Below are 72089 nucleotides of genomic sequence, written 5' to 3'. Positions count from 1 at the left end.
TAGCATCAGCCCATAGTGTTGAACAGGTGTAAATCTGGTGTTTTCACAGCCTTCGGTAAAATTTGGCCATCTAGCGGTATTGCGCACGGCAAAAGACGGATTTCAAAACCTGGAACAATTCAGAACCCCATTCCTATTTCATTTCATCAAAACACAACTCATGCATGTTCATATAACCAAACAATTCCATACCCATTTGGTAATCTAAATCATGATTTTCCAAACATATACAGTTTAAACAAGTTAAGGCATGGCCATCCCTATAACACAATATATATCACAATATATTTACGGTTTTCCAACAAAACCAAGGATGCAGCCCATCGCCCTATTTTCCCAAAACTGTAACATGAAAAACCCACAATTTTATCCCTTATATTCCCCCAAATAAGTAACCAAAATGCACACAGGACCGTAAACCACAGTTCTACCAAGTCCAATTTTAAAAATAACCGACATAAGCTGAATCCCCTTACCTTTCCCTATATGACAAATCCCAAACTCTACGGTCCCTAAACAGCGAACCAAGTTCCCAAAACCTATAAAGCACAGTATAGAAGATACTCACAATCCTATTCCCCATATAACTACCAAATGACAATTAAAAACCAAGCCTTACCTCAATTTTGAGACAAAACCCGAAAATGCCCGGAACGAAGATCTGATCCTTAGATCTTATAGAGAAATCTTCCCCGATCCTTGTGGTAACGTCATATCAACGATTCCCGTAATGTACAGCAAAGAAATCTAGAGAGAGAGAGAGAGAGAGAGAGAGAGAGGGTATTTCGAGTTCCCAAAGAGATAGAGAGAGATTTTGAGATTACTTAGCTGAGAAGTAATGGAAATGGATATTTATAGCCCTTTGACTCGGCCGCCTTCGTTGACAAGATGGCGTCTTCGCCAACGAGGTGCAAAAGATAGTTCGTCAACAAGACGGTGGTCTCATCGATGAGCTTGAGATTCCCGATTTCCAGAAACCTCTCAGCTTCTCCTCGTCGATGAGCCTCTAAAATTCATCATCGAGCAACATAAGGCCTTCATCGCAAACCCTGGCTTCATCGATGAAGCTTGCTCAATCACTATTTTACCCTTTTCTTACTTAATTAAATCCATATATCACGATTCGGGTTCTTACATATTTGCAATGTTTTGCCTGTGAAATGGCAAGGGAATCTATTTGTCCATGGTTATTATTTAGCATATGGAAAAAAAAGGTGAAAAGGGTGTTTGCCATATGGTCGAATGCTTACCAAATTTTTTGACCATTTTAATATTGTTCAAGCTAGTATACCTAGTGTGGTGCCCACAGAGGATGATTTCTACACAGAGGCCACTCTTCATCATATGCACTTTGTGAAGGATGAGCAGACCAACACTTGGATGAAACCTAAAGAGCTGGATAGGGAACCGGTAGATGAAACGACAACTGCTATGCAAGAGGACACGACAGTTAAGGAACATCCAGTTGATCCCGTCATAGAGCACTTAGATGGGATTCAGTTAGCCATGGCACAAATGGATCAAAGAAATTGTGCTCGTTTTGATTCCATCAATGCTCAACTCGCCGCTATCCTTGATCATGTGCATCGCCAAAAGTAGGAGCCCCTTATTTTTTTTACTATGGCAAATGGGGAGGAAAATGTTAAAACTTGTGTTGAGAAATTGTGAAAGTTGTGTTAAGATGGGAGAACATGTTTTTTTTTTTTTTTTTTTTGTAATTTGAAAAAGAACTCTTGTTGTTAGCTGGCTAACATTTTTGTTTGCACTTGCCCTTGTTTTAAATGACAATGTAAAAACAACTTTTTGTTTTGAATGACTATGCAATGAAGAACAACTTTTTGTGGGATCTATTGTGCTTAAATGATCATTGATCTCTCATGGTTATTGCTTACTTATTGTACTACACTAATTTGCTTGTGGTTGGATATACTGAACTACTTAAATCAATCAAGTTTTCATGGAAAATGCTCTATTTACAGACGGCATACTGCAGAAATTTCGTTTGATTCTACTAAAATAAAATATGATATGATGCTCATATAGTGCATACATTAAGGTGGAGGATTTGTTCAAATCTTTTAAACATGTATGCATATTTTAAGGGGGAGCATTTTTTTAGAAAAAACTTTCAAAAGAACACCAATGGTTTGCCATCATCAAAAAGGGGGATAATGTTAGCCCTAGTGGTTGTGGTTCTTCTTTCCAGCTTCTTTTGATGACAACAACCCATTAGTGGGTCTTAGGCTAGCTAATATTTTTCCTCAAGTTCAATTCAAATAAACAAGACAATACTAATGCAAGCATAAGGGTCAGATGTTTGTCAAAGAAGCAACGAGCAAAGAGTCATAACCAAGGCATATACATAGAACACCCAAAGCACAATCAATCATAGCCTTACGAAAGCTTGTATTCTTTATATACTTGTTGGGTTGTGTGCGAGGTAGGATTTATGTTGAAACTCTTGTGTGCATGATGTGTATGAGAATATCTTGCAAGAGTTGAGCAATTGCATATGCATTTAGTTCATATTAGGTTTGAAACACTAAAATCGAGTTTATACATGCATGCCAAGTCACCTATTTGCATAGATGTCAAAACGAGTTTTCAAACATGGTTTATCAATCAAGATATCTTATACTCGATCAAAATCACTTTCAAACAAGGTTGGATCTTCATTAGAACAATCACACTTCATTTAAACTTGTCGTAGTACATTTAGAAGCCTTTTAAAGAAGTAAAACAAAATGACTCATCGACGTGAATAGGGGAATTGTTGACGAAGAGATACCAAGACATGTCTGAGACTGTAGAGGTGACTTGTCGACGAATACAGGGGAATCGTCGACTAGTATACAAAGATGACTCATCGACATTAATAGGGGAATCATCGATGAAGAGATACCAAGACTTGTTTGAGACCTGCAGTGAAGACTCGTCGACAATAGCAGGGCATTCGTCGATGGGTGCATGCATGTGACTCGTCAACTGGTCCATTTCCTTGTCGATGAGTGGGCTTGAGTTGACTATAATAAATGTGCGATAATGGCTAGTTTTGGCCTTGTATTTTCTCCATTAATGCTCAACATATAGCTAGCGACATGCTTATCTCTTTGGCCATAAATATAAACCTTTAGCATTCATTGGAAATTGATTAAGCATTTTGGTTATTAAGTATATTCATTGAGCATTCTTTTAGGTTTTCATTTTTTTTTGCTCTCAAGCTCTCTTGCTCCTTACTCTTGTTTACACATCATTTGCAGAAGAGGGTAGTGTGAGGTTTAAACTTGTGTTATCAGCTCAAGAAGGAGCACCTTGTATTGTATGCCCTTACTTTGTTTCATTGTATTGGGAGGTCTTTGTGAACCATTGAAAGGTGTTTCTTAGTGAACACCTTGGTGTAGGTCTTCATTAGAAAAGGTGTATTCCCAAGAGGGGAGGTGAATTGAAATTTTAAACTTTTTCTCCTAGATTGAACTAGATGTCAGCTGAGTATAACAACCTATGGTCTTTCTATCCAGTTGCAAATACACTGATAAGTATAATATGCAAAAATTTAAATCAAGCACATCATTCATATAATAACATACACGTGCGGTAAATATAAAGTGCGATAATGTACACAAACACACGACATGTTATCGGGGTTCGGCCAACTGTGCCTACGTCCCCGCCTCTAGCTCGCAAGCCCGAGGCTCACTTAAGGGTGGAACGACACCGATTACAACCAGGTCAATTAGCACAGGGCTGACCTCAACCTTAACTAGGTCAATTAGCGGGGCTAACCTCAACCTATACACCTTAACAGGATGGCGCACCTAACTTTCCTAACTGGATCTAAGCCAATCTGGGACTATTCCAGGGCTAGTCTCCCTCTTCAGGCCCGTGCCTGGAAATACAACAGATTTGTATTTAAGATACAACCAAATGGTATAATGAATATGCTTTCAAGTAAAGTAGATGTGTACCCAGATACGTGCAATCACATTCACCACAAATGATATAATATATAAGCTCAGTGTGGTCTAATATATCAACTCTCAAAATATTTGCTATCAGTGTAATGAGTACGTGAGAGTGTCAAACAGTATAATCTTTGTATCACAAGATGTATTCAATCTAAGTGCTCAAACAAAGATATTAACCAAACAATATATATATATATGAAGCTTTAGCAATGCATAAGTTTGGTTTGCAAAAAGAGTTTAATCTTTGTATTCAACTAAAGATATAAATCAATGAATATTGTAACAAAGATTTTTCTCACACAAACAAATATCTCTTCAAAGATTTATCAAGATAAAACACACTGGATATTTGAAAGCATTTTGAAAATATTTTGCAACCAAAAACAAATACAATTTTCTCAAGATGTTGCAATGAAGGTGCAATCTTAGAAGATCAAGTGAAAGTCTTCTTAGGATAGACTTATTAACAAAGTCTCCTAAGAATACTTAGGTTTAGCTCTCAATGAAAATAAATCAATCAAATATGAATGGGAGAGCAAACCTATTAAATATAAACACTCAATCAACTTACAGAGGATTTAAGAGATCGAAGAAGGTAAGCATAAGTGAATGGGGCTTAGATATGAGTATTATAGGTTTTGAGATTTTTAGAGAATTTCTCTTAATCAATATTTTTAATCCCATGCTAATTATCCCAAATGAGAGGATATTTATAGACACCCCTTGAAATATAACCGTTAGGGACCTATTGGGAATAATTAGGAAATTTTAATGACCTTTTAAATATTTTAACCCTGTTTAAAACTTATTTAACTGCAGTAAAAATCAGGGCAACCTGAGAGGTTCGGTCGACCAAAAAGGTTTCGATCGACCAGATCTCATATGGTTCAGTCAACTAGGAGAATTTTGAACTAAAGGCTCGGTCGACCAAAAGTGGGCAATTTCCCATTTCTCCGAGGTTCGGTTGACCAGACCATTTTGGACTGGCTGGTTCGGTTGACCAGACTGCTGGGATTTTTCCTGAGGACACTCGGTCGACTAGGTAGTTGGAGTATAACAATGGCTCGATCGACCAGATGGTCAAATTGTTGAAAGGGTTTCCATCGACCGGGGGGTTTTGAATTGCATAGGTTCAGTCGACCAGGACCTTGGTCAACAGTTGACCCAGGTCTGGTTCGGTCGACCAGCCCAAAATGAATTGTGTTGGCCGGTCGATCGAAAGTGCACAATGTGTGCATTTCGGTCCCATTTTGAAACATACAAACCCTATTTAAGTGTCTAACAAACATATGTGCAAATGTGTGTGTCTTAGGGTCACTTGGGGTCCAATTTTGAAGACACCGAAAAAGTCCGATGTCGGTCAACCGTCATTCAAAGGTCACTTTAGGCTGTTTTTTGGTTTGAGCTTACATAATAAACCATGCATGTGATGTGTGTGAGCTTATTACAAACCAAAGATCCTAATTACTATTACAGACCAAATTTGCAAATGAAATATATTACAATACTGAATAGAAATTGGTCTTCAGGCTTTACTTGCTTTGTGCACATCTTGATCTTAACAATCTTAGTTTCTGCACAAAACCTCAAACACCTATTAGTTGCAATGATTATTTGTCATAATCAAAACCGGGCGTGACCTATGAGGTCAACACTCTTGGTGAGCAGCTGGGTTGTGTACCCTTGTTTTAAAGGCTTCTCTATCTTAAAAGGAGATTCATAGTGGATTTGGGAATCCTCGGCTTAGTGCTAAGGTGTGGACATAGGCTCGGAGCCAAACCACGTTAAATCGTTGTGTTGAGCTTCTCTCTCCCTCATCCTTTTATTTATTGTGATAATCTGCTTTGTCATTTATTGTGATATTTTTCACTTGCTTCTTGCCAAAGTTTTTATTTTGTAGCAATCCTTATTGTCTGCAGAAAACGTCTATTCACCCCCCTCTAGACACATACCCGGGCTGATAGTTTTGATTTATTTGCACTATTTTTTCTTGAGGAGGCATGGCCATATGATTTACAAAAAGATTTTAAATTCTTTTTGGAAAGATTATTTCTTTTGACTTTCAAGAATTTATTTGAATTTTCTTTTCCTCTTGTAACTTTACTATGATCCTCATTTTTCTTTTTCAAGTAAGTGTTTTCTTTCAAAATATTTCCAATTTGATTTTTTAAATTTTCTACTTCAACTTGAAAAATTTCATGGTCTTTTTGAGCTTTTTCAATAAGCTCCTCATTTTTCTTTTTAAGGGAAATATTTTCCTCATTTAAGGTAGAATAAAGGCAAGGTTCTTTTCATTTGCATTTTGACATTTTATTCTCCAAGCCTTTTATTTTTATTTCAAAAGACTCATTTTCTTCTTTTAGTGAGGTTTCTCTAAATTTAAGTAAAGCAAGCTCTTTTTTCAAAATTTTTGTTCTTCTTCTTTACTAAAACTAATTCTTCAAATAGTCTAGCATAATTTTCTACAACTTCATCATAAGAAGGTGCATAATCCTCTTCATCTGAACTTATTTCCTCTCGTTCATTAGCCATGAAACACAATTATGCTTTTTCCTAATCATCACTTTCATTGCAAATAGTAGCATTCATAACAATATGATCTTCTTTTTGAAATTTCCCTTTGTGTTTGATCAAAAACAATTTGTTATAATATGCCTAATTTTTTTGCAATTGTAACACCTAATGCTATCATTTTTGCTTGTTTCCTCTTTACCTAATTTTTGTCTTTTTAGGAATTTTCTAAATTCTCTAGTGAGTGATTCTATATCATCCTCACTATCCTCATCATCTTCTATCATTTCTTTATATTTCAAACTAGATGATCTTAATGTCATACCCATACTCTTCTTAGGCTTTTTCGGATCCAAAGTTGTATTTTTCTTAATCTCATAGGTCATGAGAGACCCAATTAACTCATCTAGTGTGACTTTGGTTAAATCTTTTGCTTCCTTAATGGCGGTTTATTTAGCATGCCATGACTCGGGATAAAGGTTGGAGAACTTTTTGAACATTATCCTCCATAGAATAAGTTCTACCGAGTGCTTTTAAACTATTTGTGATGTGTGTGAACTGAGTGAACATAGATGTGATGGATTCTCCCTCATCCATTTTGAACATTTCATATTCATTAACTAGCATATATATTTTGGACTTCTTAATTTGTGAAGTACCTTCATAAGTAATGTAACGACCCAGAAAATACTGATATTTAAATATTAAAGAGAGAGAAAAAAAAATGGAAACAGGAACAGAAGGAGGCAGTAGACTTCGTCGACGACATCGTATTTTGGAGATAATAACGATAATAATAATTTCAAGGAATTTCCAGAATTCATCGACGAATACAGGGCTTCGTCGACGAGTACATAAGGAAATTCGTCGACGAATATAGGGCCTCATCGACGATAAAGTACCGAGAGGGGTTATGGAGCAGCCTGAATTTCGTTAACAAATACAAGGACTAGTCAACGAATTTATTGAATGATTCGTCGACGAGATGACGTGTCTCATTGACGAAGACCGCAGTATAAAAGTGGGAAAACTCAGATTTTTATCATTTATCAGTGCCCCTCTCTCTCTCCTTTCTCTCTCTCTCTCACTTCGCTCTTCGTTTCCGGGCCTATTTCTCGCCGAATCAAAGATCTGAGGCTACCACGACGCTCCTGGCGAGATTCTCTGCAAATTTGCCGGAATTGATCGCTGAAAAAGTTGGGTTGGATTTCGTCCCAATCTTAGGGTAAAGCAATTTACTCAATATTTGTCTATCCCTTAGTTATGAGAAATGTTGTAGGTAAGAAAATACTGATGTTTTATTCTGGGGGATTGTGTTTTCAGGATATTGAATTAGAAACCCTGCGGGTATAGAGCTAGAATTTAATAGGGGCTTTTCAAAACTAAGGTAAGGGAAATATGTTATGTTAGGAATTTTCATAATGCTATGAGAGACTTCATAGATACATATTTATACCAATTTATTATACAGTATTTATAGAATATGAGTTTAAATACATGTGTGGCCTGAGTAGATTTTTATGTAATGAAGAAATGTATACAGCTTTCATGATGAATCATACTATACTAGATGTACAAATATAGATATATAGATATATATATATATATATATATATATTCACAGAGATATGTACCTACATATATAGCTTTTATATGAATAGTTTCATGAAACAGATATATATATATATATATATATATATATATATGTGTGTGTGTGTGTGTGTGTGTGTGTGTACATGTGTACAGTTTTGTTCAGATCAGTATTTATATCACAGCTTTATACAGAATAGTATATACAGAGTTATAGTATGCCATGTTTCCTATTACCATAACATACAGAGTATATAGATAGAGTGTATAGACAAACATACAGGGGTAGCATCAAGATGCTACCGATATAGTATACAGAGATTACAGTACTTACAATACAGAAAGATAGCATTATGGTAACTTTGGAAACATGGCGAAAATAGTAAAAGAGTATATATGTATATGTTTATATTGTATCATATCCATGTGGAAAGATTATAGACAAATATAGTACAGATACAGTTTACAGAGCACGGTACCATTACTATATACAGATAGAGTGCAACCACATATCTCAGATAATGTGTGGGTACCGTCTAACTATGCTTAGAGAGGATGCAGCTCCCCAGTACGTTGGGTAGAGGGGGCCGGTTAGACGAGGTAGCAGCCAGTCTCGCGCCTAGGAGAGGATGCAGTTTGGCCAGGTTAAGGTAGTGTAGAGTATATTGACTCATCTAGAGGGCCGACCATATGAAGTCCCGCCTACGGGCCGCACAACCCTGTCATGAGGGGTCAAATCATGACGTACAGAGTCCCACGGATAAAGTATAGATATATAAATGTATATAGTTTTACAGTATATGATGAGTATAGTATAATATTATTAGTATGAAAAGTAGAAAATACAGACAATACAGTATATCTTAAATTGTGAAAGGAAAATATGCTTTACAGATATTTTATTGCATTACAGTTCAGTACTATTTTTTAAGTATTCTTAACTTAGTTGCCACACACTAGTAATAGCATATTTCCACTTACTGAGTGTCAACTCACCCTATTACTTTACCATTTTTCAGGTGAGCCAGTTAGGCGAGCAGATCAGGCTCGCGGATAGAAAGTTGTTTGATCACCCTAGTTATAGAATTCTGGTATTGCATAGTAAATATGTAAATGGTTGCATGATATGTGTTTCTGCTACTTAGGTATGGATATGGATATATATATATATAATAAAAATGGTATGAATTTTGAGGTCGTTACAAGTAACTTCAAGTTTATCCCATATTTCTTTATCGGTTTCACAACCACAAATCCTATTATATTCATTATCACTCAAAGCACAATAAAGAAAATTTTTGGTTTGGAAGTTAAGATCAACTAACCTTGTTTTGGTGTCCGATAACTCCTCAAGTTGTTTTGGTTCTCCTTTGGCATTTTTGAACTCATAATCTCTTTTGGTGATGACCCGCCACATTTTGACATTGTGTGCTTGGATGAAGATGGTCATTCGACTTTTCCAAGCTAGATAGTTTAAGCCATTGAACAATGGTGGTTTGGTCACCGATTTTCCTTGGGAAGAGGTGCCCACCAAATACTTTATTTGATCTTTACGCTCTGGATTTTACTCCTAAAATGCATGCGCTTCGCTTTGATACCACTTGTTAAGCATCCCACCCGATAGTGTATAGAGTCCAAAGGGGGATGAATGGACTCTTTTCGCGTATTTGAGCTTTCTCTATAAAATAAAACTCTTGGCAATATTGCAACCAATTATATCACAATATATAATGAAAATCAAGAACAAGACAAAAATTAAAGAGAGAAGGGAGAGAAAACTTAACACCGTTATTTTAACATGGTTCAACACCAAGCCCATGTCCACGCCTTAGCACCAAGCCAAGGATTCCACAATCCACTAAGATACTCCTTCACTAGCGGAGCAAGCCTTACAACTCAGGTACCAAACCCTACACTCAAGAACAAATCCCTACCCGCTCACCAAGAGCCTTCGGTTCACCAAAAACTTTCAACAAACGGTTCACAAAGAAACTTTACAATAAGAAGATGATTTATAACGAAAATGCTCCTCAAATGAGCTAATATCAAATACAATCAAATTCTCATATTACTCTCTCAAAGAATGATTCAAACAATACTAGAGAACAAGAGAGTTTGAGCACTTGTGAATGAATGACTACAATGCAAAGTGCTAGATTTTGTATAAAAGATGTTTTCACTAAGAATGATGTATAATCACCAAAAATCATACTAAACAAGTCTATGAACTTTGATTTATAGCCAAAAACCCTTACTAGCCTTTATTGAACCTTTGGGAGCAATTCCCAAAAGAAATTAGTCGTTTTGTAGCCATCGGTGCGTTGTGCACAAGGTCGATCGTTGACGAGTCACCTAGGTTGATAACTCGTTTTGGCTACTAGAATCGTTTTTCAACGAGCCAAAACACATTCGTCGATGAGTCAATCACTTCTCGTTGATGAGTCCCATGTATTCGTCGACGAGTCCCCTATTTTTCTTTACTAAAGAGCCTTTTAATGACTTAAAACATATTCGGAAAAAAGTACTTGAAATATATTAATTCCAATTAAGTTAAATACTTGTCCAAAAGAGTTCCCCATGAATATAAGATATCTTGATTAATAAAACACATTTGTGATGGGGATCAACATATGTTGCCCATGTCATTTTCAGATATTATGACATGTGGACGGCCTCCAAATGTCCACTTCTCCTTCGTCGACATGCTAACACATGGACAACTTCTGGATGCCTCTTTTGTTTGTTGCTTCGCAGGAATTCATAGAGTATCTAGAAGATGTTTTTAGTGTGAGAAAGACCCCAATAGAGATGCCAAAGCAATTCGAGATCAAGACCCCATGTGGGCCCCACACAATTCCATATTGGGCCCCACATGGCTAGGCCTCCCCTTTGACTTATATTTTTATTTTTATAATTTAGCTTGCAAGTATGCTTAGTATTTAATATGTGTTGTAAGTTGTGCTTATTAATGTGTCTAGTAAGTTGGGTCATTTAATAGTTTAGTAGGTTGTAATATTTATTTTGTCTCCCATGCCTATATGGGAATTGTTTGTGTCTAGTATTTGTTCCCCATGCCAGCTTAATAAGTTATTGTTGTGCCTTCCCTTTCCCCATGTGAAGTCTCTATAAATCTCCGCTGTAATAGTTGAACAGCAGCTAGAGTTAATATATTGTTATTCAATTAAAGACTTTGTCTTTGTGAGCTTGTCTAAGCTTGTTTCAATCCTTGTGATTGAGTGGCGAGAGGCTACATTCGTTCTTCTTGGAGATCAGGTGGTGAGAGACCACTAAACTATCCAGCAATTCCATTCATTTCCATCTTTCATGACCTTCATTCATCACCCACACGACCACCACCAGGTTACTCCCCACGACCAACAATATTCCATTTCATTTGTCACATATATATCCATATATCAAAGTGTGCACAAAGGATTTTAGAGCTAGTCTAACTTGTGAAGAATATCATCAAGATATCCTTCAGAGTTGTTGATAGCTTCAATGTTCGTTTGGGCCAACCAACTATACAGTAATTCCAATTGCAACTCAAAGCTTGAGTAAGGAATTCCCAGGTATATTTCGAAATTGTGTGAATCAAACCGAGTCATTCAACGATTTACCTTGGTAAGATTCTTCTTAAACCAAAATAAAATTGCTTGAGAACCTTTTTTTAAAGTTCTATAAGCATTCATTGAGAAATAGTCTTGAATCCTCACATTTTCATTCAATCCCGTAGCAGGTCAGTCAACTGACCTTGATGGTCAGTCAATTGATGTTGTACTGACTCTCGGAATTTTGTTTGAAATCTCAGTTAGTCGACTGAGGTCATTCTGTCAGTTGACTGACCCAACACTGTCACTCCAAAAATATGTTTTTAAATTCTTCAGGCTACTAACCTTTGATCCACAGTTGACTGTAATTGCCTAGATTCTGAAATTTCAATATCATTTCACATTGTTTGAAGCCTTGCTTAAACTTGTGTAAGCCCATGCTTGAAACTCTGAACTTCCATGTTTAAAAGAGCATATATGAGCTATTAGAATTCATTATTTATACTTGCTATCTTTAAATCAATTTTGGGAATATTGTTGTGCTAAGCTTAAAATTTTATTCTTGAAATATTGAAATAACATCTTCCCGCATTTTTAACGTAATACTTTTGTGAAAGAACTCTTGGGACTTATTTCAAAATAGCATCATACACCTTTTCAAAACTTTATAACATGTGAAAATAGCATAGTTTATGTGTTTATGTTGATTAACTAAATTCTTAATTTAAAGTGTTTGAGTGTGTATGCTTGCTTGTGAGGGTTGAAATTGGTAGGACTAGGTCACCCTCCCCCGTCCTACATCAATTTGAAAGCTTATTTGACATCTTATATGCTTAGTATGTCCTTTATAAAAATATATTTGACTTTCTTGGGACTTTAGGACATAAAGCTCATTTTGAAATACAATCGGGATTAAGTATGAAAATGTTTATAAAACCAATAAGTTAAAAACTTGTCCCTTTGAAAACATATTTTGAGTTTAGAATTATTTTGACAAACTCTTTGATTTTAACCTTTAAAGCTATTGAAGTTGAGTTTGTGACTTCAGGTGAAATCTTATAAACTCATGTGTCCTAATGTGCATGCATTTGCTCAACTCTTGCTCAGAAATCATACAAGAAACATAATGCAAGAGTTACAACATGTTCCTACCACACACAACCCTTATTACATATAATTGTACAATTAATCTTCCTTTTGTTGCACTCAAGTCCTTTCCGAGTGAGTGTCCTTTTGATTTTTCCTACTTGATGTCAACTCAATCCGATCTTTTTTCTTGATCCAGTACTTCATGTATTCGTCATTGGAACATGTACTAAACATGATCTGCAAAGATTGGAAAACACTAGGAACAACATATAGGTTAATATCATCAAAACACGTTAATCATGATTATGTAGCCTCCAAGGCTAACACACGTAATTTCTTATGTTGTGTGTTCTTATTGCTTGATTTTATTCTCTTTGTGGTTGATTGTTAATTTTTGTATATTCATCGTTGAGTGCTTGCATTACTTGTTCCGATTCGAGATGTGTGAGTGTTTCCACTGCACATTCGAATCAACAGAAGATATATTTTATTTTATTTTTGTTTAATGTTAACTACAATCTCTCTCTGTTTTTTTTTTTTCAAGCAAATTTAAAAGATGATGTAAAAATTTTCCCTTTTAGTAAGGAAATGAGTTCATGCTAACCTTAGTTTATCCTTATTATATGATTCTAGAAAACGCATGTGCATCATGGTTGGAAGTTCATACCCATGTAATGCACATTGCATGCCTTAATTCCTATAAAATCAATTAGCAGTCACAAAACTACAATTTCATGATTCCTTAAGCTACTTATTGAGAAAAATAAAAAAATAGAGTGGTACTCATGATTGAAAAATTCATTTAGAAGGAAAAGAAATAAAGGGAAGAGTATGAGATGATACCTAATTCATGCAACTTTGTATTATATGTTTTTTTTTTATATAATGGGGCGTATAGAAAAGATGATAAATTTACACAAAAGTTTTGAAGAGTTGGAAGAGGGAAAGACTTCTAGAAATAGATGGTATAAGTAGGGTATAGGAAGAAGTGACTTTTAATTTGACATTTATAAATCTATTGTCGTAAGGGGAAAATAGATATGTAGTAAAGGGATACCATTATGATATCATATAAAATATAATGCAATATTGCAGCAATAAATAGCAACACATTAAACATGATTTTTATTTCATCAATGGCTTAGAAAATACTCAAAATACTTGAGCATGCATGCATGGCTGAAAGTAACAATGTTTAGATCTGAGCTTCAGTCAATACACACACACACACACACACACAATGAGAAGATAGTGCATTTGGTAGCACAATATTTGTTTGTTATTTTTTTGTTTGTGTTATTATCTATTTCTAGCATTGTGTTAATTTAAAATACACATAGTTATGTGCTTTTCTATGGAAGAGAAACAATGCATATACTATATATATAATTAGGGGTGGCAAAACGGGTAGGCAGGTTGGGTTTGGGCAGATTGTCAACGGGTCGAGTCATAAACAGGCCGAGTCATAAACGGGTTAATGTTAAATGGGTCACACATATGCCAACCCTAACTTGCCCATTTAATAAACGGGTGGGTCACGGGTTAACCGTTTTAATAAATAATTATATATTTTCATTTTTTAAATTTATTTTTTGTAAAAAAATACTTATTTTATTTATTGAATTTTTTTTAAAAAAAAAGGTGAAATGTGAAAAGAAAGATGCAAATCGCTGGGGTTTGATTGTCTGAGAGAACCAAGAGAGGGAGATTGACCGTTGACACTGTCACGCCAAACTAAGAGTGAGAGGGAGAGTCGAGATCGTGAGCTCACTAAGTTGAGAGGGACTTAGGAACTAGGAAGATTGAGAGTGAGAGGGAGGGGGACGGACTGGACAGGTAGACAACGTGCGGCATGGGCGACAACGACGACATGCGGCATAGGTGGCGGCGACGGCGTGCGGCATGGGCGACGACGTGCGACTGGGCCGCTAGAACTGAGAGGAGAGGACCAATATGAGAGTCTGAGAGAGTGAGAGGCTGAGAGCCGAGAGGTTGAGAGCCAGAGGAGAGTGAAGGGCTGAAGGCCGAGAGGCTGAGAGCCAGAGAAGAGTGACGAGTGAAGCCCAAAGGTTCGAAGAGATTAGGGTTTTTTGGTTAGGGTGGACAGAGTGAGTGATGATAGATGCATATAATATAGAGGATCCAAATTAACACGGGTGACTCGTTCGAACTCGGGTGAACGCGTTTATAAATGGGTCAACCCGTGACCCGCCCAATTATTAAACGGGCCGACTTCTTTAAACCCAAACCTGTTTTAAATGGGTGGGTCCAAGTGACCCGACGGGTTATGACCCGTTTTGCTTGGCCTATATATAATGTATTACTATTTTCCAATTTTTAAGTTGGATTTTCCTAGAAAGAATTTTTGCACCTCCAAATTACCAATAAAATGATAGAAGGGGGTACTCATCATAGCCTTTGAATTTATGATATTGACACAATGCTCTATATTAAAATTATTTATCTAGTCCATGTTAAAAGAAGTTGTATTTATAAAATTACCCATGCTCTTTGTAGTATAAGAGTTAATTTTCATGGTGTTTATTATTGGTGTAGACTTAAGTTGTTGAAGTATAACTTCTATATAGCTTCATATAGGAGAGCATGCCAAAGCTCAAATCTCATTATCTACATTCAAATATTTATGCATAGGTTGGAATGTCTAGTACTCAAAACTCCGCAGAACTTATGATATATAATAGAGGTAATGAAAAGAGACGGGATGCAATTTTCCATTGATGGGCTAAACTATTAAATGCATCTCAAATAAAGATTTTTTTTTTTTTTTGGTTGTGTGCTTGTGGTTGTGCATGACATAATTTTTATTGAGATTTTAAGAAATATTTGGTTGTTTGAAATCAAAATAGGTCAATAATCATAACCTAATCCCCCTAAATTTTACAAAACTTGTGTTAAACTTTTCAATAATTTCCAAAGAAAAATAGAAAAAAGAACCACAATTTTTGCATAGAATTGAAACATAACAAACAAATTGAAAAATTTTAACAAATAGCCCCTTCTGAACATGAAACATTCATGAAATTGAATACAAATTTAAACATGTATAGGATACACGTTGAAACATGTATGAAGTTGAATACAAATTGAAAAACAAATAATGAAATTTACACAAATAATTCGTCAATCAAATATTGAAATATACATAAAATTGAATGAAAGCCCTGACTAAAAAAATTTAGGGTTGCCCCGGATATACCCTTCAAATCACCAAATGGGCTTTAAATCACTAAATAAAAAACACAAGTATATAAATTGCATTTCCAACTATCAACAATTATAACAATTTCAATTCCAATTTGTAATTGTAACAAGTATTTAGGGTTCCAGATAAAATGCAAAGTGGGAAAAGAAATACCTCATGTGTGCTACTTAAATAAGAGTGCTCGCGCCTCTCAACATTCACTAGCTCTCTCAATGTTCACTCCCATACTCATAGGTGGTAGATGTAGTTATAACAAAGCAATGGGAGGTTTAAGTCACCTGCTTTGATAACTATTGAAATTGGTGTATTCCCAAGAAGGGGGGTGAATTGGGTATTTAAAATTTTCCGTCTAGGTTCAATTCAAATCCACAATCAGTATAACTCAACCTAGGGTCTATCTAAGCGAATACCAATAACCCAACAATATAAAACTGAGAATATAAATAAAAGAAGTACAACAAGCTTGGTATTTCCCAATCATTCACAATAATAAAAACATAAATATTCAAATGCAAAAATTAAATTTGCGAAAATTAAAATCATACACAAGAAATGTTATCGGGGTTCGACCAAACTTGCCTACGTCCCCGCCTCAAGCCCATAAGTAAGAGGATTCACTACCTTTGCTCACTTATGAGTGGAGCGACACCATTTACAACACTCTTTCCTTACTAAGCAAGGGAATACCCCAGGTCACATTACAGGGCCGACCCCAACCTTTACAACTACACCTTACAAGATGGTGCTCCTAGTTCTCCTAATCAGGTTTAAACTAGTTCGAGACTTTCTTAACCGGGTCTAAGTCTATCCGATGCTCTCCTAACAGAGTCTGAGCAAATCTGGTGCACGTTACAGGCTAGTGCAATCCTCTTCCAACCACACGTCGGGAATACAACAAATATGAAATATTTTTCGTACAAACAAGTGCTTCACAAAAAGTAGAGATATACAACACTAGGCATGAAGCACTCACGTATGATATGAAATAAAAGTTCAATGTGAGCTTGTGTATTTTTTTCAAATGTAATCTTTGAATAAAATATATATGATGAATGCTAAAAAATTTAAACCCTAACAAAAATTTTCTCCAAAAAGTTTTTCAATCAAGGCATAGGAGAATCTAGGGTTTTGCTTTCAAATACTTTTGCACAAACAAATATAAGCTTTTAAAATCTATGTGCAAAAAGATTACCAAACAAGAATGTGTTTTTCCAAAAATATTAATCAATAAAATATGTGGAAAAACCTCTAAGCTTACTCTCAAAAGGATTTTCAAACTTAAGATTTAAGTGAGAGTATATGCCTTTCAAAGAATGAATGCCCAAATAAATGGTTCCTCCAACAACCCTCAAATGCAATCAATTTGCAAATGAAAAAGTTTTAGGAAACTCTAAAGCTCTCTTAAAAATTATTTTTTCAAATGAAAACAAAGAGAGTATGAATTAAAAGCTTTGGGGATGAAGAAATAGTAAAAATATTTTGAGAGGATTTTTGGCTAATCTTCTTGCTAATCTTGCTTATGAAGGAGGTATATATAGAGTATGGGAGATTTTTGATCGTTAGGGACAAAATGGGAATAATTAAAATTGTCTAAATAAAAATTAACCTTGTTTATTACGGTAAAAATTCTTTTTCCCTGAGAGGTTTGGTTTGCCAAGCATAATGTCAATCGGCTAATCCCTCTAAGATATTAAAAAATATACGGGGCTTGGTTGACTAAGCACATGACCGGTCGGCTGTGCTAAGGGCGATTTTCCAACCCTTTGTAGGTTTGGTCGCCCGAGGCTATCTTTAGTTCATTTGGTCGGTCGGCCGAGAAAGGTAGAAAGGCCAAATTCTATGGTTGGTCAACCGTGGAAGCTTAGTTCAAAATAGGGTCGGTCGGCCGAGGCTTTAGTCAACTATTTGACTTCTAGTCTACAGTGTGGTCGATCGACTAAAGTGATTTGAACCATAAGGGTTCGGTCGACCGAGCCTTTTTAATTAAGACTAAAAATGCAATGTCCGTCGACCGAAGTCTTTGTAACATAAATTATGGCCCTATTTTTTATCCTAAATAATTTTCCTGAAAATTTGTTGGTCCTAGGGTCTGTCTACGGTGATTACTGAACTTCCATTCACATCATGCATGCAATACATTATTACAGACCAAATCAAAAACAAAATGCATTTACAACTTTAAAATAAATGTCTTCTTTTTTTTCTTTGCTCTTCTATTTTCTATGGAATGCGCTAAATTGTATAGTTTTCAAGTTCTTCTTGACTTCCATGACACTTTAATCTTATGTGCGTGTCAATATATAAACCTGTTCAAGCACTTAAACACATAAAAGATCCTTATACTTTGTCAACATCAAAATAGGAATTGGATTCAAAAAATTAACAATAACTAATGTTGTTGTACTCCTTGTATGCATGCGTTTATAGATTTATTTAAAATTCGCCAAGCCATTTAATAAGTTTTAGTTGCTCATCAATTTGGGGAAAAAAAAAATCTATTTGGATAATTTTTAAATAAAATAGTATTATTTTTGAAAAAAAAAAAAAAAACTCCACATACTACCATGTAATTATTCCACATTGCCACTATTGCTTTTTTAAAAGCGAGATATACTGGCAAAATGTGTCTTTAAAAGAATAGGAAGAACTAAGAACTTGCTTGGCCTCTCAAAAAGGATTTTGGGTAAAAAGTCCAATCTGAAGCTCCCTGACCAATAGGTTTTGGCAGCCATGTAAGGCCAGAAGAATTGGGACTATAAGCTTACTCTGCAAGCTTCAGCCGCCCCCTCTCTGCTTGTTCCTCCGCGAACCCCAACTGAATCTCTCTCTCTCTCTCTCTCTCTCTCTCTCTCTCAGGTATGTTAATGTAATTTGGAGTCAAGTCTACATCAATATTTTGCAATGAATTTTTGAATTACATTTTCAAGTTTCTATTTTTCACTTCAAGGTGTTGAATCAAACAATGGACCTCCGCTGTAGTTCATTTTTGTCATTAATTTTCTGAATCATATTTGAAGTTTTTATTTGAATTCCTGATTGTCGCTGTGTTTTCATTGTTAGTGATTGTTCGCCAGATTTAGGAGGGAAATTTTAAGGAATCCCAATTACTTTCTCCACTGTTTCTGTGTTTGCTTTTCAGAAAGCGAAATCAAACCTAATTTCATGAATTATTTAAATTTGCCTCACTTGATATTTTAAAACTCATCAAATGCATTTCCCAGTGGAATAGTAAGACTAACGAAGAAAACAATTCAGAAAATGAGCTAGCGTAATATTCCTGTTAACAAAGAAAATGCATAACTAGATTTAGCAACACAGCTCACTTCTAAATGAACTCAAATTTAGTTTACCAACGTAAGATTACAAGCCCAAGAACTCAAATTTGGTTCTTAAATCAAGGGTAACATACTAACATCCCACTAGTAAAACCTCAATCTATATCCACAGAGTAGGTATTATAATTTAAAGATAAATATTAATGCTGTTTATTACATAAAAGCTTGAACTAGCAGAATCACTTTTTGTTTCTTTCCATAAAAAAAAAACTTGCAAACCAAAGAGTCCTGTCAGAAATTATTACAAAAAAAAATTAGAAGCCCATGATCATCTTATCAATAAATCTATATGTCTTAAAAATTTAAGTCATTTGTGTGTGTGTGTGTGTTATATTGAGCATTCATATATTAGAGAAAGTATTGTTGGATTGCTGGATTATCTATATCTTAAATCAAATCTGTCAACCCAGTCTACATGCTCCGTTGTGACCCTAAGAAATAAATAAGTAAAGTAAATATTAATGCGAGCTTTTTTTATTGACAGATATGCACACCTGCACTCTTCCACTAATAACTTTAGATTGCTGCTGGCATCCTCTGTTCGTACAAGAAGCTGCTGTTGCTGCTCGTGATCCCTATCTCCTTCTGCCAAGGATCACATGTCCTAACCTCAACAGGGGTTCCAAAGCTGTAGGTGCTTACCCAAAGCCTATTCTCTCCAAATTCAGATCCTCCTTAAATTCTTTTACCACTAGTTCTAACTTGTCCGGTGATGGTGTTGACAATGGGGATGACAATCATTATGGAAACTTGTTTAATAATGATGAGGATGTGGAATCACAATTGATCACCTCTGGTGATGGTAATGTTGATGGTGTTGATGTTGAGATCGAGAAAGTTGGGAAGAACTCACGGAGAATTCATTCATCTGTTGCAATTAAAGCAGAACTTTGCACTATCTGGAATGTTTTGACAGATTATGAAAGACTGGCTGATTTTATTCCTGGCCTCTCTGTGAGCCGTTTGATTGAAAAGAGTGGCAGCTTTGCTCGCCTTTTTCAGGTGTTTGACTTGCCCTGTACCTTCTTTAATTTTCCACACTTGTAATACAAGTTCTGTGCTTATTGCATTCCTTGAATTGTAGACTGATTATCAATAGGACTCGTAAAACAGGCATGGAGCCCAACTATCTGTCTGGATTTTATTTTTTGGGTGGCTGGAATCTCATTTTTATTGTTTACTCTTACTATTCACATTTGTTTATCTAGTTTCTTTTGCTTGAAGCGCAAGTTTCAGCCAACTGCATTAGGTGATGTGCTTTTGTTTATTTTGCCAGGGCTTTTGATTGTCACAGAATAAGAGTAGTTTTCAGCAACTTTTGTTTGAAAAATCTATCTTTGATGGCCTTGCATTTTTTTTTTTCTTTTTGTCCCAATAGATTGGACAGCAGAACCTGGCTTTTGGGCTAAAATTTAATGCTAAAGGAATTGTGGATTGTTATGAAAAAGATCTTGAGAGTCTTCCTTATGGTCAAAAGCGTGATATTGAGTTTAGAATGATTGAAGGCGACTTCAAAATATTTGAAGGGAGGTGGTCTATTGAACAGGTAGCATTTTTGTTTTCTTAATCATCTTATTACTAAGTTGTTGGGCATATTCTGATTTAAATTGTGCATGATTGGCGGAAAAGAAATGGCCCATGATCACATAAATTGGTGGAAAATGATTCATATAGCCGACCCCACTTAGTGGGACTAAGGCTTGGTTTTGTTGTTGTTGTTGTATGATTGTATCTTTTGTTGGTTGTATTTGTGGTTTGAATTCCATTTGCTTCTTCTTGTGTGTTGTGACAAGCAACCTGCTGGTTCTAAGTGTCAAAATGATTTTTAACAAAGAGCAACAGCTTATTAAATGTTTACTGGGCCTTTTTAATACTGAATGACTTGTACTCACAAAATCCCAATAGCATTCCCATTCAAGGCTCCTCAAGCACCATCTCAAACCCATTTTGAGAGCCATTTAACAGCTGTTTCTGCCATTCATTGAAATTGTTCTCACTACTCATTCAAACAAAAAAAGAAAAAAAGAAAAACCTTTGTTTTGTTATCTTATGTTTGGCTGTTTGTAGCTGTTTGGTTCTTAATATAATCGTTGGAATTTTTTTTTTTTTAATTTGAGTATATATGTAAAAGTTATGAATTCATGAGTGTTGAGATTTTTTTATTAAATTAATGACATAACACAAGTATAGGTCTTTCCCTCTATTTATAATACATATCAAATACATTCTAATGACCATAATACCCTTAGTAACTCTCATTAACATAACACTAACACACTTAATGATACTAAAGTACTAAAATAACCATTAACTCTCTCCCTCAAGCTGGACATAGATATCATATGCTCCTAGCTTGTTACAAATAAATTTAACATGAGCACCACCAAAGCTTTGTAAAAAAATCAGCAGGCTGCAATGGCTGCATATCAGGCTTCACATAAGTGGTAGTAATGAGCTTTTGTATAAGTTTCTTTTAAACAAAATGACAATCAACTTCAATGTGTTTCATTCACTCTTGAAAGACCTGGTTGGAGGCAATAATGAAGAGCAGCTTGATTATCACACATCAACTCCATAGATTGAGAATGTGAAAAACCCAATTCTTCCAACATGTTTTTTCAATGAAATAGGCTCACATGTAGTGTGAGCCATGGCTCTATACTATGCCTCAACACTCGATGTGGTGACTATAGTTTGTTCTTACTCTTTGAAGAAACCAAATTACCACCAACAAAGATACATTACCCAATTTTGAATCTTTTGTTTGAAGGTGATCCAGCCAATCTACATCTGGATATCCTTGAATATAAGTGTAATCCTGATCTCGATAAAAGAAACCTCTCCTAGGTGCACCTTTAAGATATCTCAAGATGCGAATCACTATGTCCCAATGACTTGTCCTCGGAGAATCTAGGAATTGACCAAAAAACTTGTTGCAAAAGATATATCCCATCCAATGAATGTGAGATAATTCAACTTTCTTAGAAGTCTCCGCTATCGCCCAAAATTAGGCAACAAAACTCCCATATTCGACACAAACTTGTTGCTAGAATCCATGGGTGTATCAACTAGTTTGGATGCCAACAACCTAGTCTTATCCAACAGATCAAGAACATACTTTCTTTGTGACAAAACAGTTCCTTATGAGATTTGGAAACTTACATACCCAAGAAGTATTTCAACAATCCCAAATCTTTGATTTGAAACTTAATCTTTAGAAAATGTTTAAGGCTCTGAATACCTTGATCATCATCACATGTAATTACAATATCATCCACATATACAATAAGAAGGATCCTACTCGATGGAATATGATGATAAAAACACAGAGTGATCCATTGCACACCATCAAAGGCAAAAGTCAAGTACTATAGCACGAAATTGACCAAATCATGCTGCAGGAGATTGTATTAAACCATATAATGCCTGCTTGAGCTTACACACTAATTTTGACTCCCCTTGAGTAACAAACTCAGGTGATTGCTCCATATAGACCTCCTCCTCAAGGCTACCTTGCAAGAAGACATTCTTCACATCTAACTGATGCAGAGGCCTGCAAAAAGTGATGGCCAGGGAGATGAACAAACGTATTGATGCAAGTTTAGCAACTAGGGAAAAAGTGTCAGAATAATCTAAATCATATATCTTAATATACTCCTTAGCAACAAGATGTGTCTTTAGATGAGTCACAGAGCCATCAAGGTTGACTTCACATTGTAAACCCATCAACAACCAACCACAGATTTGTTAGGAGGAAGAGATACCAATTCTCAAATATCATTGTCCTATAAAGCATTCATCTCTTCAACCATGACATACCTCCACCTAGAGTGGGCTAAGGCTTTCGAAACAGATTTAAGAAGGGCAGTAAGTGATATAGTAGTAACAAAACAATAATAGGAGGATGATAAGAAGTCTTGCAAACAAAGTCGGAGATGGGATGTTGTGTACATGTGCTTTTAAAGCCATACAGAAATAGGAGGATCAACATCGTGGGGAATATGATCATCAGACAAGGAAAGGCATAGTAGTAGAAGCTAAAGGGGACTCTCTTCCTTGGAGCCGCCGTGGTGAATACACTTGCTAATTAGGACGATTAAGACAATGGGAAGGACTCAAACTACATGGAGACGTAGGTGGATGATTGGGTAAGGACAACAAACTAAAATTTGGAAGATTAGGTAGAGGAAGAGACTCATTGAGATCAAAAGCACTCGGGGATTGAGTGTACTATGGTGTAGACTCAAAGAAGGTAACATTTTGCAGAAACAAAGAAGTGATGTTGCGAAGAACTATAACAATGATATCCCTTTTTGAGTATATGAGTAACCCAAAAAGACTCATTTTATAGCACGAGGATCCAACTTATCCACCCCGGGAGTTAGCTGATGAACAAAGGACATACACCCGAATATACGAGGAGGTGGAGAGAATATAGGTGAATTAGGAAAGAGAATGGAGTAGAGAATTCTACCGCAAAGAACAGAGGACAACATCCTTTTGATAAGATTGCAAACAATAAGTACGACATCACTCCAAACACTTTAGGTGCATGCACTTGATAAAGTAAGGTTTCTATTGTGATATGGATCGTATAATGAATACGCACCGTGGAATAAACAAGAACAAGTGAATCTAAATAACACACACAATCAGAACAAGATCAACACAAAGATTTACGTGGTTTGGTAAAGCTTACATCCACGGAAGCAATGACACACAAATTTCACTAAGGAAATCAAATTGTACACAATACACTTCTCTTATGATTACTCTCACTCTCAAAATATGCCCAGATGACATACATAGAGTTTCCTCGGAGGTTCCCCCTCGTTTGCCCAACCACCCAACGTTCAAAAATTCAAAATTTCAGAAAACTGCCACAACCCAGGTGCCCCTCATCGACGAACACGGGGGCTTTGTTGACAAGACTAGAAGAACCTTCGTTGACGAATACAGGGATCTCGTTGACGAAGCCAAAAGTCTGAAATTTCCTGCTTTCGGTAATTATTTGTTGACGAGCTTCAGAGCCTTCGTCGACGAACCTCTGCTATTCCCTCGTCGACGAGCATAGGCCCTTCGTCAACGAGTCTTGCTGTATTGCCCCCTTCATGTTTTCCTCCTTCGTTCTTTTCTTTACTTACCAAAACAGAAGTATAAGAACTACAAATAACAATCTCCACCTTGGCGATTATACGCCCCTTAGGAGAATCTCAAAAACATGAACTGTTTCATTTTGAACTTAAGAACGCTTGGTTGGGTATGTCTCCCTTCTATCACTTGGAGACATGGAGTAAGTCCAAGCAATGCTTGAACTTCTTAGAAGTAACTGATTTCGTAAGAATATCCGCTACATTTTCAGACGTGTGAACTTTCTCCAACACAAGTTCACCCGAAGCAATCAATTCCCGAACCTTGTGGAACCTCACATCAATGTGCTTGGTCCTAGCATGGTATACCTAATTCTTCGCCAAGTAAATGACACTCTAACTATCATAATGCAGCACCACACCATCTTGCTATAATCCCAACTCTCTGACTAAACCAGTAAGCCATAAAGGCCTCCTTTGTAGTTTCGGCAACTGCCATATACTCTGCCTCAGTCGTGGACAAAGCAACTAGAGACTATACCATGGATCTCCAACATACCGGTCCTCTTACAAGGGTAAACACATATCTTGTTGTAGACCTTCTGTCATCCATATCTCTAGCATAATCTGCATCAACAAACCCCATAACTAAAGGACAAACCTGTTGCTTGTTGAACATGATGCCATATCCCGATGTACTCCGCAAGTATCTAAGTATCCATTTGACGGATTTCCAATGCTGCCTTCCTGGATTAGAGAGAAACTTGCTCACCACGCTTACCGCATGTGCCAAATTTGGCCTCGTACATACCATGACATACATTAAACTCTCCACAACACTAGCATAGGGGACCTTTGACATGTCCTGGATTTCCTCATCCGAACTTGGGCAATCTATAGTAGACAACTTGAAATGATTCGCTAGAGGTGTACACACCGGTCTTGCTTCAGCCATGCTAAACCTCTCAAACACCTTCTGAACATAACCGCCCTGAGATAACCATAATCTCCCTGCAGTCCTATCACGGTGAATCTCCATTCCAAGTATTTTCTTGGTTGAACCAAGATCCTTCATGTCAAATTCCTTATGCAACAGGTCCTTTAACTGATTCATCTCAATTAAATCTTTTGTAGCTATCAACATGTCATCGATGTACAATAACAAGAAAACAAGAGAACCATCCTCAAGTTTATTCACATAAACGTAGCAATCATGCTCACACCGTTTGTAGCCAATTTTCATCATGTACAAATCAAACCGTTTATACCATTGCCTTGGAGATTGTTTTAGCTCATAAAGAGATTTCTTCAACCTGCAAACAAAATTTTCTTTTCCTGGTTCAATGAATCCCTCCGACTGTACCATGTAGATTTGTTCCTCCAAGTCAGCGTGAAGAAATGTCGTCTTCACATTCATTTGTTCCAAATGAAGATCGTAATAAGCTACTAACCCCAACACAATTTTGATAGAAGTATGTCGGACCACTAGAGAAAAGATCTCATCATAATCTATCCCCTTCTTTTGTGAGTATCCTTTTGCCACCAACCGTGCCTTGAATTTCTCTCATTCATTTTCTGAAATTGTCTCCTTCTTCCTATACACCCATTTGCACCTAATCGGTCTCTTCCCATCTGGAAGCTCCGCCAACTCTTAAGTTTTGTTCTTATGCAGTGATTCCATTTCTTCAATCATTGCTCCCATCCACCTATCTTTCTCCTGGCCGTGCACTGCCTCTTGAAAAGAAGTCAGATCATTGCAACAAGGAAAGTATAAAATACTAACTCATCAAAACCATACCTTGATGGAGGCCTGATAGTGCGTTTGGATCTCCGTATAGGAATATCGTCGATTTGCTAGTTTCTCGAGCTAGAGCTCCCTGCAACCACGGGACCATGATTATTTTCGTTGCCCTGAGCTTCCAACTCCACCTGCATAACATGTTCATCATTGCCCCAACTTTCTAGCTCTTGTTTCCGTTCGTCAAACTCTTGAGTATGCTTCACTATAGCCTTCTCATCAAAGACTACATCTACCAACTTATTTGTCACTAGGTCCCACAGCTTATACCCCTTCACACCCTCTGGATATCCCAAGAAATGCAACAACGAGACTTCGGGTCAAGCTTAGATTTCTTCTCACTAGACATGTGGACATAGGCTGGACACTCGAATACCTTCAATTCGGAGTAGTCTACTGCATTTGCCGTCTAAACCTCTTCCGCCACTTTACCCGCTAGTGATGCCCTTGGTGATCAGTTAACCAAAAAACAAGTCATACTACCTCGGCCCAGAAGTTCTTCGGTAGCCTTGCTTTTAATTTGAGACACCGAGCCCTATCAGTAAGAGTCCTGTTCATCCGTTATGTCACACCATTTTGCTGAGGTTTCCGGTGAATTGTAAAATATCTCTTGATGCCCTGCTCCGCACAAAACTCCATAAACCAAGAAGCAGCGTACTCGGTTCCATTATCCGACCTTAAGTATTTGTTTCTCCTCCCTGTCAGGTTTTCCCCTTCAGCTTTCCAAATCTTAAACTTGGCAAATGTACTAGATTTGTGACGCATGAAGTAAACCCAAACCTTTTGTGAGTAATCATCAATGAAACTCACATAGTACACATGTCCACCCTTTGATGTAATTCTAACTGGGCTCCAAACATCTGAATGTACATAATCAAGAATTCTTTTCGTTTTGTGAGTAGCTGAACTAAATTTTGCCCTATTCTGTTTTCCAAGAACACAAAACCTACAAAATTCCAACTAACACGTTTTCAAACCTTTCAACAATTTTCTTTTGTGTAGTTCTTTCATGTCATGTTCTCCCATATGCCCAAGACGCATATGCCACAAGACGGTCTCATCAAATTCAGCATTCACGACTGCAATTCCATCTACAACGGTAGTTTCCTGCAACGTGTAAATATTTCCATCCAGTTTTTGCCCTTTCATTACAGTCAGATTACCTTTCCATACCGTCAAGACTCCACCTTTAGACTTGTAATTAATGCCATTACAATCCAAAGTGCCAAGAGATGTCAAACTCTTTCTCAACTCAGGTATATGTCTTACATTACACAATGTTCTTACAGCACTATCAAACATTTTTATTTTTACATTTCCTATGCCAACGATCTTGTAAGAAACATCATTACCTATAAGAACTGATCCAGAAATTACTAACCTATAAGTGCTGAACCACTCCTTGTTTGGAGTCATGTTATAAGAACATGCCGAGTCAAGTATCCAGGAGTGTCCGTTAGATTATCCGACTCTGTTGAAACTGATAGAACATCACCATCCGCTGAATCCTCTTCTTGAACAACATTCAAAGATTTCCCCTCATACTTATTAGCATTTCCCTTCTTCCAATCCAGACACTTTGGTTTCACATGCCCCTTTTTACAGCATTTATAACACTGAATTTCCTTCTTTTTCTTGGATTGATTTCAAGATTTCTGATTAGACACATTTTTAAACTTTCCTTTGCCTCGCTCATTACAACCCTTTACCACAAGTCCTTCTCCTTCATCACATATTTTCAACCTTTGATGAAAATTTAACAAAGCACTTGTTGTCTCTTCCAAATCAAGTGTTTCTTTTTCCCACGTAAGAGTGGTCAAAAGATTTTCATAGGTATGAGTTGAGGGCAATGAATTTAACAGCATCAAAGTCTTATTATCCTCATCAAACTTCACATCAACTCTCATAAGATCACTTATGATTTGATTAAACGCATTGATGTGTTGATCTAGACTAGATTCTTCTACCATCTTTAGCCAACATAAACGCTGCTTAAGAAAAAATTTGTTATTGAGGGATTTAGACATGTTCCGATTTTCTAACTTTCACCAAATAGCGCTGGAGAATCCTCCTCCATCACCCGATAGAGAACTTCGTCGGCCAAACGCCATCGTATTGTCGACACTGCCTTTGCTTTCAAATCTAACCATGTTGCCTCATCCATTCCTTCCGATTGAGTATCAAGCAGAGCCTTAGCCATTCCTTGTTGCTCAAGAATATCTTTCACTCTTCTCTGCCATAAACCGAAGTTTCCGATTCCATCGAATTTGACAAAGTCAAATCTTGCAAAAAGCGATTTCGATGCCATAACAATAATCGCTCTAATACCAATTTATTGTGATATGGATCATATAATGAAGATGCACAGCGGAATAAACAACAACAAGTGAATGCAAATAACACATACAACTAGAACAAGATCAACACAAAGATTTACGTGGTTCAGCAAAGCCTATATCCACGGAAGCAATAACACAAATTTCACTAAGGAAATCAAATTGTACACAATACACTTCTCTTATGATCACTCTCACTCTCAAAATATGCCCAGATGACATATATAGAGTTTCTTCGGAGGTTTCCCTTCGTTTGCCCAACCACCCAATGTTCAAAGATTCAAAATTTTAGAAAATTGCCGCAGCCCAGGCGCCCCTCATCGACGAACACGGGGGCTTCGTCGACGAGACCAGAAGAACCTTCGTCAACAAAGCCAAAAGTCTGAAATTTCCTATTCTCAGTAATTATTCGTCGACGAGCTTTAGAGCCTTCGTCGACAAACCTCTCTGTTCCCTCGTCGACGAGCATAGGCCCTTCGTCGACGAGTCTTGCTGTGCTGCCCCCTTCATGTTTTTCTTCCTTCCTTCTTTGCTTATCAAAACAGAAGTATAAGAGCCACAAATAACAATTTCAAGGATATGTCTATTTTTCCTCTTTGCAACCCCATTTTGTTGAGGAATGTGGGCACAAGATGATTGATGAACAATACCAAACTGAGTTATATAAGTAGTGAATTGAGTGTTGAAATAATCTTTAACATTACCAGTCCAAAGTATTCGAACTGGCAAACGAAATTGAGTATTTTAGAACAAAAGACACAAAATATATGAAATAACGTAAAATGATCTTTTATTAAATACAACCAAGTCATCCTTGAATAATCATCCACAAAGGTTACGAAGTACGGGAAACCCAACTTGGACACAACTCTACTAGGACCCCAAACATTAGAATGGACTAACAGAAAGGGCTTGCAGCTCGTTTATTGACTTGGGAAGCAAAAGGGACACAATGATGCTGTCCCAACTAACAAGACTCACAATCAACACTAGACACAAAACTCAAATTAGGGACTAGACGTTTCAACTTTTCCAACAAAGGATGACCAAGGTGTCAATGAATTTGGAGAGGTGTAGCAGTAGAAATGCAGGTGGTAGAAGGAGATAGTGGCTCAAAGGGATAAAGTCCACCAACTTCACACTCTCCGCGAATCATCTTCCTCATCTTCAAATCTTGAATCTTCATAGAATCAGGTAAGAATGTTACTAAACATTTTTCGGATTTGGTAATCTTGTTAATTGACATTAGATTGAAAGGAAACTTGGGAATATACAAAATAGATGGAAAAGAAATAGAAGAAGTGAGATTTACAGTCCCAATTCCCTTAATGGCAGTGGTGGATCCATAAGTAAGAGTAAAGCTAGCTAGGTTTTCAGGATACTAGAGAGTCGAGAAGAAATTAGGTATACCTGCGATATGATCAGTGGCAATGGAATATATAACCCAAGGACTAGACAAGAAGTATTGGATAATAGGCATGTTGTGGGTTTGCAATGGGAAGAGAAACTTGCTGTGGCGCCTGATACTTCTAGAACTTGGAATACTTTTCCTTTGACATAGATTTAGTACATTGCTCCCGACTTGGCCCCAAAGGTGTGGAGTTGGTGGTGGTTGCATTGGCAACATGTGAATGTTTATTATGGAGATTCAAACACTGCTCAATAGTATATGATTATATGCCTGGTAGCTTGATAATATGGTCTTGGGAAGGAATCAAAACATGCTGGAGAAAAAAACCAGAAAAAAGGTGGCCTAAAACACTGATGTGCCAGCAGGTAGGGTTGGAACTGCTGGCAGTCGCCTGGCACATGGCGGAGCATGGGGAGGTTTCTGGCAATGGGATTTTGTAGGTTATAGTTCATAAGGTTCTGTTTTTGGCTCTATGGTTGGTTTTGTGAAATATTGAAGGGTTGTAGTGGTTCTAAGAAGGGCAGCAACGAGAGGGTGTTTTTCCAGTGGCACCTGAATTTGGTTTGGTGGTTGGGTTTTAGTTGGATCTTGCTCTGATTCCATGTTGAGATTTTTGATTAGATGAAAGCTAACACAAAGACAGGTCTCTCCCTCTTTTTGTAATACATATCAAATATATTCTAATGACCATAATACCCTTACTAACTTACTAATTAACATAACACTAATACATTTAATAATACTAAAAGACTAATATAACCATTAACAATGAGGTAATCAAGTCCTATACAAAATAAATTATTTTCTGAAAATTACGTTGTTGTATTGAGTATTGTCTTTGTTGCTCAATGAATGTTTGTCCAAAAATTTTAAAAAATTTAGGGACTGTAATTTCTATTTTCTTTTTTCTGTTTTTGTACAGTGAAGAAACATATTCAAGCGGCTCATTTGTTTTGCATTGCTAGTTTTTGCATTTTTGTTGTCGATTTTCAGTTGTTTTTTAAAAAACTAAAACATATATTTTATGGTTATGGGTTGTTAGAATACTTTAATGTCCAGAATTAATTTTTGTGGATTAAATCGTTCATGATATGCATATTTTTTTAATTAAAATAGTAATGTCTATAAATGTTCTAATTTAAAAAAATAATAATAATATCCAATTAAAAATATTTTTACTAATTTTCAGTTTTCATGTACAATGAGATTTTCTTATACTGCTAAACAATGAGTTTAATTGAAGTATAGTAATTAAGTTAAAAAAAGGGCAGCCCGGTGCACAATGCTCCCACATATGTGCTCAACTTGTATTATTTTTTATTTTATTATTTTAATTATATTTCTTATTGTTATTTGATTCAAAGACAAAAATGAGCATTTTTTCTATCAAGATTTTGATTTGTTTTAGTTTTAAAAATATTAACTAAAATAGGTCCCTAGCTTTCAGTTTTTATTTCTGTTTTTTTTTCATTTTCATAATTTTTTGGTTGTGATTTCAAATTACCCCTTAAATAACAACAGCAACAGCACCAAGCCTTAGTCCCACTAGGTGGGGTCGGCTATATAAATCCTTTTTCGCCAATTTATGCGATTATGGACCATTTCTTTTGATAGATTCAAGGATATTACCCCTTAAATAAAGTTTTTTTTTTTTTTTTTTAAATCTTGATTCAGGTGTTTTAGGTGTTGGGTGAAAGTGATTCAAGGATAATCATTGCACCTTTTAGATGTCTAAGGTTGCTTTTTTGCCCTAACAATATATATTGTCTTAGATTGGACATATGCGTAATATTACTTGATTGCCAATTATTTCATGCTTGCACGCGACTTATAGCATTGCCTAGGATTGGGGATGATGATAGGCTCAACGTAGAGTTTCGTTAAGGAAGGTCCGACTCCACTTAACCTTTTCTCAGGTTGCTTAAGAGCCTACTGCTTTTCAATTGCAACATGTGGGTCCTTTTGCCTCCTAAGCATTGCCTATGTGTCACCACATTTAAGTAGGCAGTCATTTCTTTCTTGTTGGCCCCATTTACATGTTGACCGGTGACATGCTTCAACTGCTATAACTATTTCTCTCCATCTCTTATTTGCGGTCTAAACACATTTGTTAACCATCTCCCTCCCCCCCCCCCCCGCCCCCCCTCTCTCTCTCTCACACACACAAGAATAGCCTCTACATTAGAATTGTCGAAGCTTTTGGCTTTCTTTCATAACCAAAATTCCCTCACCTGCTATCACTAGTGCTTGAGCTTCCTAAGATTGCTAGTTCTCCTTTCTAGGTTTCTTTATTGTATTACTAGTTGTGTACAACACAATCTTTCCTCCTACTCAAGCACCCTTCTTACACATCTGATCACAAACTATTGCATTATTGGCCTTTTGACTGATCGCAAAATTGACAATTCAATTCTTCAAATTTGTTTAGTCAATGTGATGGTTGAATATGGCTATAAATTATACTATGCTTGGAGGTGTAGCATTTATCGTGCTTATACCATTGGAACTTCAAGTAGTGATTGACTTGAGGCTTTGTTTAGTTGAGTTTCATTGGAATTTCTTTTCAGGATGAGGTCTTTTAAGTCATTATTGTGATTTTAGCAAAATCGTTCTCAAAACTGCTTACCTAGCCAATATAGAAGGGTTAAGGGATCATTTGGAACCACTTACAGAAAAGTACTTTTTTGGAAAAAGTACATGTATGAAAAAATTACTTATCTAGAAGTAGTCTAGGATTACTTATTTACCTAAAAAAATAAAGTTGTTTGGAAAGGTACTTTCTGAAATAAGTACTCATTTAAGTGTGAATCAAACACTACTTATTGACAAAAATACTTATTTAAGTGTTTTTCATAATAAGTACTTATTTTTTAAGATGTTCTGAATGGGGGCTAAGTTGGGTATCCTATCAAGTATGCTGCTTTCAAAATTATTGTGTTGGGAGCATGGAGTTGATTTGGTTTTACGTCAAAATCAGAAATCTCAATATGATATTGTATTATACTTTATCAAATCCACACAAATGCAAATCCAAGGCTTGATAATTTTGATAGTGGATGTTAAGGGAAGAGAGAAATTAGGGAAAGAAATAGGTAGAAGAGAAGGGGAAGATACAAGGGAGTGGGGAAACTCATCTTTACTACCCAAAGACGTGAAGTATAAAAAGTTGCAAATAAACCCCTAAAAGACACATGTATTCCTTTATCTACTAGCCGACTAGAGTTAGAAAGCCTGACTTGAACTACCGCTTACAAGGCACTCAGATTGACTATTTTTCTCCTCTAGCCACAGACATGCTTGACTACCACAGATAGGAGACCGCCATTACTACTTGAACTATCAAGCCAAGAAGGGGAATTAGTAACACAGGCTCGGTGGCTCTGGCTCCTTGCCGGTTGAGAAGGTTCTTTTACACCAATCGCCCTACTAGCTCGGGAGGAAGCACTCCTAGGACAAGTACTGCACTGATAGGACTGCCTGGACAGCTAAAGGATTAACTTGAAAGTTCCCCATTGGATAAGAGCTAAGTGGGCTAAGATAGAGCTAATTCTTTATTATCCCTCAAAAACAATTTTCAACATTAAGAGAAGGTTGGTTTAAAGAAAGAATAATGCCAACCGATAAGACTGACTGCTGGGGCAAATCTTATTTGAAAGTAAGTTAGCAACTGTTGGCTCGCAAGACCAAGTCCGTGCTACTGCCTTGGCACCTTGGAATGCAAATAGGAGTCAAATCATTCCTTCTTCACTCTCCCTAGGGTCTTAGAAGACCAATGCCTTTATTTAATATCTAGTATGCCCCTCCCTGCTCTTTCCAAGAATCTTTCTAGGAGCTGGTGGTCTTCCCCCTTCCGCAGTCGCTAATGGCATAAGTGTTGTCCGATACTACAACTAGTTGATTCTCTTTCACCTATCGGCATCTATCTTCTTTTTTATGAGACTTCTTCTCCTTATTCTCATTTGGTTCAACACTGACATGTAGGGTCTTCAACCTTGTCTTCTGTCTCCCTTACTATAATGCCTAGTCCACTTATGTTATGTTGACCCCTTGCTCTCACATCTTACAAGTTGGGCCTTCTCAAGACTCCACTCCTGCCACTTCTACAGATTCTACTTGTGGCCATTCCATCTGAGTTTTCCCCTCTATTTCCCTCTTCTTCTTCCTCTCCGGTGCCTATCTCTGAGTCCACTTCTCTATCTCTTCCTTCTTCACTTTCTTCTAAACATCCTATGGTAACTTGTCTTCGTGCAGGTATTAGGAAAGCCAAGTAAATTCTTAACAGAATATCCTCTATTTTTGACACTGACTTAACAAAATATTCTCCATTTTTGACATTGAGAAAACTTCTTTTTCTACTAAAGTTAAAGATCCACGTTGGCGTGCAGCTATGGTGGATGAATTAAAAGCCTTAATTGCCAATCAAAGATGGACTTTTTAGTACCATAACCCATCTCAGAATCTGGTTGGTTGTAAATGGGTCTTTAAGATAAAGCATAAGTCTGATGGGACTGTCGAGCTGCTCGCCTGCTTTCTCAAGGTTTTAAACAAGAGAAAGAGGCTGGTGTGGATTTTCGTGAAACCTTTAGCCCAGGTCTTAAACCCACAACCATTTGTACTCTTCTTGCCATTGCCATCTCTAGGAAGTGGGGGAGATCAGGCAATTAGATGTTGAGAATGCGGTTGATTCTTCATGTTGTCTAAACAGAAGAGGTTTAATGAACTAGCTTTTATTCACATTTTCCTCATCATCTTTCTGTGCTATTTATGGGAAGGATGCAGAGCTTGCTTTCATAGATTTAGCTCTTACTTGCTTAGTTTTGCTTTTCTTTTTAGTCTTGAATGATAGTTCTATCTTTCTTCATTCGTCTTCTTATGGGATGCTTGTCTTATTGCTTTATGTGGATGATATTTATAATTTTGACTAGCAGCAATTCCACTTATCTTTCTCATTTTCCTGTTTAAGTTGTCAAAGATTGGGCCATTCAAGAATTGGCTGATCTTCAGTACTTCCTAGGCATGGAGTCTCCGGTCTCCTCAGCTTTTTATCTCAAACTCGCTAGCCTGCTGATTCGCTTTCTAAATTAAATTGAAGATGTCTAGTTCTAATTTAATTTAGTACTCCTATACCTGCTAAATCGTCACTTTCTTTTCATGATGGTGACTTAATAGATGATAAAACTGAATATCTAGTATGGTTGGTGGCCTCAAGTATTTGACATTAACGAGACCTGATATTGCTTAGGCTCTTAGTATTCTTAGCCAGTTTATGCATTACGTACGAGTCATTTTATTGCTCTTAAGCCTCTTTTAATATACTTAGATGGCACTTTGGGTCATGCTTTTCTTCTTCGACCTAGTCCGTCCATCCTTGGATTTGAAAAGGAAAAGCCCTACTTCATCCTTCCTCACCATCCTCAACTACTGATCGGTCAAGGATGGGGGTTGAATGGGATCCAAACTACCTTCTGCTCTTCCCGAAGTGAGCGAATTGCATGTAGAGAGAGAGCTTTCTTTAGACTGCGGGCTTTCTATCTTGGTTGCTAGGAGTTCTTTGATGTGGGATGGTTGAATTTGAGTCTGGGAGGAATTAGGAGTAAGGGATAGTGGAACTAGGAATAGCAGTAGGAAATAGATTCCTTTGTCGGGAGAGTTGGCACTAACTAATAAAGAAAGGATGGCCCACATAGTAGCTATTGATTAACTAAATATATTTGGGTTTAGGATCCAACAATCCTTTTACCCTACTCTTTGAATCTGTCTCCAATTTGGGTTTAAATGATCCATCCAAATATCTGCTTCCTATACTAAATCGATTCCGTCCTTGAAGATGAAAAATGTCTAAATGATCCATCCAAATACCTGCTTCCTATACTAAATCAATTCCTTCCTCGGAAAAAAAATTTTCATCAAGTTGGGAAAAGCACCTAGGAGTCCAAGGCATGAAAGGAATCATTGTGCCTCATATGAAAGGAAAGAGTGTTGCACTTCAATTAGTTAGAGCTAGAGATGGCATTGACTTATATATCTTCTTGTGATGTAGAAGTTATATGAATTTTTATAATCATCATGCTTGACCCTTCTCCATAGGCATGCCAGAAGAATGTGCAAATCTTGAGAGGAAGGATATCACACAATCTCCATAATTTAACAAATCTTGAAGATAAGCAAGCAGCGGTAGTGGACCTTTGAGTTGTTATTTTCACCCAAGCAATCTTGTATGGATTAGGATGTGGTTCAACATTTAAATTTAGCTTCCACACAGCTTCATGAGCTACATAGGTAGTACAACCAAAACACAAAGTTGCACATGACAGATGACTTGAGTATGAAAAATGCCAGTTTGTCTCTAATTTTCATTTCTTTCAACTTTGCATGAAGAGGGAATATGTTGAAGTGCTAAGAAAATCCCCCATGAGCCATCCTCCTGTGCATCTCTTGGGACATCTATCTCCTTCAATTACTTGGGTGGCATCATCATCTTCTTTCCATGCAATTGCTATTACCTAGTTAGGACATTGTGTAGCTTGATGCCCAAAACCTTGACGTTTAAAACATATAATTGCTTGTTGGATATTAGAAGTTGTTCTGAAGCGCTTTGAAGTTTTCTAAGGGGTGGTAGATTGAACTCCTTTCCCTCATTGATCAGCTGACTTCTCTTGCACAACTTCCATAGTAGTCTTCTCAAACCTAAGGTCAATATTGCTGTAAGGAGGATTACAATGCATATCCTCCTCTATTTGAGTGGAAATCTACAATGCTTCTTCAACTGTGATGAGACAACATACACCAAGCTTGGAGGCAATAGCTGCCTTCAACTCTTTCCTATACAAAGCAATTATCACACCGTCTTTCCACTCCATGTCAGCTTGAGTAGCCAAAGGATAAAACCTACTGGTGTAATCAGCTATTGTCTTTTCTTCCTGCTCTAAATCAAAAAGTTGCAAATAACACATTGCTTAACTTAAAAGTGTGGGAAACACAACAGCTTTGCCACTTTTTGTTTGGTAGGGAAATCAATTAGCCTCTTGGCCAAATCATTGTTAGCTTATTAAAAATTTAGAAGTACTAGTAATAGTCTCCATTCTCTAGAGAAATTTCCCTGTTTTGCACCCTTCTGGACAGCAATTCTATCTTTGCTGATAATTCAACATTAGTCACCTTGCTGATTTTTTTAAATATATTGCAACCATATATCACCAACGACCCTTAACAAAATTTTCTGATAATTTCAATCTATTCATGCAATTTTCTTAGTCTTAATCCCCATTTTTTAGTGAGCATCCTCAAATTCGCCTTTAATCTGGAATATTTCGCAGAAATTAAATAATTTCTTTGGAACAACTCACAAAAATGCGGCAATAAGATCTGATCCTTCATGCTGGCCGTGGCAATTATGCATCAATGTGGGTAGAACACTAATATTCAGATTACTAGACAGCTTTTCAGAGTATGGTAAAAGAAAATCAAATTCGTGGCCATAACAGATATTTTTTTTGCCATTTTGGAAATAGCAGAAGAGGGCTACAGTTTCCACATGTGTGTCGCTGTTGCACTTGGGATGCGAGTTGCTGGTGGTGACTTTCAGGAGGCGGCTTTCAGTCTGAAGGCAGATTGGGGGAGGCAAGCCTGTTGGTCATGGTGATGGTGACTTTCTGCCTCTGTTTACATTTGGTTGGCAGAATGAAATTAGAATTGGAATGGACTGAAGTCGGAATGGAATCAAGGTAGGAGTAGAATTGAGGTACGCACATGATGACTTCATTTGGATACATGTGTGGAATAATGCCTTGAATAGATTGAAAAGTCAGTCTTATTCCAAAAGCACCCTTACATATTAAAGTAATAAAGTGTAATTTAATTCACCATCTAATATAAGAAGAAAATTGTTTTCCAAGAAAGGGTTGCAGAACGGGTCACCATTGCTGAAAACATCTAGGATTTTTAGTTAGATTTTTGGAAGAGTTGTTGATTTGCATCTTGGTAGAACCTGATTTGCATCTTCATAATGGGTTGTAGAGTGGGGTGGGGGGGGGGGGGGGGAAGGAGACAAACTTGTCACTCATCCTGGCTATTTGATAATTGATATCCTTGTTTTGTTGCCAGTGCAGGCAACCTCGACCACCTATGGCTCGGAATCTCCGTAACTAAGTTCGAATTTTTCTGCATTTGTTCAATATTTTCACTAGATCTCATGTGTTTTGAGAGAGAGAGAGAGAGAGAGAGAGAGTTGTTTTGTTGCCAGTGCAGGCAAACTCGACCACCTATGGCTCGAAATCTCCGTAACTAAGTTTGAATTTTTCTGCATTTGTTCAATATTTTCACTAGATTTCATGTGTTTTTAGAGAGAGAGGGTAGGGCATCCAAGAATGAAGGGGTAGGGATGCAATATTAACATTTTATATGAGGGTATTTTATGGAAATAAAATACTGGAGAATCATTCCATTGGAATCACTACCAATTCAAGCCCATGTAGGCTGGAATCAAAGTTCCACAACTTGCAGGAATTATGATTCCGCTTGGAATTGTACTCCAAGTAATTTTTTGGAATCGAACTTGAGAATGGGTATTGGTGCCTGAATTGCAATTCCATTTCAACACTGATTCCATGAACCAAATGTGACATAAGGGTTTGGAAGGAAAGAGAAAAATTAGGGAGAGAAATAGAGATGGGAAAGGAGGAAGAATGAAGAAGAGGAAGAAGGGAAGAGGAATAAGAAGATAGAAAGAGGTGGAGAAACATACACTAGCTTCTCAAGTTCAAATTCACCAAAAACTGTCTATACTCACAAGAAATTACAAGTAAACTACTGTAGAAGCATCTATTACAACAACAACAACAACAAAGCCAAGCCTTAGTCCCCCTAAGTGGGGTCGGCTATATGAATCATTTTCCGCCAATTTATGGATCATGGACCATTTCTTTTGATAGATTCAAGATATTAAATCCTTACTCACTATCTCCTCCCAAGTTATTTTAGGTCTACCCCTACCCCTTCTACTACCCTCCACAGTAACTAAGTCACTCTTCCACACAAGTGTACTATGTGGCTTATGTTGCAACTGTACATACCATCTGAATTGTCCCTCCCTTATCTTATCTTCTATAGGAGCTACACCTAACTTACTACGAATATGTTCATTCCTTAATTTATCTTTCAATGTTATACCACTCATCCATCTAAGCATTCTCATCTCAGCAACTTATACTTTTTGGATATTATGTTTCTTTGTCACCCAACATTTCGATCCATATAGCATAGCTTCCCTTTTAATTTTAAGGGTATTCTACGATCATAGAGCACACTTGAAGCACTTCTCCATTTTACCCAACTTGCTTTAACTCTTATGATTACATCATCTTCAATTTCTCCTTCAATTTGCAATATGGATCCAAGGTATCGAAATCTACAAGTGTTATTTATGTCTCCAATATTCCTCCTATCATTACTAAAATTACATTTCATATATTCTGTCTTATTTCTACTTATCCTAAAGCCTCTAGATTCCAAAGCTTCTCTCCATAATTCTAACTCAGCCTCTACTCCGTCCCTAGTTTCGTCAATTAATACAATATCATCTGCAAACAACATAGACCATGGAACCTACTTTTGAATACTCTTACTCAATTGGTCCATCACTAAAGCAAAAAGATAAGGACTCAAAGCAGATCCTTGATGTACACCTATGGTGATTGGAAATTCTCTAGTTTCTCCATCTATAGTCCTTACACTAGTCATTACTCCATCGTACATATCCTTAATGACATCGGTATACCTACTGCATACACCCTTTTTTTCTAAAATCCATCATAGAACTTCCTTAGGTATCTTATCATATGTTTTCTCAAGGTCAATGAATATCATATGCAAGTCCCTTTTCTTTTTTCTAAACTTTTCCATTAATCTTCTTAAAAGATAAATAGCTTTTGTGGTAGATCTCCCAAGCACAAAACTAAATTGATTTTCTGAGATCTTTGTTTCTAACCTTAATCTTTGTTCAACTACCCTTTCCCATAGTTTCATCATATGATTCATAAGTTTAATTTCATGATAGTTATTACAATTTTGAATATCTCCTTTATTTTTGTATATAAATATTGAAGTGCTTTTCCTCCATTCATCTGGCATTTTCTTAGTTTTTACAATTTTATTAAATAAATTAGTTAACCAAATAATTCCATTATCACCTAAGCATTTCCAAACTTCAATTGGGATGTTATTTGATCTTATAGCTTTTCCATTTTTCATCTTTTTTAGTGCAAACTTAACTTCGTTAACTCTAATTTTGCGAATAAATCTTATATTTTTAGTTTTTCCTCATTTGACAATTCTAAGTTTAAGCCTTCAATTTGGTTTTCATTAAACAACTTACTAAAGTAATTTTGCCATCTTTCTTTAATATCTTCATCCTTAACCAAGACAATATCATCCTCACTTTTTATACATTTTACATTTCCTAAGTCCTTGCTCTTCCTTTCTCTAGTTTTACCAAGTTTAAATATATCTCTTTCCCCTCCTTTTGTATCTAATCTATCATACAAACTATTAAATGATCTATATTTAGCTTCACTAATGATCTTTTTTGCATCTTTTCTTGTCTCCATATATTTTTCAAAGTTATCTCTGTTTCTATATTTTTGCCACGTTTTATACCAAATTTTTTTTGTCTTTATGATTTTTTGTACATCTTTATCCCACCACCAGCTCTCTTTGCTATTCGAGAATCTTCCTCTTGATTCACCTAAAATCTCTTTTGCTATCTTTTTAATAAAGCTAGCTCATCTATTCCAAAGAGTATTTGTATCTATCCCATTCTCTATGGTCCAATCACCATATTTGATCATTTTATTTTAAATTTTATTATATTTTCTCCTTTTAGGTTCCACCATCCAGTTCTCTTACATTGGTTTATTTTATCCTTTTTCTTCCATTTTTTAATATAATATCTAACACTAAGACTCTATGTTGTGTGGTTAGGCTTTCACATGGAATAACTTTACAATCCTTGCATAATAAACGATCTACGCTCCTAGTTAAAAAAAAAAATCTATTTGACTTCTATTTTGTCCACTTTTAAAGGCTATTAAGTGTTCTTCTCTCTTCTTAAAGCAAGTATTTATTATACTAAAATCATATAACATAGCGAAGTCTAAGATCATCTCCGTAGACTCATTTTTGTCTCCATATCCATATCCACTATGTATCCTCTCATAATTTTTATTTTCTCTTCCAACGTGTCCGTTCAGATCTCCTCCTATAAATATTTTCTCAGTCCTTGGTATGTCTTGTATAATACTATCCATATCTTTCCAAAATTGTCTCTTAAGATTTTTTGTTAAGCCGACTTGAGGAGCATAAGCGCTAATGATATTTAGTATCTCTTGTCCTAATTCCATCTTGATTTTTATAATTCTAACCCCTACTTTAGTTACATCCACAACGCTATCTTTTAAGTTTTTGTCTATAATAATGCCTACTCCATTCTTATGTTTTTCTTTTCCAATATACCAAAGTTTAAATCCTGATTTATCAGTTTCTTTAACTTTCTCCCCCACCCACTTAGTTTCATGAAGACAAATTATATTAATTCTTCTTTTGATCATTGTATCCACAATTTTCATGCTTTTTCCCGTAAATGTCCCTATATTCCAAGTTGCTAATCTAATCCTAGTTTCCTAAACTAACGTCTTTACTTGCCCACGTCCAGAATGATGCAGGAACTCTCACATATTTGACACCGTACCCAGGCTCCTACACGGCGCGTCGCTTCGGGACGACGACTTAGCCCACCCTCGCCCACTTTTCACTACACCTGAGTGGTTCAAGTGCAATGTGTCGCTTGTAGGGGATGCCCCAGCAAATATTCAGTAAGGATTCATATCATAGTGATCTGACAAATTTTACACTGGTTGTTAGCTACCTAACGCAACCCTCCTCCTTTACCTAGGCTTGGGACCAGCTGTGTGTGAAAAAATTAGGTCATTAAGTGCATCATAGGCGGAGTTTAGATGCATCTGTTATAGACACTAAATACACATAAGCCTACTATAGACTAACTAAACACATAAAACAACTACTAATTAACTTAACACATTTGGGGTTTAGAACTCAACGATCCGTTGATCCTATTCTTTGAATCTCCAAATTGGGTCAGAATGATCCATTCTATAACTGCTTCCCATCGTACATCACCTCAACTCCACATTACCAAATGCGATGTGAGTGAATATGATTGCCTGTAAGGTATGAATTTGGAAATAGCATATGCAATTTGTTTACACTTGATCATGTGAGTAATATTTTGCGATTGTATTTAAAATTTGATAATTACTGAAAATTGTGGATGGTGCAGTGCAATGGAGGAAGATATAAAGGTGGGGATTTGTTGATGGGCCAAGAGTTTCATACGACACTTTCCTATATCGTGGATGTGGAGCCAAAGTTGTGGTTGCCTGTGCGTATCATTGAAGGAAGGCTCTGCAGGGAGATCAAACTCAATCTGTCATGCATCCGAGAAGAAGCAGAGAAAGCAACTCACAACACCCTTCCTGCCCATTGAGTTTTCTTACTTTTCCTGGTATTTCACGCAAATATGTTTCTTCTATTATAGATTGTTGACTAGTAAGTTCCATTTAAAGTTGAAAATAAGATCTCTTTTATCTTTCTCATGTATAATATATTAGGCATGATGGTTACTTAATCAAATTTTTGATTGTTGTATTTACCTGTCTTGGTAGACCACTTTCTTTCTCACAGAAAAAGGTTGATTCTATGCATGTGTATCATCTAAGGACTAAGGTGAATTCCTGTGAAACTAACTATTTAATCAGATTATAGTCAAATCATTGCTAACTATATCTACTTGTTTCATTCTGCTTTTCCTTACTTTAAGATCTGATATTTTAAAATTAGTTATTGGAATTTCGATCACAATCAAATAATATTATCATCCACCCTACAAGGGATGAAGACCTAAGGTGCTAGGCAACAAATATCAGGGCATTGTTAAAAAAAAATTAATAGATATATTCATGGGTTGAGTACCTCCCTAAATTAATGGGTTGGGTTGGATATAAATGTTTTAGTATCAAGACTAGTGTATCAATATAATTAATGGATTTGTAGATGGGTTGGGTCCAATTGGGTTAGGTTTGATAATGGATATTCTAACATAGGACTAGTGTGTCAATAGAATCAATGGATTTGTGAGTGGGTTGGGTTTGTTATTGGTAGGTTTCTAATGTCAGGACTAATGTGTCTATGGTTGGGGTTTGCTCTAAATTAGAGTGTATGTGTGTGTGTTTGTGTATATATGTATATATAAAAGATGTTTTTGATCTCTTCTTTTTGTGTCTCCCTTAATGTTTCTTTCAAAATTTCTTAAATTAATGATCTTTTATAAAAAAATGTCTATATGTGGGCACTTTGCTTTTCGCCTCTTTGCCTTCTGCTTTTCTATCTCTACGAGTAAAATGTGCATTTCAGTCATCCTTTCACATGTGGACGCATCTTCCCCCTCATTGGCGCCTTCCTCTGCTCTATCTCTACAAGTATGCATCGTTGTCTCTCTATCTCCCTCTCTTTGAGTCTGCAGTCGCTGTCGTCAATAAGCCAAATCTTTTGGTTTTATTATACTGCAAGTGGGCACAATTTGCCAGAGATGGTAGTGATTATGGGCATTGCACTCATTGATACAATGTATATGCCGGTGATGAGTGGAATTGGTTGTGATTCAGTTTAAGTTGAGATCAGTAAGCTGGATTTTTGAATTTATGTTGTGGCCTAGGTTTGATGAAGCCAACAACAGCAGACGACAACTAGGGTTTGAGCTTGGGACTTTGATGTCTAGGTTTTCCACAAAATCAGGTGGGGTTTTATAATGCTTTTTCTTTCTGTAGTTTTTTCTAGTTGGATTATTGTTTTTTCAATTAAAACTTCCACAATCTTTGCTTTTATCTTCCTGAATTTGATCTTGGTGGGGATGACAGAAAGAGAGAATTTTTTAGGCTGCATTAGAAAACTAGATTTTCCCTCCGTAAGCTGACTGTTCATAATAGGATTCCTGTAGATTCCCCAATTTTAACCAGGCCTCCTCTTGATGAGGGGACCCACTGTAACATGGTAATTTACATGAAAAAGGGTTAATTTTATATTCCGAAAATGTGAGGACTCTTTTTGAAAAATCCAATTGAGTCCTTTTAAAAACCTTTTTATTGAGTCCCTTTTATTTTAAAATTGAGTCCCTGTTATTTTAAAATTGAGTCCCTGTTGTTTTAAAATTGAGTCCTTGGTATTTTAAAATGTGTTCCTTTTATTTTAAAATCATGTCCTTGTTATTTTAAAATTGAATTATTTTTATTAAGTCCTTTTTATTTTAAAAATTGAGTCTTTTAAAATTGGGTGCTTCTATTTTCGGGAATTTAAGTTCACCCATTTTTGCAACCGGGCCTCTCTTTTTCTACCCAGAGTATTTATTTCTGAAGGATAAAAATTGGGTAAGCCCAAAATGAATTTGCATGGGCCATGCAATTGGGCTAGGGCAGCAATAAAGAAGCAATAAAAAAGGCCCGTGCATGGGCCATGCAAAAAGGTAAAGGAGGCGGCACTTTTAAGGGTTTTTAGGTTTTTTAAAAGCCTATAAAGAGGCATGAAGAATGCAGCAGCTGAGGAGGACAGGAAAGGAGTACATGGCTGTTTAGGGAATAGAAAAAGAAGAATGGAAAAGAAAGAAAAGGAAAGGGGATGCCCTAGGGCTTCTTTCTTAGCCGCAGCCCCTCACACCAGCCGCAGCCACCATCCACAGCCCCCTTGCACCACACAGCCGCTGGATAGGAGAGGAGGATGACAGAACACAAGGAGGCAGTGGCACACAGACTCTCTCCCTCTCGGCATTCTCTCTCTCCCTCATGGTCACCCCACAGCAGAACGCAACCCCCCCCCCCCCCCCCCCGCCCCCCGGCGCCGCGCAGCCCAGCTCTCCCTGCGCAGCCTCGCCTTGCTCCGGCCTCACATTCTTCTCTTTCTCCCAAAGGTGAGATCTTTCTATGGTATTGGTTTTTTTTTTTTTTTCTTCTTTATGTGATTGTTATTGTTATATTTGTATTTGTTTCGTTATTATTATCATGTATGTGTTTATGTAATATTATGGTTTATTATTTCATATTGTCATTATTATCATGTATATATTTATGTAATATTATGGTTTATTATTTTATATTGTTATTATTATCATGTATATATTTATGGTTTATTATTTTATGTTTTAATTATTATCATGTATATATTTTTGTATTATTATGGTTTATTATTTTATATTGTTATTATTATCGTGTATATATCTGTATGATATTATTGTTTATTATTTTATATTGTTATTATTATCATGTGTATATTTATGTGATATTATTGTTTATTATTTTACATTGTTATTTTTATCGTGTTTATATTTAGGTGAAATTATTGTTTATTATTTTATATTGTTATTATTATTATATTTAGGTGATATTATGTTTAGGGTTTTGATTATTTGCATGTTATTTTTATTGTAGTTACGTGATATTTTTAGGGTTGTGATTATTGTCATATGTGATATTATGTTTAGGGTTTTGATTTTTTGCATGATATTTTTATTATAGTTATGTGATATTTTTAGGGTTGTGATTAATGTCATGTGTGATATTATGTTAGGGTTTTGATTATTTGCATGTTATTTTTATTGTAGTTACGTGATATTTTTAGGGTTGTGATTATTGTCGTATGTGATATTATGTTTAGGGTTTTGATTATTTGCATGTTGTTTTTATTATAGTTATGTGATATTTTTAGGGTTGTGATTAATGTCATATGTGATATTATGTTAGGGTCTTGATTATTTGCATGTTTTTATTGTAGTTATGTGATATTTTTAGGGTTGTGATTATTGTCATATGTGATATTATGTTAGGGTTTTGATTATTTGCATGTTATTTTTATTGTAGTTATGTGATATTATTTTTAGGATTTTGATTATTTTCATGTTATTATTATTGTATTTATGTGATATTATTATTATTATGTTGCCTTTATTATTGTTATGTTATTGTTAGTATGTAGTTATGGTATTATTATTATATATTATGATAGTGCATTATTATGGTAGTTTACCATGTATTAGGGTAGCTTATTATTATAGTATCATTATCATGTATATTATGGTATTATTATTACGTAGTTTTTATATATGGTATAGCTTATTATGGTATATATTTTATTATTACTATTATTATTATTATTATTATTATTACGTATTTTTAGTATTTTAGTTTATATTATTGCTGTATTTTTAATATTTTTATATTATATTATTTTTTTGGGTGGGTGTGTCCTTGTGATTATAAAAATGGCAATGGACATTTCAGGCCTACCTGTATTAGCTCTAAAAAGGGGGGGGAGGGGGGGGGGGGGGTGTGTTCTAATGAGATCTCCTTTTTGGGGGTCTTATTAGACATCACCCTATTTTGATTGTATTTTATTAATTGTGTATATTTGTTAAATTATTTGGTTATTTAAAAATGAGTAAATTAAAAGGTTATTAAAATTTAATTTTGGGATAATTCTTAATTAATTAAGTACCGTTCGTAGAACGGATGCGTAGGGGGTGCGAATACCTTCCCCTAGCATAACTGAACTCCTGATCTTGGTATATGCAGACCGATACTATTCTTAATTGAGTAGTAATCAGGTATTCTAACTGCACCAAGAAAAATAGGTTAGTGGCGACTCTAAATCTAAATTTTTCCAGAAAATAACACATTTTTATTACCCTCGCCTCCCCAGGGCACCTCGCTGCCGGGACGTCGCGACAATTCCATTGCCAATGTTGTGAAATTTTGTTTCTTTGCATCTTTATGTTGTTTTTACAGATGTCAATCACTTGATCTTGCCAAATATGCAAAGCCAATGCAGAGCACCATACTACATTGTAAGAGATCCTTCCATGCTTCTAGAGGTATTCCATTTGATCTTTAATTTGTTTTTGTTAGATTACAATTTGAAGGGTTAATTTGTGTTTAATGCTTTATCATTGATATATTCAATTTTGTTGGATTACAGTAACGTATGTCTACATATAATATGAACAGAGGGGAGACCTATGGCAGTGATTAGGTCTTCCAATTTTCACGGTTCCATTAATATAATATCAAAGTATGATCTTAAGACCTAAATCCTAATGTGTCACAGCCACCTCTAAACCACACCCTAAATCACATAATCCTATGCATGTCTGCCACTGTATGGGGGTCATCTGCGTCATCGTGGGCTGGAAGCAACTCCAGCAGTCCCCCAAAACACTTGTTGGAAAGGAATCTTGCGTCACTTCTTCTGTTCCTGTTCATTTGTCAATATCCACTTTTTTCGGAAAAACCAACACATCAAACCACCCACTGACATCCTCGATCTATAGTCTCATGAAATCTCATCGCTAGAAGCCCAGCCATGTGCCAGCCAAAGGTCAATAGCCTCAATTGCATGTGCCAGCATGTGACATCAAGCCTTGTTTTTTGATCTGATATGCTCCCACATGTCTTTGAAATCCCTTCATGAGCCAAAATATCAATTTGTTCATGTTTCTGCCTGAAGATCCGACCTTTTTTGGTTAATCACTTTCAGCACTTTGTTAATGATTGTTTCATACTAAATGATTGTTTCGTACTATGAGAGTCTGTTTATTAGAGGTAACTGAATTTATTGGGGTCCAAAACAGTGTTATGTTGATGTTCTTGTGATTTGTTTCAGTGTTTATCTGGTTTTTCATGTGCGCGTGATTTGTTCTGGTGGTGTAGTTTGTGTTGGGATGGAGTCCATGAATCTCAAAAGGATGCTTCCTTCCTCACTGGCATATATTACAACCTAAAAAGTTAGATGGCAAGAATTATGTACATTGGTCTAGGGCTGCCAAGATCTATTTGACATGCTTAGGTAAATCCGAACAATTGTTTCAACTTGACCACAGTGATGATAAATGGAAAGAAGTATGAGTTTAGGAAGATGCATTTGATTATCTCCATGCTATGGAATTCCAAATTGCACAGATAAGCATGCATCTAGATGGATGGAAGGATATTTAGATTACGTCAAACTTCTATATTCTAGTAATGTCGCTCATATGTACGAGATCTCTCCCCGGAGTACTTTCACTTACAATAGGAAGACATTAGTGTCACAAAATATATTGAAAAGATAAAGTCCACGAGGAACTTAACATTGTGCAACCATAACAGCCTATGTTCATGAAATGTAAAAGCAGACCGAGGATGTAATAGTCCTTCAGGTCCTAGTGGGTCTGAAATCTGAGTTCAAGGCAATTTGATCCCAGATGCTTGACACCTTCACTGATGCCTATTCTTGCTTCCTTTATGCTTCTTCCAATACACATTCCACAGCTCTGATTCCAGTGTTTCAATCTCTAGCTCCAAGAAGACTGCTTTTGTTGGTGACTCTGGTTTTTAACTAAGTCGTCATAGAATTTATTGGGGTGTTTCGAGTGTTCGTGGTGGAAGGGATGGACATGGTAGACAGGTGGAGGTCTCCTAACGGAAGTGTATTCATTGTGGACAAGGAGCTCATTTGGTTGAGCTGTGTCAGGATCTTCATGGTAAACCCCCACGTATCTTCAATGCAGCCATCACATATTCCATTTTCTCCAGTTCAGCGAGTGGGGGGCAATGTACTATATTTGTTTCAGTGGAAGAGTGTTCAAAGTTCCTGCTGTATTAGACATCCAAGCAAGCTTCTCTTCCTATTGCATCTCTTGCTCAAATAGGTAACCCTACAACTTGCTTTTCTTCCAATATTTCTCCCATTAGTTCTTGGGTTATAGATTCTGCTGCTTACCATATGACAGGTATAACCAATTTTTTGATCTCTATTATTCGAAAAGTTTACCTTGTATTACCTGATGATGGGTTTACTACTACTTTTAAGAGAATGGGGATAATACATCCTCTACTTACTCTGCCTCTCTCCCTTTTCTTTTTCCTTTTTTTTTCTTTTTAAATTTCGTGCATTCCTTAGTTTCCCTTTAATCTTATGTTAGCAAGATTAAAAAAAATCCATGAATTGTTTCATGACATTTTTGTTGTCTTTCGGGTTTAAAGACGAGAAAAACAATTAGTGGAGCACATGAAATTGGTGGACTTTACACTATGAGCTGCTATCTCGATCTACTGTATGCACTGCTGCTATCACATCTCTTCAAATTCATTGTCATTGTGGTCATCTTTGGTTAGACAAGTTAACATAGTTGGTTCATACTTTGAGTTCTATATCTAGTCTCGAGTGTGTGTCTTTTCGGAAAGCATCATTGTGTTTTGTTTTCTTTCCAAATAGACAAACAAGCAGTTATCCTTTTCATGTTAGTCAATTGTGATGTTTTGGGTCCTAGTTGGGTTGTGCTGAGGTTGGGTTTTTCAACATTTTGTTACTTTAGTAGATGATTACTCAAGGAGGACTTGGTTTTGGTTAATGAAGGATCATATGAGTTATTTTGTGTCTTTTGTGCCTTCTTTTCTAAGATAAAGACTCACTTTGATTTATCTACTTGGATATTTTATGGTGATATTGCTAAAGTAGTACTTTGGTGGTATCCAATTCTTTACCTATATGACTAAGTCTGGTATGGTTTATCCTTCATTGTGCTTACACTCCACAACAAAATGGAGTTGGAGAGAGGAAAAATGGACATATCTTAGAAGTCATTCATATGGTTAGATGAATGTCTCTTGTTCTAGTGTAATGTCATGCTCATTGCCCTCTCTTATTAACAAAAAGTCATCCTTTGTTTTTGGTGGCAAAGTATGCTATTGTGTTTTATCCTTTTGAATGCTCCTTTATTCTCTCTACCTCATTGTATAGTTGGGCATCTGATCTCTGTCCATCAGTTAACTCCAGGCCTGGATAGGTTGGATCCTCATGCTATCAATGTACTTTTTGGCCTACTTATCCACTTGAAAGGGACCTGCTTTGCCATCTCTACTTGTTTTTCTTTTTTTGGTTTTACCCTTAAAATTGAAAGGGAAGTTTTATAGGACAGCTATAAGACCAGCTATGCTATATGGATTAGAATGTTGGGTGACGAAGAAACATAATATCCAAAAAGTAAAAGTTGTCGAGATGAGGATGCTTAGATGGATGAGTGGTATAACATTGAAAGATAAATTAAGGAATGAACATATTTGTGGTAAGTTAGGTGTAGCTCCTATAGAAGATAAGATAAGGGAAGGACGACTCAGATGGTATGGACACTTGCATCGTAGGCCTTATAGTGCACCTGTGAGGAAGAGTGACTTGGTTACTGTGGGGGGCAGTAGAAGGGGTAGGGGTAGACCTAAAATAACTTGGGAGGAGATAGTGAGTAAGGATTTAATATCTTTGAATCTATCAAAAGAAATGGTCCATGATCGCATAAATTGACGGAAAAGGATTCATATAGCCAACCCCACTTAGTGGGACTAAGGCTTGGTTTTGTTGTTGTTGTTGTTGTACCAATGTTACCTTCTTCGAGGCTACATCATTATGATTCCTTGTGCCATTCCCTTCCTCTGCTTAGCCTTCTCGATTTTGACCTATTATCGCTGTCCAGTCATCATCCTGCATCTTCATCTCATTTGAGTCCTTCTAGTTGCTTGGATCATCCTAATTTATAGGTGTATACACAACAACTCAAGGAAAGAGAGCCTCCATCAAACATTACTGCTATTCCTTTGGCTTCTTTGTTTGATAATTCTGTTTTTTTAAGATGTTGATCATTCTATTGTTATCTGAAAAAGTAACTGCAGCTGTACCAACATTCAATCTCTAGTTTTGTTTGATATGATTTGTTACTCTTATCTTACTGTTTTTTTTTGTACTCTATTGACTGTTGCTCTTACTAAATCTGTCTCTAAAACTTTATCCCATTTTAGATGGTAGACTCAATGGTTGAAGAGATCTATGCATTATAGGATATACTTGGGGAACTGGTAGCTCTTCTTACTTGTAAGTGTGTGGTTGGTTGTCACTGGGCGTATACCATGGAGTTCAATGCTGATGGTTTTATGGCTCTTTTGAAGACTCACCTTGTTTCTAAAAGATATACCTTTGTAGACACTCCATATTGTCTGTGGCTTCATACAGCGAAGTTGGCCATTTTCTACAAATTTGTTTCAGTTTTCAAGTTTGCAAAAACCAAAAATCTATCAAAAAGGGTTTAAAATCAATTGTTTTCAAAGATATCTAGAGTTTGAGTTTCTTAGAGGGCTAATAAAATGTTAACTTTTTAAGAAGAAAATAAGATTTCTCACCATCTAAGGGCTTCCCTATCTCGTGGTAGGAGACCTTTTTTTCAAGAACCTCTTTTTTCTCATGCATATGTATGCACATGTCTCTCACATCACCAAACTCTCAAGTTTCATCAATCTCTTAAGGGAGTTATTTCTCTTCCGAGTTCATGTCCATCCCCCTCTCATCCTTGTTCTCATCTTTGCAGCTCACTGAAAATCAGAAATTAAAAGGGGATTTTGTGTCTTTCACCGTGCATGTATTACTCCTTCACCTTCTAAATACAAACTCTACAACCACACATATCCACACCCATTCATAATGTAATAAATCACAAAAATTGAAATAAAGCAAATTGAAACCTACAACAACGAACAAAAACAACGATCTTCAACCTTCATCTTTCAGTTTCCGTCTTTATGACACCTTCCTCTGCACTCATGTGCACCAAATTCATCAAATTGAAGCCCAAAACTCAGCAAAATATAAGAATGCAATAAACTCATGCAAGATTCACATTCGAACCCAACATCTCGAAAATTGAACCTTAGGTCTACTGAATTCAATCCAACTCTTTAAATCAAGGCTCAATTGAGCTTTAATTTTCAAATTGAAGTCCAATTGAAGCTTAATTTTCAAAATTGAAGCATGATTGACCTTTAATTTAGAAATTAAGGTTGAATTAAGCTCCAATTTAAAAATTAAGTCCAATTAAACCTAAAAAAAGAAAACCTGAAATCAAATTTCATCAAAAGCAATTGCTGCATAGAATACAAACTCAACATACATACCCTACTCAAAATCACTTGCATTTCACCCGGTTTCACTAAAATTCACTCACATCCCTCACACATTGCACTCACCACTTAATTCCAGCATTTCACATACAAATTTGCACACAAATTCAAACATCCCACTCTAACACACACAAGCTCGAACATCACACAAATTTGCACACAAATTCACACATTTTACACGCACATATTCACACTCAATTTTACAAAATCACACACGAAATTTACACATAATTTCACTACACCACATGCAAGGGGACACTTGGAACTTTAGCATTCATTTTGAACAATCCTAAGGGAATTAGGTGAGAGTAGTTAAGTGAATTTCTCTCCAGCTGCATGGCTGCCTGTATAAACAAGAGAGCCCCAACATTTGGGGAGGTTTTTTGGGGAAGGAGTCGTCGCTCTGCTGGAATGAAGAGTGAGTTGAGGGAAGAAGAGAAGGGTGGCCTGGATGCTGGAATTTAAAGAAAATCTCCGGAGGAAGGGAGCTAATCAACCATAGAAGGCAAAACAAGCTGTGCAGGGGCACCAAGATCACTCAAAGATTAAGTTCAATGTTCACAAACAATAGGTACAAGCTCTCCTCAATCCATGTTCAGTCTATCCTCACATAATTGAATGTATTTGGTTTGAAATGCAAAAATGAGTTCATCAGAATTGGTTCAAATTTGTCGGATGTTAGGCTGAAAATTATTTTTTGATGATCAGTTTGATGTTAGGATAAAAATATGTGGAAAATCACTGTGAATGTTAATTCAGAGATGATGTTGCAAAGCATTTCAAGTGTCAGATTTAAAAACACTGAAATTTATTCTGGTTGCTAAATTGTACATGATCTTGCAACATTGGTTTGGATGATAGATTGAGAATCATTTGGAAAAAAATGTTGTTTGGATGCTAGCTCATTCTGAAGATAAATTGGGGTTGAGCCATACAAACACCAGAATGTGAATCAGTTTGTAAATCAGGAATTAGATTCAAATCAGTGTTTCAAAATCATTCAAATCTTGTGAAACCATGTGAAAACAAGTCTTGTTTAAATGTTGAGAAAATCAGTTGGGTAAACCTGCGGATGTCAGATTGAAGGCCAGTGTGGTTAAGCTGGGTGAAATTCAGATCGAAAATCAGCTTGAAAAAGGAAAACAGAAGAAGAAGAAGAAATAGAGTAGGAGAAGAAGAGGAAGTAGACTAGGGATTAGAAGAAGGGGGATGGGAGGAGAGGCAAAAGCAGAGATGTACTTGGACAGATGGTTGCACAAGGAGCGATCGTGGTGACCGGAGACGCGGCTTCTAGTGGTGGCATGTGAAGATCTAGCAACATTTAGCAGTGGCAGCAGTCGAAGGCAACTCCTCACGATGAGCGGTGGCATGGTCTTGTCATGGCTGTGAGCTTGTGAAAGAGAGAGAGGAAGAAAGAAAGAGAGAGGCAATGTTTCTGGAGGTCGAACAGGTGGGGATGGCCACTTGGCTGTGTAGTGATGGTGGCGATGCCCATGGTGAGGCAAGGGCAGCAGTGTAGGTCCTGTATTGTGTACATGTCTTTCACTCATTTGATGTGTTTTGCTTATGTTGCATGCTTTAATGTGTCTTGCATGATTTGCATGTCTTTTTTTGTTAGTGCGCATGCTTGTGTGTGCATGCACACCCCTATGAGGAGAAACTTAATAAAATGGGACTATGTAGTCCTCAACCACCTCTTGGGGGGTGGAAAGTCTAGCAGAATCACTTCGAGTTCACTTGGTGGTGATTCTATTAAACTTTCTGATTTTGTGCATGCATTTCATTATACTTGTCTTTCTCGTATGATTTGCTTTCTTCTGCACTTTTTAGTTGATTGCATGGTGTTTAGTATGTCATCTGCATGTCTGGTGAGTCTGTGTGCTCCCCTTTCGAATAATGAATTCAATAACAAAGGCTGCATAAGTACCCTTTCAAAGCTTAAAGAGTGACAATTGTGTCCTTTCATGGTTTGTCAGATGTAGCTCACGTCTTTGAACAGAATTTCAGATAGGACATGAGCAGATTCAATATGAGTTTGAAGAGGGACACTTGTGTCTCTTCAGACTCTCCAGGATGAGATGAGACCCGTGTTTTTGAACGAAATTCTAAATAAGAAACGAGTGGATTTAATAAAAGAAACAGTAATGACTAAACCTTGAAATAAAACCTGAGGAATGATTGTGTCTCTTCAAGCTTCTTTAAAAAAATCAAGTTCGTGGAATTCCAAATAAGGCACAAATAGATGCAATAAAAGGAAACAACAATAAATGAGCCTTGAAATGAAAACTTGAGGAAGGATGATTGTGTTTCTTCAAGCTTCTTGGAGTAAATTGGAATGCACATCCTTGAATGGAATTCCATATAGGCTGTGGAAGGACTCGAAGAACTAATGAAAAATCCTGCAATGAGTCCATTAGTAGAAACATGAACAGGAATACTTGTCTCTCTTTTGGTTTCTAGATATGAATCTTGTGTTCTTGAAGGAAATCCCAGATTGGACATGAGCGAATTCAGCACTCAAAAGGCTGGAAATCATGGTAAATGGGAGTTTATTTGTGTGTTGCTTCAATTTGAAATAATCCAAGATTAATTTGGTACTTTCAAGAAATGAGTGTGTAGAGGGTGCTACTACCTTCCCCTTGCACAACCAAATTCCCAAGCCTGGCTTTAGTAGTGCAAACCGTTGACTATTAGTTCCTTTGGACCTAAGTGCAACTTAGAGACCGATAAACTGGTAGTTAATTAGATCGGTGTTCTAGTCTCACCTAGGAGGTTGGTGGCAACTCCATGGATTATGTATTTGACTAATATCTCACCCCCCATACGTTTCATTTATTCACTTCATATCGAGATTGCCACCTGATTGAGGCGATTCAGAGATCTATCCCCTCATGTAGAAGGTAGCCCTCTGGGTTGGTGCGACATACGGTTTGGATTATTTTGACACATTCTCATTGGTTAGCAAACTTGTCTTGATTCATTTGTTCATCGCCATTGCCCCCACCTATCATTGGCCTCCGCATTACTTAGATGTGAAGAATGCCTTCCTCTTTGGTGCTCTTCAAAAGGAGGTATATATGGAGCAGCCACTTGGATTTGTTGCTCAAGGGGTACTCTAACATTGGTGTGTTGTCTAAAAAAATCATTATGTGATTTTGAACAATCTTTTAGAGCATGGTTTGGTAAGTTTAGTGCTATTGTGCTTGAGTTTGGCCTTCAACGATGAACAGTAGATCATTGCTTATTTTATGTCATATTGCAAGTAGGATTTTGCTAATTGTATACGAATGTGATATCTCAAACGTACACGAGGAAGAGACCTCTTGTATTAAGATTAGGGTCACACTCATATTCAAGATTATGTATATCCTAATAAGACTAGAGATCCACAACTAGTTATTGTGTGTTTATTGGTGGTAACCAAGTTTTGAAAATGAAAATACAAAGTATAGTGGCCCATTCGAGTGCTGAACCTGAATATAGTAGGGCAATGGCTTACACAACATGTGAATTGGTTGGGCTGAAAAACATGCTGGCCTAACAAGGCATAATCTCATTTTGATGATAACAAATCAAGGTTACTAAATGTGTTTTTAAGTTAAGTTTCAGGACTCAAGTGATTTATGAAGTCAAGTGATTGTACTTGAAGATGTTTGTTGAAATTTAGACTTAAAGCTACAAGTCATGTGGAACATGAAGTATATTGAAGAATTGATCAAAGCTCAGATGATTATTGAAAGCTATACAACATGAAGACTTAGGATCTTAGTTGTTTTTATCTTGTTAAGTCTCATGTGAGTACTTCTATTCTCAATATTGAAGTTGAAGCTCTTAGGATTCATTCTGGACTTAGAGACCTGTTTTAGAACATGGAAAATATTTTCATAAGGTCGAAAATAAGTTTTCCAAGTTACCAATTTAAGTTTTGGAATTAAAATTTGAAAAACATTAAGTGGCTTAGTGGTCAGGTGACTGATGATTATCCATCAGGCAACTAATATGCTACTGCTGTGTTAATAAAGAAACAAAACAGGGTCAGGCGACTGAACTGCTACTGCCTGTTCTGATGCGCTAATTTGAATTAGCTCAGGCGACTAATCTCTTAGTTCAGACAGCTGAAGCGTATGTTTTAAACTTTCCTAAAGCGCTGATTTCTTTCTAAATTCACTTGGTTGAGTTTCCAAACTTGGAGCAAATTTGGGGAAAACGGTAACTAATTTTTCTACTCTATATAAAGATTATCTTTTCGCAATTTAGGGTAACCAATACTCACATACAATTCAAAAATTTGTGTTATACTCTTGAAATTCTTTCTGAAAAGCTGCTGTGAGTTCTTGCTGAAATACCTAGCGAAATTCTGATTTGATTCTCTGAAATCTACATCCTACAATCAGAATACTTGTGATATCTTCGTGATCCTCGATTTTATATTGATTATCCGAAGTATAGTGTGCTTTAAATTTGTACAAATTATGCTCTAGATTAGAGTTAGTTTCTTGTACGAAATGTATACTGTTGTTGTGCAAACTTGACAGTTCAGGGTTGTTGAATCGTTGCCTAGTGAGAGGGTGTTTCCGTTAGAGAGGGGTTTCCACCTTCGAATGGAGAGATGGTTGCTTCTTGTTCGACGAAGTGGTAAAGGAAGTCCTTATAGCGAGTTGCTTGAGGCAAGGACGCAGGCTGCTGGCTGAACCTTGTAAAAAACCTTGTGTTTTGCTCTTTTTCCCTATCTCTTGAATTCAGCACTTTATAAACTCTGTGTATGTTCTGATTGTGTTGGGAAATTTGCTGAAACACTGAGTATTGATTGTACTTATTTCAAGTTAACAAATTGATTTCCCTTGAAGGGTTGTATGATTTATATTATTGGCTGAAAATTCAGACAAGCTCTGAGACTTAAATCTGACTGTGGTTAAATAAGGTAAAAGCTATTGTTATTGTTTAAAGTAAAATCAGCTCAAGTATGTTATTCAAATTATTGAATCTTTGCGGTTATTTAATTGTTGCTGAAATTCATATTCTGATATTGAACTGTCCGAATACTGAATTAACTGAAATTTAAATTTGATTTGTATTTTCAGCATTCACATGTATATCTAGGATTGTTGATTGGTATAGTACGGTCACTGATTAGATTATTGTGATTGATATTAGAGTGTGGTTGTGGTGGTTTACATTAAAAGAGTTAAAATAAATTGAAATTCCGCTAAGTAATTTTTAAATATCCAATTCACCCCCCTCTTGGAATTACATCTTTAGTTTCAATTGGTATCAGAGCCCTAGTTGTAGTAAATCCTAACAAGTAGCTACACCAAAATCTCTTTGTCTAGACCTCCTATCTTTCGTGGTGTTAACTACACTTTCTGGAAACAATGCATGAGGATATTTTTGCAAACCATGGACTAGAAAGTCTGGAAAGTAGTTACCGAAGGCGATTTTGTGCCTTCCAAGACTACAGATAGCAAAGTAGTTCCCAAGGATGAAATTGAACTAAATGAAACTAACATGAAACGGCTGCAAATTAACTCTAGTGCAATGAATGCATTATATTGTGCACTAGATGCTAATGAGTTCAATAGGATTATAGGATGCAAATCTGCTAAGGAAATTTGGGACAAGTTAGAAGCCACCTATGAGACAAGTGTAGATATTAGGGATAGTAGGATTGACATGCTCACTAGCAAGTATGAGGCTTTTAGGATGAACCTTGAGGAGTCCATTACTAGTATGTATACTAGGTTCACCCATATAATTAACTCTCTTAATGCAATAGGAAAAAACTATTCTAAACACGAGATGATTAGGAAAATCCTTAGAAGACTTCCTCCCATTTGGGGACCTAAGGCCACTGTGATAACTGAAGGCAGAAACTTGAAGAATACTTCCCTAGATGAACTCATAGGATCGCTTCACACGTATGAAATGACAATAAACGAAAGAACTATTGAAGTTAAATAAAAGAAATCAATAGCTCTTAAAGTTTCAAAGGAAAGTTCAAGTGAGGAAGAAGATAATGAGTTAAACGATGATGATTAAGCCCTATTCACTAAATGTTTAGACAAATTCTTCAAAAAGAAAAAAAAAAAATTTGCTAGAAAATTTAGAGGAACTAAAACCGACAAAGGTGAATCAAGCAAGAAAGAAACAAAGGCTGAACCCCCGACTTGTTATAACTGTAAAAAGGTAGGACATATAAAGTCTGATTGTCCACAGCTTAAGAAAGATGTTAAGAAGAAGAAAAAGAAAGCAATGAAAGCAACGACTTAGGATGACTCTAGCTCAAGTAGCTCAACAAGTGATTCAAGTGATCAAGAAATAGCCAACCTGTGCTTCATGGCAAGAGATGACGAGGTAAACTCTTATTCAAACTCACCTATAGAATCAAGTGATGAATCTTGTAATGACTCATGTGAGAGCATGTCTTTGTATAATGAAATTCAAGCTGAATTATTCTTAGTACATAAGAGGTTCATAAAAGTGTCCAAGAGAAACATCACACTAAAAGGACAAAATGAAATGTTAATGAACCAATTAGAGTCATCAAAATCGGCTGAAAAAGAAAAAGACCCGGCTATTGATGAACTTGAAAGTAAAATAAACCATATGGCTAAAGAACTAGTAAAACTACAAACTAACTATAAAGGAATAAAAGATTCAGAAATATTTCATCTTGAGATTAAAATGGAAGATCAAACTAAAATTATTTACAATTTTACTAGAGGAGAGGAGAACTTTGAGAAACTAGTTGGATCACAAAGAATGTATTTGGATAAGGAAGGCATAGGATTTAATGGAGTTGAAAACAAGAAGAAAAAGAACCTTTACATGCAGTACTTTGTAAAAGCTTCAAAAAATTATGTAAGCACATCTTCAACCAATGCATATGAACACATTACGTGTTTCTTATGTAAGGAGAAGAGACACATAAAATTTGAATGTCCATTCAAGAGAAATAATGTTAAAACCAAAAAGGTATGGAGAGTTAAAAATGAAACTAAAACAAACTCAGAAAGATTTAAGAAGATTTGGGTACCAAAAGTAACATCTTAAATCCCTTTTTGTAGGTATGTTTTAGGTCCACCCCATCAAAAGACAAATGCTACTTGGATAGTGGATGCTCAAGGCATATGATCAGAGAAAAGTCCAAGGTCACCTCTTTGACACTTAAGGATGGTGGACATGTCACTTTCGGAGATAATGTTAAAGGTAGAATTATCGGCATCAACTAAGTCGTTAAGGAACCCTCCTTGGTAATTGATAATGTTTTATTGATAGAAGGGTTAAAGCATAATCTATTTAACATTAGTCAACTAAGTGACAAGGGTTTTGATATACATTTAAAAAGGATAAATGCATAGTTGAACATACTGAAAAGAATGAAACAGTGTTTATTGCAAATCGGGTCGAAAATGTGTATTGCATAAACTTTGAAAACCTGGTCTCTCAAGAAGTTAAATGCTTCACAGCTTTAAATGAAGTTAGTTGGCTATTTTCATAAAAGATTAGGACACGCTAGCATGGACCTGTTGTCCAAATTAGCTAAAAAGAACTTAGTCAAGGGGTTACCTAACACAAAGTTCATAAAAGACAAGGTGTGTGATGCTTGCCAACTTGGGAAGCAAACCAAGACAAGTTTTAAGAAGAAGAAACACATCTCCACTAGTAGGCCACTAAAACTAATTCATCTTGACTTGTTCGGACCTACTAAAACACAAAGTCTAGGAGGAAAGTAATATGATTTTGTCATTGTTGATGACTACTCCAAGCTTACCTGGGTATTATTCTTATCCTTCAAAGATGAAGTGTGTAAAATGCTAACCACCTTGTGTAAGAAACTTCAAGATGAAAAAGAGTATGACGTTCTACACATTAGAAGTAATAGAGGTGGAGAATTTAAGAATAAAGATGTTGAAAACTTCTGTGATGAAATGAAATTTCTCACAACTTTTCAGCTCCACGTACACCTCAACAAAATGGAGTCGTTGGAATGGAAGTTCGTAGAGAATCACCCTAAGGACCAAATAATAGGTGGACCATCATGAGGGGTGTCCACTAGATCTTCATTGAAGAATCTATGCAATAATTGTGCGTTCCTATCTCAAGAGAAACCTAAGAACATAAATGGAACAATCAATGATGATTCATGGATAGTAGCCATGCAAAAGGAACTAAATCAATTTGAAAGATATAAAGTTTGGAAGTTAGTTCCTAGACCTGCTGATCATTCGATAATTGGCACCAAATGGGTTTTTAGGAATAAAAAGGATGAGAACACAATTGTAGTCTGCAACAAGGCTAGACTAGTAGCACAAGCTTACAATCAAGAATAAGGTGTAGATTATGATGAGACCTTTGCTCCTGTAGCTATAATGGAAGCAATTAGAATGCTACTAGCCTATGCATCTCACAAGAACTTCAAACTCTACCAAATGGATGTGAAAAGTGCATTTTTGAATGGATACATAAATGAAGAAGTATATGTAGCACAACCCCCTGGTTTTGAGGACTTTCATTTTCCTGATCATGTGTTTAGACTAACAAAAGTCCTATATGGATTAAAACAAGCTCCTAGAGCTTGGTACGAACGATTGAGTGGCTTCTTGTTAGAAAATGACTTCACTAAAGGAAAAATGGATAGTGCCCTGTTTATAAAGTCTAAGAAAAATGATATGCTCATCATACAAATCTATGTTGATGACATTATCTTTGGTGCTACAAATGAGGAATTATGCAAGGAATTCACAATGCAAGATGAGTTTGAAATGAGCATGATGGGCGAGTTGATGTATTTCCTTGGTCTTCAATCAAACAAGCTAAAGCTTTAACATTTATCAATCAAAGTACATAAAGGACCTACTCAAGAAGTTTGATATAAAAATGGCAAACCATTGGGAACACCAATGAGCACCTCTATTAGTCTCTACAAAGATGAACAATCAAATACTACCATGGCATGATAGGTAGCCTGCTTTATTTGATGGCTAGTAGACTTGATATTATGTTCAATGTCTGCATGTGTGCTCGATTTCAAGCGGCACCTAAAGAATCTCACCATATTGGCATTAAAAGAATCTTAAGGTATTTGATAGGTACTATAGACTTAAGACTATGGTATCCTAAAGATACAACTTTTGAGATAATCATCTATTTAGATGCAGATTATGTCGGATGTAAAATAGACCAAAAAAGTACAAGTGGTACTTGCCACTTCTTAGGACGATCTCTAGTATCTTGGTTTTCCAATAAACAGAATTCCATGGCATTATCCATTGCTGAGGCTGAATACGTAGTAGTAGGTAGTTGTTCTGCACAAACGTTGTATATGAAACAACTTAAGGACTTTAATTTGGAATATCTAGCTGTACCAATTAAATGTGATAATACCAGCGCCATTAATATTTCCAAAAATCCAATATCTCACTCTAGGACCAAACATATTGACACAAGACATCCTTTTCTTAGAGATCATATGCAAAAGGAAGATATTATTCTTGAATTCGTAAACACAGATATACAATGGGCAGATATTTTCGCAAAACCTTTTTCAGAGTATAGGTTCATCTCAATACAATGAGAATCAGGTTTATTGCACTATAGAGAGGTGGTTTGAGAAGGAGAAGTTCATAAGAATGAGTGGTTGAGTCAAAAGAGCAAGTCAAGATTATTGAAGGATAAGCAACTGACATTTAGCTCTTAGTCGACTAGACTAATACTGACTTACGAATATTTCAAGTTCAGGCCCATCAAGCGACTGACTCTTTGAGCTTAGTCAACTGACTCACTACTGACCTGTGAGATTTTAATGCACATACAAGTCAGGCGATTGACAGTATTAGGTCAGGCAACTAACCCGCGGAGATATAAATACTTTATGTTTGTAAAAGCCCTAATTTTTTCGAACCTCAGTTTACTTTCCGTCATTCTCTCCTCTTCTAAAGTCCATTCCTTCATTTCCAAGTGCTCTCCCACGAAGATTTCACCGATTAATCTTCACAAAACCTTCACATCTTTCTTCCTACTCTCATTTTAGAAAATTCTACCAAACACTTTCTCAAAAATCATGCCAAAGACCAAGCAAAGTGCAAACAGAAGCTCCACTTCTAGGAAGGATGATACTCAAGATATTGAAAAGTGGTTGGTCACTCCCCAAGCAAGAAGAATGTATCGCGAACACATTAGATCTACCGAACCTATTCTCGGTAAGATTTTGGATGTTTCTTTTATAAGAAAGGATTTTCTCAATATCTTGCCAATGTTTAATGCTTTGGGTTGGGAAAGATTTATTACGTGTCAAGCTAGGGGTGTATATCCTAACTTACTTAGGCTATTCTATGCAAACATGGTAAAGGGTGATAATGTGTATTCCACAACGGTCATGAATAAGGCATTTGCTTTAACTTCTCAAACACTAGCCATTAGATTTAGAATCCAAGAAGACGAGTTTGAATGTCCAAAACTTGGACAATCTTGGATTATGGCTCAAGGCTTTAATCTTGAGGAATTCTTACCACTAATAATGGCCGAAGCACCTGTTTATTTTGGTCACCCTCCGCTATACCGGCAGTTAAATCTAGAAGCTAGAATAATACATAACCTCATTACGTACAATATTTTACTTAGGCTAGGGTCACATGACCATCTATCCTATTTGAATTGTTTCGTAATGTGTGTTTGTATAAGGGGAAACACCTTGATCTGCCCAATCTAATTCTAAGATGGATGATATCAAGAGAAGAAGCAAGAAGGGTAATTCTTCCTTATGGAGGAATTTTAACCTTAATCTTTGAACATCTAGGAATCACTACCTCATCCACATTGTTCGTCAAACGAACCCATTATGACTAATTTTCATCCACTACTATTAAGCAAATGGGATATGAAAAGTATCAGGACCTCAGATGGATTCCTAAACCTGGTAGGGCACGTAGAGATGATGTGGGATTCTAGGCTGATCAGCAATAGGCTCCAAAACCACAACAGGATGCACCACCAGCACTTGATGCTCCTTCATGGTTTGTAGACTATCGTCAGCATATGGACTCACAGTTGAGTGCATTTTAGGGAGAAATGAATACAAATTTTGGCGCACTTTAGTCCAGCTTCACTTCCTTTGATCAGAGGCTCGGACGCCTTGAGCGCTATAAGGGTGGTCCTTCTTCTTCAAGAGGGAAGGCTCCCATGGAAACAAGCTCGGGAGGTGATGATGATGATGCTGATGATGATAAGGAGGAGGGTACTGAATCAGATGGTGATAATGAAGATGGTACAGACTAGATGTCATTTTTTTTAATTTATTTTATTACAAACTAATGGGTTGTAATATTTTCATACTTGATATTTCTCTTGGTTGCTTAGATTTCTTATCATTTTCTTTTGTTATTTTGGATATTCTGTAATGAATGCTGATTTTAGATCTTCTTTCTTGCTACTTCTTGCTGTTTTATTTTGGATATGTAGTAATACATGCTGACTATGGTTTTTCTTAAATATTCTTTGCATGTTAATTGTTGGATATCCTGTTGGACATCTTGCCAGATCTCTCTTGAGAATTGCATGCTGCGTTTTGGACCGTGTATTTGTGAACTGAATGCTGATTTTTGGTCCTATGATGATTTGCATGTTACTTCTCTGCATTAATCCTTTTTGTTGATGTCAAAAGGGGGAGAAGTGTGGCAAAATGATATAGGGTCATGTTAGAGAAATGATAAGTGATAGCAAAGCAAAAGTGCTCGAGTATTGATGTGTTTTGCATGTTATATTCATGTCGAATGTATATTTATGGTAAATGTTATACATGTTGATGAGTAGTTTATACTGAATGTGTTATGCATGCTGAATGTGCTTATCTTATGAATGTATTGAATATTATATATTATCTAAGGAGATATTACATTCAGGGACAGTCATGCATGTTATTTTGTTATATGGCTTTGAAATTGTTAATATTCATGTAATAACTTGTTAAGGGCAATCTTAATGTAAGGGGGAGTCTTATCAAGACTCTCATTTTACTCCTTATTTGTCATCATCAAAAAGGAGGAGATTGTTAGTAACAAGGGTTAATCTCGTTTTGATGATAACAAATCAAGGTTACTAAATGTGTTTTTAAGTTGAGTTTCAGGACTCTAGTGATTTATGAAGTCAAGTGATTGTACTTGAAGATGTTTGTTGAAGCTTAAACTTAAAGCTACAAATCATGAGGAACATGAAGTATATTGAAGAATTGATCAAAGTTCAGATGATTATTGAAAGCTATACAACATGAAGACTTAGGATCTTAGTTGTTTTTATCTTGTTAAGTCACATGTAAATACTTTTGTTCTCAATATTGAAGTTGAAGCTCTTAGGATTCATTCTGGACTTAGAGACCTATTTTAGAACATGGAAAATATTTTCATGAGGTCTAAAATAAGTTTTCCAAGTTACCAATTTATCTTTTGAAATTAAAATTTGAAAACACTAAGTGGCTTGGTGATCAGGCGACTAATATGCTACTGCAGTGTTAATAAAGAAACAGAACAGGATCAGGCGACTGAACCATCAAGGTCAGGCGACTGAACTGCTACTGCCTTGTTCTGACGTGCTAATTTGAATTAGCTTAGGCGACTGAAGTGTATATTTTAAACTTTCATAAAATGCTGATTTCTTTCTAAATTCACTTGATTGAGTTTCCAAACTTGGAGCGAACTTGGGGAAAACGGTAACTATCTTTTCTACTCTATATAAAGATTATCTTTTCGCAATTTAGGATAACCAATACTCACATAAAATTCAAAATTCGTGTTATACTCTTGAAATTCTTTTTGAAAAGCTGCTGTGAGTTCTTGTTGAAATACCTAGCTAAATTCTGATTTGATTCTCTAAAATCTACATCCTACAATCAGAATACTTGTGATATCTTCGTGAGCTTCGATTTTATATTGATTATCTGAAGTATAGTGTGCTTTAAATTTGTACAAATTCTGCTCTAGTTGAGAGTTATTTTCTTGTACTAATTGTATATTGCTGTTGTGCAAACTTTGACAGTTCAGGGTTGTTGAATCATTGCCTAGCGAGAGGCTGTTCTTGTTAGAGAGGGTCTCCACCTTCGAATGGAGAGAGGGTTGCTTCACCTATTCAATGAAGTGGTAAAGGAAATCCTCATAGCGAGTTGCTTGAGGCAAGGACATAGACTGCTGACTGAACCTTGTAAAAAATCTTGTGTTTTGCTCTTTTTTCCTATCTCTTAAATTCAGCACTCTATAAACTGTGTGCATGTTCTGATTGTGTTGGGAAATTAGCTGAAACACTGAGTATTGATTGTATTTATTTCAAGTTAACAAATTAGTTTCCTTGAAGGGTTGTATGATTTATATTATTGGCTGAAAATTCAGACAAGCTCTGAAACTTAATCTGACTCTGGTTAACTAAGGTAAAAGCTATTGTAATTGTTTAAAGTAAAATCAGCTCAAGTATCTTATTCAGATTATTGAATCTTTGAGGTTATTTAATTGTTGCTGAAATTCAGATTCTGATATTGAACTGACTGAATACTGAATTAACTGAAATTTAAATTTGATTTGTAATTTCAGCATTCACATATATATCTAGGGTTGTCGATTGGTATGGTACGGTTGCTGATTAGGTTATTGTGATTGATATTACATTATGGTTGTGGTGGTTTACATTAAAAGGGTTAAAATAAACTGAACATTCGCTAAGTAATTTTAAAATACCCAATTCACCCCCTCTTGGGATTACATCTTTAGTTTCAAAACATGTTGGAAGAGCCAGGTTTGCCAATCTTGGCCTATTGTGTTGATTTGTGATAATTAGGCTTGTATTCATGTTACCTTCTAATCTAGTCTTCCATGAAAGAACAAAGTACATAGAAGCACTGTCATTTCTGTCTGGAAGAAACTTGAGCAGAAGCTCATTGGAACCACTCATGTGAAGTCGGAAGACCAATTTGCTGATCTGTTCACTAAAACTTTTTTCTTTTTCTGGGTTTTTTTTTTTTTTTTGGGGGGGGGGGGGGGGGGGGGGGGGGGGGGGGGGGAGTGTTATTGGTTATTTAGTATTATTACCTACATTAGTATCTCGGAGTGAGGGTATTCTGGGTCATTCTGATGTTCTTGACAAATATTACCAATAGAGGCGTAGACATATGGCTGTGATTAGGTCATTCAATTTAGGGAATACTGAACACTTTTCTTTCCTACTTGATTTTGCTCAACAGCAAATTTTTTGAATTGAGTGGAGGTGAGTTGCAGTTACTTAGAATCAATTAACAAAAAAATGCCTCTACAGAATTGGAATCTGGCTCAATCCAACAGCCCATCTTTTTTAGGTTTGTATATATATATATTTGATGTTTTTTGTTCAATATCCTTTTCTAGAATTTTGAGTTTCTTAGTGATAATAATATTTGAACAATTTTGCAGGAACTTAATTTAGGTGGAGAGAAGATAAGTTGGTTTCCAACGCCCAACTTGTACCGACATATTAACTGTATTGGCTTCTCGGGATTTAGTTTCAAATTCTTTTGGTTTGCCGAAGAGTTTTGTATTTGCGTTTTTCATGTGAAGGGACCAGATGAGCTTTTGCAGCAAAAAATGCCTTGCTAAAAGGAAAGAATTTGGAATCTCCTAGTTTTTAATTTTTGGTAGTGTAATGCAAAAAAATTGTTGCCAGATTGTGGAGTTTGAAATGAAATCAGACATACTAACATCAGCCATACTTTTTATACGTGAGACTTCAATTTAGCAGTGTGTGTGTGTGTGTGTGAGAGAGAGAGAGAGAGAGAGGTTGCACTATGGTCATAAGACGCACTTCAAAGGAAAATTGAACTCTATAATCAACATCATGGTCTTTACATGTCATACGCAAACCACGTTAATAATTGGTTTCTTGGATATACTGTTACCAGTTTTATAGTCAGCACGTTCTCTCCAAAAAACAGTGGCAAATCAAAGAAGGGTGTTGATTTTTTCATGCTGCTTTCATGCCAAACAAACCACTTAAGATCCAAATCCCAGAAACATAAGGGCCAGTGCTGATCCTCTGCTTTCTTTTACTTATCAATCTTCTTTCTCTATACTCTCATCTTTGTCCTCAGTTTTGTTTCAACCGCGACTCTTCCCCCTCCATCTTCATTTGTCAACTCCGAGGCATATACTTTTGCCTCTCACCGACTCGGTGGTTCACTTCTCCTTCCGCCTCTGTTCAGGCAGCAACCAGCAGTAGCAGCAGCTACGAGTGATTTCTTTTGCGCCCAGCCACACGTGACGTTAGTTACCCGCCATATTTCAGAACCTACTGGTCAATGTTGTAGCAACAGTAGCTTCTCAAGTATTGGAGTGATGCACTGAACCCTAGTTCTAGTGGGTGACTATGAATGTGATTGAAGGTGTACTTCCCAAGAAGGGGGTTGAATGGGGTTTTCAAAAATTTCTTTATAAAATTTTTGGTTAAGTATAACCCTTTACAATTTAGTATGATGATAAACACAATCCCTTTTCAATTTAACTTGATCACAGTCACAATACCAATAATATCACAACGCTACTAATATCAATTCTTCTATAGATAAACGTTATGTATGATCAACTGTATATTTGAATGAAAAATATTAAGATAGACTTTCAGAAGTTTGATCTTAAATACTTTGTATTTTATACACAATGTTTGTCCCAATTGTGTTCTCAAATTTCAATACTCAGAATTTATCCAATCAAATCAACCACTATATTTTCTTGATTTCAAATATGAACAAAAATAGTATTTTAGCAAAACTTCCAATATGCAGCAAATTCTTAACAACCAAATAATCAAACACGCGGATTATATGTTTGCAATAAAGTCAAGAGATTAAAGGAAGAAGAGCTGAAGACTAGATTTTTCACAAGGTTCGGCCAGCGGCATATGTCCTTGCCCCAAGTAACATGTGAGAATTTTTCTTTTCCCAACTTTGTTACTAGGTGAAGTTACAACCTCTCTCCCTCAAAGGTGGAGTTTGTCTCTCTAATGAGAATCCCCTCTCGTTAGGCAACGATCTAACAATCCTGAATCATCAAACAAACAAGAAACCAAGAAATAACTTTGTTCATACAAGAAACACTTTCAGTTAGAGCATATTTGTACAATTGAAATTCAGTATACTTCAATCAATAAACAATATAGAAGATGAAACTCAGAATAATATCACCAGGTTTCTGATTTAGATTTGAAAATTTCAGTAGAACAGATCAAAAATTCGTGGATTATTTTAGCAATAGCACAATAGTAGTTTCAGAAAGATATTTAGCAAGATAACTCAGAATGTTTGACTTGTATGTGCTTTGTGAGTTACCCTAATCTTCGAAAACATCAAGTATAAATAAAGTTTCTTACTGTTTTCCCCAAGTTTGCTCTAAGTTTAGAGCCCAAGAAATCAATTTTGGAAACTTTCACAACGTTGTTTAAAAGTTAAAACAAGAACCTTAGTCGACTATGCCCCGAGGGTCAATCGCCTAAGCTTTTTAAGTTCAGCGTATTTTGAAAACATAGTGAAGAATCAATTGATTGGGCTTTATAGGTTAGTCGTAAGTCTCGACTCTATTTGCTTAGAGAAAATCATCAACAAAAGTGTTAGTCGACTGATGAAGATTCATCAATCACCTGTCCTGCTTGCAATTTTAATGTTTTTCAAAATTTGATTTCAAATCTTTAACTTTGATCTTGGAAAAGGTAAGTGAGACTTTATAAAAACATTTTCCATGATTTAAAAAGCATGTCTCTAAGTCAATAATATGTCCTAAGAGTTTCATACATCAATATTGAATTTTTGAAATACTTATATGAGACTTATATATGATAACTCTATCTTAAGAACTAAGTCTTCGTGCTTTGGCTTGCTCTTTATATCCAACTTGAAATGTCATCTTCAATATATTTCAACTTCATCATTCCTTGTGGCTTTTAACTCAAACTTTATTCAAGTTCTTCCAATACTTGATCTTGATCTCATGAAAGCATTTGAGCCCTGAATTATACTTAAAGAAGTATGTTGAGTATCCTTGATTTGTTATCATCAAAATAAGATTTAAGCCTTGTTAGGCCAACAATCTTCCACTTTTTTATGATGACAAATAAGGAACAAAAATGAGTAAACTTTAATAAGGCTCCCCCTTACAATAAGCATAATCTTCACCAAATTTGTAAAGTAAATTATAATTCATATTCATATATCATAATATCATCATAAATGTAACTCTAACTTCCTCTGACTGAAACATAAGTCTTTTGTAATAAAATTTGAATTTCATTCATGAAGTAAAGTTTAAGCCACGTATAAAATAAAGCTAATATCATTATATCATTTCATCATTATTAGATTCATTTTGTATTTGCATGACCTTCATGCTTAGAGTGGAACAAATTTAAACTCATTTTTGCTGCCCAAACTTTTCCCCCTTTTGACATCAATCAAAAATAGAAAGATATCAAGAAAAGCATACAAAGTGTAATGAAGTGAGCCATCATAAGCAGAAAACAGAAAGTTAGCATTCATTGGGCATAAGAAGATAAGCAATAAGTCTCAAAATAGCATGTGAAAAAGCATAAAAACATAAGAAGGATAGAAAAGAGTAATATCATATTCAAACATTACAACCAAAGATTGTTTAAGCTAAGAAAACATCTAAGCATCATCTGCACCATCAATTTCTTCTTCATCGTCCTCTTCACTTTCATCATCATCTTCATTCTCTCCAGAGCTAGTCTCCATAGGAGCTTTACCGCTCAAAGAAGATGAACCGACCATATGTTGTTCAATCCGTCCACACCTTTGATCAAGGGAAGAGTAATATGCTTGAAGTCAGCTAAAACCTATACGAACGTCACCATAAAGAGCAGTGATTTGCTATTGATAAGCAATGAACTAGGAAGGGGTGTCATCTACCAAAGGAGCACGTTGCTGAGGTGGTTGCTGAATAGGTTTCTGAGGTTTAGGAGCTTGTCGTCGTCATCAACCATATTTGGGAAACCACCCTCGATCATGTTACTCATAATCCATTTGCTTAAGTGTAGTAGAAGAAAAAAGATCATAATGGGTTCGCTTAATGAACAATGTGGATGGAGTGGCTACGCCGAGATGTGCAAAAACAAGGTTCAAAACTCAGCCATACAGAAGAATTACTCTACGAGCTTCTTCTCTAGAAATCATCCATTTCAAAATTAAGCTTGGTAAGTCAAGCTTTTTTCCCTTAAGTAGGCACCACATTACAAAGCAATCCAGATAGGAAATGTGGTCATGTGATCCTATCCCAAGTAAGAAATTGTAAGTGATAAGGTTTTGTGGGATTTAAGCCTGCAGGTTAAGTTGATTGTAAAAAGGAGGATGACTAAACAAAATAGGTGGTTTAGTCATAACCGAAAGGAGAAACTCCTAAGGGGAGAAATCTTGAGCCATAATCCATGATTGGCCAAGAGGTGGACACTCAAACTCACCTTGTTTGATGTTCAAAATAGTTGCTAAGGATTGTGGAGTAATGGCAAATTGTTTGTCCATGACTTGGGTAGAGGTCACAATGTCCCCTTTGATTATATTGGCATAAAAAAGCTTAACCAAATTTGGATACAATCCCTTTTCCTGATAAGTGATAAACCTTTCCAACCCTATAGCTTTGAACATAGGTAAAATGACCAAAAAGTCATCTTGAAATAATGTAGTATCTAAGACCTTATCAAAAAAAGGTTCAGTAGATCGAATATGGTTCCGGTATAGTTGCTTGGCATAGGGAGTCATAAGCCATTGTTGTATGTTATTGCTATCATCTTTCCCAGAAGAAGAACCTCAGTTTGTTGTAGTTTTCGTTCTTGGCATGACTTTTGGAAAAACTAAATGGTGAAATCCTTGAAAATCAGTTAGGAATGAAGTATGAGGGAATATTTCAAAGTTTAATTGGGAGAATTTTCAAGTGGGAGCATTGGTAGATGAAAAGGAGAGAGGAGAGGAGCAGAGTCAATAAACTGAGGGGGAGAAAGTTACGGTTTTTACACATTGTTATTATTTAAACCTCTGTCAGTCGATCGACTGTACTCGATGAGTCAGTTGCCTGATGAGTGTAATTCTTCAAAATTTTTCCAAACAGTAGCGAGTCAGCCGACTGTGACTCAGAGAGTCAGTCGCCTGACCTTTAGTACTATGGACCTACATACTAACTTAAACACTCATCCAATTTTCCTTTTCTAACTACTTCTCTACTATGCAATAAACCTAGTTCACGTCTTATAGAGATGAATCTATCCTCTGAAAGAGGTTTTGCAAAAATGTTAGCCCATTGATCATTTGTATTTACAAACTCAAGTATGATATCCTATTTTTGCACATGATCTCTCAAAAAGTTATGTCTAATATCAATATGCTCGGTTTTTGAATGAGAGATGAGATTTTTTGGAAATATTTATGGCATTGGTATTATCATATTTTATGGGTACAACCAAATATACCAAATTGAAATCCTTTAATTGTTGTTTCATGCAAAGAGTTTGTGCACAACAGCTACCCGCTGCCACGTACTCTACTTTCGCAATAGATAGTGCCGTGGAATTTTGTTTCTTGGAGAGCCAAGACACAAGAGATCTTCCTAGAAAGTAGCAAGTACCACTAGTACTTTTTTGATCAATTTTGCACTTGCATAATCCGCATCTGAATAGTTGATCATCTCGAAGCCTATATCTTTAGGATACCATAGACCTAATCCAATAGTACCTATCAAGTAGCTTAATGTTTTCTTGATGGCTATTTGGTAAGATTCTTTAGGGACCACTTGAAAATGGGCACACATGTAGACACTGAACATAATGTCTGGTCTACTAGTTGTCAAATAAAGCAGACTTCCAATCATGCATCGATAGTATTTCATATCTATTGGTTTTCCTTGCTCATCTTTTCCAAGGCTTATAGAAGTGCTCATTGGAGTCCCCAATGGCTTTTCACCTTCTATATCAAACTTCTTAAGTAAATATCTTATATATTTTGATTGATTTATTAAAGTCTCAGTTTTGGCTTTGCTTGATCTGAAGACTAAGGAAGCATGTTAGCTCGCCCATCATACTCATCTCAAACTCATCTT

The 72089-nt window shown here is 36.2% G+C and overlaps 1 protein-coding gene across 11 annotated transcripts; it reads left to right on the top strand.

The window, feature by feature from the left end:
* The first annotated feature begins 18554 nt into the window (after positions 1–18554).
* LOC131166188 (uncharacterized) lies at positions 18555–66720 on the top strand. 11 transcript variants are annotated; one of them, XR_009139767.1, is made up of 6 exons: positions 18555–18785; positions 19749–20266; positions 20643–20810; positions 42252–42476; positions 46801–46859; positions 66417–66720. XR_009139767.1 is itself a non-coding variant. In XM_058124521.1 (5 exons), the coding sequence occupies exons 2-4, from the start codon at positions 19751–19753 to the stop codon at positions 42456–42458; spliced, it is 891 nt and encodes a 296-aa protein (XP_057980504.1). In that variant the 5' UTR covers positions 18555–18785; positions 19749–19750; the 3' UTR covers positions 42459–42476; positions 66417–66720. The 11 variants fall into 11 exon arrangements, 4 of the variants coding, with proteins under 4 accessions (XP_057980504.1, XP_057980505.1, XP_057980502.1 ...); XR_009139765.1 differs by having other exon boundaries at positions 46801–46886; XR_009139766.1 differs by lacking the exon at positions 66417–66720 and adding an exon at positions 56555–65345.
* Positions 66721–72089: the final 5369 nt, after the last annotated feature.

The sequence above is a fragment of the Malania oleifera genome, chromosome 10 (genome assembly GCF_029873635.1).
Source record: "Malania oleifera isolate guangnan ecotype guangnan chromosome 10, ASM2987363v1, whole genome shotgun sequence".
NCBI lineage: Eukaryota > Viridiplantae > Streptophyta > Magnoliopsida > Santalales > Ximeniaceae > Malania > Malania oleifera.
The sequence above is the reverse complement of the archived record's forward strand: the minus strand, read 5'-3'. Positions and strand labels throughout refer to the sequence as shown.

Coding starts and splice junctions, on each gene's coding strand:
- LOC131166188 (XM_058124521.1), top strand. CDS start 19,751: ATGCACACCTGCACTCTTCCACTAATAACTTTAGATTGCTGCTGGCAT. Junction 20,267..20,642: donor GCTTTGCTCGCCTTTTTCAG/GTGTTTGACTTG, acceptor TTGTCCCAATAG/ATTGGACAGCAGAACCTGGC. Junction 20,811..42,251: donor GGAGGTGGTCTATTGAACAG/GTAGCATTTTTG, acceptor TGGATGGTGCAG/TGCAATGGAGGAAGATATAA.